General features: G+C 49.7%; 2 protein-coding genes across 4 annotated transcripts; one reads left to right on the top strand and one right to left on the bottom strand.

Moving 5' to 3' along the window:
- The first annotated feature begins 1,967 nt into the window (after nt 1–1,967).
- LOC117003120 (probable G-protein coupled receptor 83) lies at nt 1,968–10,156 on the top strand. Of its 2 annotated transcripts, none has more exons than XM_033072789.1 (5): nt 1,968–2,150; nt 2,948–3,577; nt 4,357–4,482; nt 4,764–4,897; nt 8,122–10,156. In XM_033072789.1, the coding sequence occupies exons 2-5, from the start codon at nt 3,194–3,196 to the stop codon at nt 8,714–8,716; spliced, it is 1,239 nt and encodes a 412-aa protein (XP_032928680.1). In that variant the 5' UTR covers nt 1,968–2,150; nt 2,948–3,193; the 3' UTR covers nt 8,717–10,156. The 2 variants fall into 2 exon arrangements, with proteins under 2 accessions (XP_032928680.1, XP_032928679.1); XM_033072788.2 differs by lacking the exon at nt 1,968–2,150 and adding an exon at nt 2,574–2,788.
- A 7,468-nt stretch (nt 10,157–17,624) lies between these two features.
- On the bottom strand, nt 17,625–31,029 carry EDA2R (ectodysplasin A2 receptor). Of its 2 annotated transcripts, none has more exons than XM_033072799.1 (9): nt 30,987–31,029; nt 25,526–25,634; nt 24,803–24,981; nt 23,955–24,040; nt 23,637–23,801; nt 23,026–23,172; nt 22,431–22,909; nt 22,159–22,207; nt 17,625–21,780 (listed from the first exon to the last, which is right to left on the bottom strand). In XM_033072799.1, the coding sequence occupies exons 2-9, from the start codon at nt 25,610–25,612 to the stop codon at nt 21,485–21,487; spliced, it is 1,488 nt and encodes a 495-aa protein (XP_032928690.1). In that variant the 5' UTR covers nt 25,613–25,634; nt 30,987–31,029; the 3' UTR covers nt 17,625–21,484. The 2 variants fall into 2 exon arrangements, with proteins under 2 accessions (XP_032928690.1, XP_032928689.1); XM_033072798.1 differs by lacking the exon at nt 30,987–31,029 and adding an exon at nt 30,495–30,640.
- Nucleotides 31,030–62,373: the final 31,344 nt, after the last annotated feature.

The following is a 62,373-nucleotide window of genomic DNA, read 5'->3' on the forward strand; positions in this document are numbered from 1 at the left end:
CACCCTGCTGCCACCTCAGCAAACCCGAGCTGGGCTGTAACACAAGTCTGGGCTGTGCACATTAGTAGCACATGCAATGTAAAACTTGGTAATTAATATTTCAGGGGCTCAGCTATACTTTCTGTGCCCTAAAATCTAACAGGCACCAATGTCTGAGGGCAAAAGGAGGAGTTCTGCAGCTCCTCAGTTCCAAAGCCTCTGGTGCCTGTGTGTCTGCTCTCTTACTAGTTCTTCAGTCCAGAGGGAAGTCAGCCCTACAGGAAACAAAAGTACCTTCTGACGTTTAAGACACAAGAAGGAAAGACACTGAATACCTTTAATACCTCCAGCATGCAGAGTCTCCTCAGAGACAAGCAGGTAATTGGAATTTTGCTCAAGAAAGGGAGAAAACACTAACAATTTTATTCTACAACACAACCATTCCTGCTCCTGAAGTGTTTTCTGAGAGATAAAAACCAGACAAGCGTTGATCAGAGACTTGTCTAATGACATGGAACACGTGGGACTGGCAGCTCCATCAGGGGCCCGAGGGCAGCAGAGGCTGGTTGGGATTATTGCTGTGTAAGGGATCAGCTCTTAACTCCCTAGCCAGTCAGGAGCCTGAGCGACTCAGGAAGTTCTAACACATACCCACAGCTTGACAATTTGCACCTGGAGAAAGCTAACTGGAAATATGATTAGACTAAGCTCATAGCTCTCCTCTTCTGAACTTGCAGCTCTAAAGGCAGTGATGGTGTGTGCCAGCAGGAACAGCAAGGGATGATAATGAAATGGCTCTTTGGATGCACAAAAATCTCACTGCCTCTGTGAAAACGGCTTCAGAGGGACTAAAAAACAGCAGAAGCCTCCCAGATCATCTTGCTATAGTGCTAATAAGCATCCAGTGTCTTTTCTGTAGCCCTCAGGCAAGAAACTCCAGAGAGCAAATGCAAAGCTCGATCTGCTTCTACTGAAAGCAACTGGAGTTCTGCCACAGTGAGGAACCAGCGCATCTCTTAGACCTGTGAATCCATAAATACAAAATTCTGAGCAAAGAACCAGTTCCTTAGAAATGCACATCAAATATGCAAATCTTTCTTCTTGCAGAAGGAATTCCTGTATTCACCTGGACTCTTTTTCTACTGTTTGCCAGGAAGATCTTCATTAGTCTCTCCAAAAACCTATGCCTGACACAGTGCAAGCTGGGATACTCAGTTTCTCCATGGCAAATAGCCCCAAAATTAGGAAAAATCTAACATTTAACCTGTCATTGTGGTTTATATGCCCTGATCTAGGTTACAAATGCCAGGGACCATGACAGATATCAGGGTGCTTGTGAGTAACATTTTAAAATGCATTATTAATTTGAATTAGGAAAAAAATAGATAATTTGGAAAATAGAAGTGTTGTCATCATTGGAACACACAGGATGACCAGAGCTGTTTATTGAACTGGACTGGGCTGTTAAACCCCGGAGTGACAATAAAAGTGAGTTCTTGGTTCCACTTTTTTTTTTTTTTTTTTTTTTTTTTTTAACTCAGAAGCAGAATTTGTAGTCTGGCAAGAGGCACATTCTCTATGTCCTGTGTCCCATGTGTTGTCTATGCTGTAGATACTCCCCAGCCTTAGTCCTTGCATGGCCCAGCCACAGCATGGACATGGACAGAGAGCAGAGTTATGGACAGGGGAAGGAGATCATGCAGGTGACTGGAAATGGGCAGGGAAAAAACACCTTTATATGTATATATATGTAAGGAATAAGTGACACATACGGAATGCAAAATGACAAAGATGATACTATCTAGTTTAAAATTATGTTGCCTAAAGTCCTTGAAACCTAAACTGTCTTCTGCATCAGCATATGCCAAAAGGGACCCAGCCGTGAGAAGAACACTTATTAAAAAAAAAAAAAAAAAGAGGGCAGTGCCGGGGACTGTGCAGTGCAGTGCAGGGATGCTCCGCGCTCGCTCGCCCCGGCCCCGCATCGCCCCTCGAGCAGCCTCGGCAGCGCTGGGTGCGTGTGCGCGCAGGGAACCGCGGCAATAATTAATCTCCGGTTATTAACGACTCCCGGGCCGGCGGGGCCCCGCCCGCGCCGTTTTATGAATGGAGAAACCCCGCCCCGAGCGGCGGCTCCGTGCCCGCCCCCTGCACGTGCGGGAGCGCCGGGGGTGAGAGGGGTGCGGGGTGAGAGGGGTGCGGGGTGAGAGGGGTGCGGGATGGAGAGCGCACGGGGTGGGAGGGGTGCGGGGTGAGAGGGGTGCGGGATGGAGAGCGCACGGGGTGGGAGGGGTGCGGGGTGAGAGGGTGAGAGGGTGAGAGGGGCGCAGGGTGAGAGGGGTGCGGGATGGAGAGTGCACGGGGTGGGAGGGGTGCGGGGTGAAAGGGGTGCGCGGTGGAGCGCGGAGAGTGCGCGGTGCGGGGTGCAGGATGCAGCGCGGAGAGTGCGCGGGGTTAGAGGGGTTCTGGGTGTACAGTGCAGCGCGGAGAGTGCGCGGGATGCGCGGTGAGAGGGATGTGCAAGGTGCGCGGCGTGCGTGCAGTGCAGGGGTGCCGTGCAGAAGGTGTGCGGGGTGTGCGGTGCGGGCAGTGTGCCGTGCGGGGTGTGCGGGATGTGCGGAGCGAGGTGTGTGGGGTGTGCGGTGCGAGCAGTGTGCCGTGCAGGGTGCGTTGTGAGTGGTGTGTGTGCAGTGCAGGCTGTGTGGGGTGTGCAGTATGGGGTGTGCAGTGTGAAGTGTCCAGCCCAGGAGCCGCTGCTGCCCCTTGGGACCGTGCACCATCAAGGACGAAAACGGCTGGGCAGTGTGAGGTAAGGGAGAGGGGTAAGGGTAGGAGTTAGGCAGAGGGGTAAGGGTGGGGAGTTTGGTTTCTCCTTGTGGTAGGAACTGGGGTACAATCATGCTGTAATTATGCAGTGTCACACACAGACCTGTCTGATCCAGTGAGTGAAGTGTTGGTTTCTATTCAGAATTCAGATCATTGCTGGAAAGACGTCTTTGGATTTGTTTAGAGCGGAAGGTGAATGTTTCTGCATTGGGAAGAAATTCCTGCAACAACAGCACAGGATGGTCAGACAGGCTGCTTGAGCCCAAAGCTCACCTGTGGAGTTCTTGCTCTTCTTGCTATGTGAGAGAGTGTGTGGTCCCAAACCAGCTCCTTTCTGGCTCACCGTTGGATCTGCTCCCCAACAGGGAAGACTGGGGATCAACCTACCATGCCTCCCTCTCTGCTTCAGCCATACAGGTCACAGGTGATGGGGTTTCTTGAGGAGTTTGACCATTACTCCTCCCTGGCCAAGCTCATGTCCATCTACCACGCAACTAACAGGACCATCTTCAACTGGACAGAGAGCCGCATTGTTGAGTGGGAGAAATTTGCTGAGCTGGCTAAATATGAGCCAGAATCCCAGAACCCAACGGTGAAAGCACTCCTAATCATGGCATACTCAGTCATTATTGTCATGTCTCTCTTTGGGAACATGCTGGTGTGCCACGTGGTGCTGAAGAACAAGAGGATGCACTCAGCCACCAGCCTCTTCATCGTCAACCTGGCGGTGTCAGACATCATGATCACGCTGCTCAACACGCCTTTCACCTTGGTAAGTAGCTGGTCTTGCTGTCCCTTCAACCAGGACAGGAGTCTCCCACCCACCAGAACTCTGCCTGGTGGTCAGGCTTTCCATGCACTCTCCTAGGGCTGAGGTAGGAACCCAGCACCACCAAGTCTAACTGGTAACTCTGCCAGGCAGGTAAAGCACTGTTCAACAACCTGTGGGCTCTCTGTTAGACTAGGTACCTCCTGGAAACTCCAAGGTCTACCTCAATGTGTGCTACCAAACCCCACAAGAGCTTCTTGGGGAATGAGAACAAGTTCCTGTGTTTTTAATGTTCATGCAGGAGAGCACTAGAGAGTCCTTTAGTGGGTCAGAACAGTCTGAATGCCAGTCCTACAGTGTGACTGGAAGAAAGTAGTCAAGCTTTTCAGAGATGCCAGCTGGATAAAGGCTTCACTGAAAGTTCTCCAAATCTTACAGTGGGGTTGACATCAAATCTTGGTCCACTTTTTCCAAATGTAGTCGTGAGTGTAATAAAAAGTTTTTACCACTGTTCACAAACAATGTCTGTGGAACAGGCCAGGAGGGCTCTGGCATCACCACTTCATAATCAGTGGGGTTTGACCCTATAAACTCTTCTGTAAAGGTGTTTCAGAGACCAGGATAGCTGATCTTCCTATAAGTTTCAGGTGAAGCTGTCCAATCAGCCAGAGCCCCTGAGCCAGCTCAGGTTCCAGCCAAGGGACTTGTTGGAACACAAAACAAATTGCCATAGATTTGTTTTCACCACATTTTGTGGCTGATGAGCTGTTGCTTCCCCTCAGGTCCGGTTTGTGAACAGCACGTGGGTTTTTGGGAAGGCCATGTGCCACATCAGCCGCTTTGTGCAGTACTGCTCCCTCCACGTGTCCACGCTGACCCTGACGGCCATCGCTCTGGACAGGCACCAGGTGACACTGCCCACCCCTTCCTTCCAAGGCTCTGGGAGGGCACTTGAGCTGTGACACACACTTGTCTGACTGAGGATAAAGTTTAAAAGCTCTTCTGAGCAGACTGAGAAGTTCAGTGTTTCCCATTTTCCAGGTCACTGTAATGAACAGAACATTTTCCTAATCATGGCTATCATTTTCCTATCATTAGCTGTGTTAGCTTATGTCACAAACTGCCCACTCCTCTTGTGAGGGCCTTTGCTTCCTGTGGGAGAAGAGTCATGACAGAGTTTCTGTTGCAGGTCATCCTGAACCCGCTGAAGCAGAGGATGTCCCTGACAAAGGGAGCTCTCAGCATCTCTGTTATCTGGCTGATGGCAACCTGTTTCTCCCTGCCCCATGCTGTCTATCAAAAGCTTTTCCAGTATAACTACAGGTGAGTGATCTCCCCTTGCCAGTGAGTGTGTGGAGGTCTGGCAGCCACTGTGCAGTGCCACTCGCTCAGCAGAGAGGGCACCAAGTGTCCCAGGCACAGGGACAGGTGATGTGGGATGAGAGGGTTGGTGGGTGGGTGACATCCCACTGTCCTGTCCTGCTGTCCTGGGTTTGCTCTCACCACCTCCTGTGAGCTCAGGTGAGGCTCTGGTCCCACTCCCAGCCAGGTGCTGGGGCAGCCCCAGGCACAGCCTGGCTGGGGCACAGCTGTTAGCAGCACACACCTCCTCCAGTGCCATGGAGAGGCTCTGTCCTGAGAAGATAATTTTCTCCTGAGGGACTTTCTTCTTCCCTCATTTTGCCTGCTCAGCTCCTCAGCCCACCAAGACCAAGCCACCCAACTTGCTCAGGCAGGGAGGAGAGTCAAACTGCAGTTTCAAAAAGAAAGAAAATGGAATTCCTGTTGGGAATGCCTGTGCTGACATCACCAAGGCTCTGCAGGGAGCAGGAGCAGGGGACCACCCTGGTTTGTCAGCAGGGCTACTGATCCCTCTTCCCCAGGATTTCATACATTGAGGTTGTGACTTCCCTGTACTTCATCCATGTGGATTTACAAAGCAGGACCAACCTTCCCTGAAGCCTGAGGTTCCTCTGTCCAATGTCACACTAATGAGAAAAACATAGAGAAGCCCCTTCTTCATGAATCAGGGGACCAGTGTGGAGTTGGGGGGACCCAGTGGGGGCAGGTGAGGGAGCAGTGCTTTGGCAGGAACTGGAGCTGTGTGCAGCCCCTGGTGTGCCATGGTGCCTCTCCTCAGGAAAAGGAACTCTTTCCTTGGCTGAACACAATGGCAGCAGATGAAGTGGAATTTCACATCCACATGAGGATGGAAATACCGGAAAAAATAGAAGGTTCTGATGTAGAGTGAAAAAAAAGAGAAAGAATTAAAAGTTTATCTCCCCATGAAAGGCCCAGCAATGGCACTTGTCCCTGCTGTCACCCTCTCCCAGGGAGAAATACACACCCAAACTCTGGGGTTCTTTGCCCTTGCAGTCCTTTCCTCTGTGGTACCCAACCTGTTCTGTCCCTCCTGTCCCCACCAGCCTGTGGCATTGCTGTGACCTCTCTTGTCTAGAAAACAGTCTGTAACAGTACCCAAGTGGGATTTTTGTGGCAGGTGTCACGCTGCTGGTGCTGCCCTTCGCAGGAATGCCAGCCTTGAGGCCAAGGGGATAATCTTACCATGACCTGTATTTTCAGGCTGAGATCAGCATCCCAGGGAGTGGGGCAAGGAGACACTGACAGGCAGCAGGAATGAGATTTCTATTGTAGACGTTGACCTTCTGTATAAAGGACAAATCTAATTTCCTGCAGCCCAGCCAGATCCCTCCTGTTAATGAGGCAGGAGAGGGTGAGTGCCTGCAGGGGCTGTCACTGCTTTTGCTGTACGAGGGGCTGCACCAGCTGGAAGTGTGATGGGGGCTTCACAGCCCTCCCCTGCCTGTGCTTGTGCCTGAGATAGCCAGGGGATGTCATAGCTCTGACTGTCCAGACTGTAAACACAGGGCAGGGTTACTCCGTGCTTGCGTTGCTCCGCAGCTGTGCTTGGGGATTAGGGAACAAATTGCTCATGAATGAACGAACACTACGATCTGTTTCGGGGCACCTGTCTCTGCTCATCCTTTGGCATGGCCAGAGGAAACCGAGCCCTGTGTTGGCACGAGGCAGCTCAGCGATATAAGGACTTCCAGGACATGCTATTCCTGTCCCTGCTTTCCATTGAAAAAAAAAATCACAGTTGTAATATGGCTTGTAATAGCTCCTGCAGGGGCAGGGCTCCTGAGATTCCTGCCAGGGAGTGGTTAGGGTGCTGGGATGTGAAACAGGGGCTCCACCAACATCCATTTCTACACAGCAGCCATGTGAGTCCCTGATCATATCAGAATACACCAAAACACTGTCCTGTCCTGCCTTTGCAGGTCCCCTGTGCCAGTGGTGAGGTCCCCCAGATCCAGGGGAGGAAAAGGCTGCAGTTCAAAAGAGATTATTTTCTCTTCTGTGTCGGTTCTCCCCTTGAGTGGTGTTTCCAGGTCCTCCATACTCGGTGGACCCATTGTCACTCCTCTGACCTCATCCCCTGCTCCAGCTGCCTGTCCCCAACAATCTTTTATTTGTAGCACAAAAGGCAGCTCCAGCAGTTGAAAACAGGATATTAAAGATATTAATCAATACTGCAGTGAATAGTACAAATTGGTGGGGGCTAAAATCTGTGCTGAATAGAGGACAACCAACAACACAGGATGAAGAGAGAAAATGGAATAAGAGAAAGAGAAAGGAAAAGAAAGAAAAGGAGAAAACATCCTCTGGAAATAAATTCCATCACTTCCAGTCACCAGCTGCAGGGTGTGGAGGGGACATGCAGTGCAGTGCAGGGTGATGGGATGAGAGCTGCTGCTGCCCAGGCAGTGGGAGCACACCTGATCCTGGGGCTGGATGGGGTGGGACAGGTGTAAGGGGTTGTTAAAATAACTGCTGTGTATGGTCACACTCGGTCCTTTTGTTAATTAATTGTCAGTGGTTCAACTGGAGCCAAGTGACTCATCATCACTGCAGTTTTTAAAGGCAGCAGGAAGGTTCTAGGAGCTGATGGAAAGGAAAGGAAAGGAAAGGAAAGGAAAGGAAAGGAAAGGAAAGGAAAGGAAAGGAAAGGAAAGGAAAGGAAAGGAAAGGAAAGGAAAGGAAAGGAAAGGAAAGGGAAAGGGAAAGGGAAAGGGAAAGGGAAAGGGAAAGGAAAGGGAAAGGAAAGGGAAAGGAAAGGGAAAGGAAAGGGAAAGGAAAGGGAAAGGAAAGGGAAAGGAAAGGGAAAGGAAGGAGAGGAGGTTGGTTATGCCTGTGAGATTTTTTCAGAGCCTCCAGCCCTTCCCCCCTCTCCAGAGCAGTTTTGGCTTAGAGCTGCTGCAGTGGCTCTGGCTGAGGGGTCCTGTGCTGGGGGGTATGGCAGGGCAAGGGCTCCTGGCTGCTGGGGGACACAGCAGGGTGGGTGCTCCATGAAGGGCAGGGGCTGCAGGTCCAGTCTGAGAGAGACATGCCAGAGCTGTGGCTCTGTGTCCTCCCTCTGTCTGCACTAGACCTCTGAGCAGGTGGCTGTGGGCAGTGTGAGACCCCACAGTGGTTTGTTGGGACAGCAGTGGCCACATGCCATATCTGTATTTTGTGTTTTCAAGGGAAGCCACTGTCCGGAGTCTGTGCCTCCCTGATTTCCCTGAGCCTGCAGAGTTGGTCTGGAAATATCTGGACCTGTCTACCTTTCTCCTTCTTTACCTGCTGCCTCTGCTGATCATCACCATCACCTACCTGCGCCTGGCCAAGAAGCTGTGGCTGCGCAATGCCATCGGGGACATCACCAGGCAGCAGTACGTCACCCACCACAGGAACAAGAAGAAGAGCATCAAGATGCTGATGCTGGTGGTGGTGGTCTTTGCAGTCTGCTGGTTCCCCCTGAACTGCTACGTGGTGCTCATCTCCAGTCTGGGCATCAAGACAAAGAACTCTCTCTATTTTGCCCTGCACTGGTTTGCCATGAGCAGCACCTGCTACAACCCCTTCATTTACTGCTGGCTGAACGAGAGCTTCCGCGCGGGGCTGCGCTCCCTGCTCTGCTTCTGCCAGAAGGTGCCCCAGGCTCAGGAGCAGGCTCTGCCTCCCAGGGCCATGTCCTGCCGTGAGGCATGGCTGGAGCAGGCCAGCTGCAGGAAGGGAGCTGCCTCCCAGGCCAGCTGCTCCATGGGGAACCTGCCCATGGCCAACACAGACCTGTGAACCACAGGGCTGGGGGGAGTCACCTGGCTCTGCGAGGCATCCAAGGGCATCTCCCAGTCTCTCCTCAGGAGCCAGCATTGCTGCTCTGCTGTTTTACTGCTGGCTTTTGGTTTATCTTACTGCAGCCCTTCCTGTGCTTGGCATGGTGGGCACAGCCTCTCCAGCACTCTGCCAGTAAAACCCATGCTGCAGCTGGCTCAGGGGGCAGGAATATGTACAGGGGACATGGAGCTTCTCAGACATGCTGATCTGCTTCAGGTTTTCCCATTCATTGCTATCAGAGGGAGTTTCTGGGTTTCTGTCACTGGCCTGAGTCACTGACCTGTAACCTTTGCTATAGTGTGGGGCTCTGCACAGCAGCAGAAACAGATCCATGGTGGTTCAGGTGTTTGAAGGACATGCAGATGAACCCCATCCACAGGCAGTCTCACCAGTTAGTGTCTAGCAAAGCCTCCAGCAGAGGTAAGGATTAACAGCAATTTTGCTCTCAAATTCTGCTGCTCCTCCTGTCCTGTCTCTATCCCACCCACAGCAGCTGGAAGGCAGCCCCAGACAAGGGGAGCAGGGATGCACCCCAGGAGCCGTGGCTGTAGGCTCAGATGGCACTACGACAGATTAATGTAGTCCACTGAGAAGTTCTTTTTATTATAAATGTATTAATTCAGTAAAGAGAGCTACACTGGCACTTCACAAAAGGCCACAAAATATTTCATCAGGGCTGTAGCACGCACTCAGTGAAGAATGGGATCATTCTGCATTGTTACTAGTTGCTATAAAAGTCTCATTTGAACAACAGCGGGGCAAGAAGGGGCCAGAAGGAATGTCCTGTGAGGAGCAACCAAAGTCTTTGGGGATGTCTAGTTGGTACAAACCAGGTGATGGATTTCAGTAGCCCAAGGGCAGCCAGGTCTGCTGGAGAGCTCCTGATCTGCCCTGGTGAGAGCCCAGACAGATCTCCTGCCCAGAGGCAGTGGGGAGCTTGGGTGACTTGAGGGAATAAGGACATACTCCCACCACCTTCATGGGGGAGGATAAGCCAGAGCAAAGAAGGGAAGCTAAGGACTGAATAATTTTATTTTTTTATTTATTTTCCATTTGTGCAGTGAGAAGGAAAAGGAAAGAAAGGAGGGGGGTTCCTTGCTACAGGCCACTTGACCCCAGTTGGGCACCTTGGGTGTGAACTGCAATGCCTGCACCAGAAAAAAACAGCAGAGCACGAGGAGTGGCAGCATGAATGGGTGAATACTTGGTCCCTGAGGCACTTAGCTTGGAGCTGACAATTATTGAACATGGGAAATCAAAGCTGTCTGTGCTGGGTGCCAGTGCTGTCCTTCCTCAGTGTACAGCAGGGTTTGTTTTCAGTCAAAAAACATCATTGTGAGTTTTTCAAAATGTTAAAATCATCTCTAATTAATAAGCATCACCTCATTTAATTATTAAGAGAAGTTATCACTTGTTTTTTTTTAACTGTTCCTTGCTCCTCTCTAGCCTTGTGTGAGCAGCTCTCAGTCTGCCATGTATTGTCTTTAATATTTGTTAGGTTTGTTTTCCTTCCTTTCTTCCTTTAAATGGCTGAATAACCTTTTTCTGGAGGAATCAAAGCCCTTACTCCAAAGAAGGGGGGTCTCTCCACGCTCCCTTGATCTTCTGCTAATCCCTGTAGTTAGCTGTCTCTTGCTGTCAGAAATAACCTGGCTGGTTTTCCTTGGATCTGTCAATCGCAGCATCTCCTCAGTGCTGAATTTTTCTCCCCTAAATGGGCAGGATGTAAGAGCTGACTGTATCGAATCTCCGTAATGGCTCAGCTATCTGGGCTGATAATTATCAATGCCTGAGTGAGATTCAGAGCCTCGCACGCTTCACCCAACGCCCCAAGGCTCCTGCATCACTTGAGGATGCCCTGACTCCCAGCAGCTCGCAGGCAGACATAGAATGCACAATATATATTTATAAAATATAACCTGAGCGTCGTTCGACCAGGGCATGGACAGTGCCTGGGTCCCACACACACGAGGCTGGCACCGGGCAGGAGCGTGGGATGGGAGAACCCTCTGGGAATCCTCTGCCACTCTGCTGACCCAACCCTCCCCCGGTGCCCTCGGTGGCAGGCTGAACCCCGGGGAGAGTTTGGAGGGCAGATTGTTGAAATACTGAGTCACCACAAGTCTACTCCCGGGAAACTATTTGAGCACACACAAATCAGTGTGCAAAGATCCAGCGAGACATGTCTGAGTGATTAACAGCCCGAATTTATTAAGGTTAGCTCATGCCAAATGCAGCAGAGTGCCTTCAGCAGAGTTGCTGATGAAGACGATAACAGAGAACACAGTGCAGGGAATACCTGAATTCCAGAGACAAATACTCTTATATAGCCCCACCACATAATGAACAAAGAAACCACAACATGCCAACTAGATTAACAAAAAGCTAGCAGAAAAACCCCCACAATGAGTCAGAAAATTAGCTCAGGAAGGAGAAACAGAATACAATTATCATCACTTAGCTCTTCAAGTGGAAAACAGTACGGAGGGGCTGGCCAAAGCACGCTGCAGGGATGAGGGGGAATGTCCTCAGTTAAATCCAGCTTAAATCCTGGCAGTGGGGGTGGTGTCAAACCATCACCTTGCACCAAGAAGTAACTTGGCATCACTCACAGACCGGAGAGGAAGGAGCCTGGCCCTTACCTGGGAGGCTGATGTGAAAGGCACACCCCAAATTCCCGCGTGGGAGATGATGTGTGGCCACCCTGTGCCCCAGGCTGCAGCAAAGTCTTTCCCTGGAGCTGGAGCACACAGCTCTGCCCTCTCAGTGAGTGTGGAGACAACCTGGCTGCCCCTCTAGGAACTCACCTGCCCCCCAAGGAACTCACTTGTCCATTGAGAAACTCACCTGTCCCCCAAGGGACTCACCTGTCCCCACAGACCCTGCCCACTCTCCTCCCGTCTCCTCCTGCGCTGCGGTGGGCAAAGGAACGCTTGTGATCTCCCAGGCTTTGGATGGAGCCCAGGCAGGAATACTGGCAAGTGAGGGCAGGTTTAGCACCAGGCACGAGGTGCAGTCAGTGCTTGGTTTGAAGACCAAAGGCATTTCACAAGCTGCCCTGTCCCACCAGGGCTCAGCAGCGATGCCCAGCCCAGTTCCAGGGTCTGTTCCTGAACTGCTCCGTCCCTGAGGCAGTACCAGACACTCCTGGAGAGGTCTCTTTGCCCAGATGTGCTGCTGATGTCGGGTTTCTGCACTGGGGCAGGATTAATGTTCTTTGGGGTCCCTGATGGGATGGGGCAGGGGCAGCAGCAGGGACCAAACGCTGCTCTGAGCAGGGCAGGGAGAGCCAGGAGGGATGGCCAGAGCAGGCAGGGTGTGGGCGCTGTGCCTGGGGGTGGGCTGGAGCCAGCCCTCCGTGGAGGTTTGCTCCACAGGCAGCAAATCAAAAGCACCTCTTGCCCTGCTCCCCATCCCTGGTATTTTGTTATTTACCCTGGTAATAAGGGCTGAATTAAGGCACTTGGTCCTTGATTGATGTTTCACTTCCCCAGCAGCCCACACTGGCTGATGCTGCCCAGTTCAGTAGTGCCAAATTGTAGAAGTGGAGAGCAGCTGTCACTTAAGCAGACGTGACAGAGAAAAAACAGTAATAAACCCTCCCAAAAGCCACAGGCTGAGCTCTGCAGGAACCAGGGCTGGCTGTACTGCACAATAGTCTATCACTTGAAGAGACTTCTCCATGACAGGCCCATAAAAGTCTCCTTGGCAGATGAGAACAGACGAATTGCTTTATAAAATCAGATGAATGGACCATCTAATGCATCTGCTGGAGACAAACCCAATTGCTTTACAGGACACTGTAAGGGGCAAGTACAGGGAGTGTCCCCATTAATGGAATTCCTGCTTATTACTTCACAATTAATGGGGATTCAGAGCATAAAGGTTTATATCCTCTGTATCATTGCCACATGCTTTCATTGCATTCATCTTTGTCTGATCCATGCTGTGTCCTGCAGGCTCTGGGACCTTGGTGGTCTCCTGTCTCCAGGATTTCCACTCTGCAGTGACTTGAAGTTGGTGTTTGTAACTCTCAGCAGCAACAGGGATTTTCAAAGCCTCATTTTGACCGTTTCTTGCTGTTCCTACATTTCTTGACCAGTTCCTACAGCACTGCAGAAGTAATTTCCATTTCAAACCCACACTTGGGGCCAAGCTGAACACCACAATCAGCGTGATTCCGGGGTGCCCAGACTGTGGGTACTGTTAGGAAATAATTTATGACTAACAAAAATGATGGCAGCGAGTTTCAGAGCAGCAGATTTTGTTCCTATTTTTGTGACAATGTATTTTTGCAGCTACAGCCTCAGGCAGTTTTCCACAGGAATTAAGCGATCGATTAATCAATGGCCTTAACCTTTTGCAGCTTCCTTCTCCTTCCACAGCTTATTTTGACCTTTTACTGGTGACACATGGCAAACATGACAGAATTGAGAATACAAGGAGTGCCTGGATCACTTCCATGATGGATTTACCACAGTTCCATCAGTGGGGAGTTGCAGTAGGCTGGGTGGCTCTGGGCTATTTTGGACAGTTCAATTTGCTTCTGAACTGTGATACACTGCTCAGACCTTTCACATTCAGGTTAATAAACCAAGTTTCTCCTAAAGGCTGGAAAGGAATTGAGTTTTAGTTCTAACCATTACAGTTTTTCTTTCACAGTATGTGTCCATTACTGAACTCCTCTCCACAGTTCAGTTATTTAACTGTTTGTCTCCATTTCCCACCCTGTTCTGGAATTAAACACACCAGTTGCTCGAGCTGACAAACAGTGACTGATGCTGGCTGCTCCCTCACGGAGATGGCAATGGCTGCACTCCAAATAAAGTCTTTAATGCAGTGTCCCTTTCCTCTTTATGTTCATGTTTCTACAGCAGGATATAAATTTTTCCCCCATTATTGAATTTGACACACCCTGTGTTCTATTTAATGGAATTGCACTAACTTGCCTTAATTTGCCTTCCATTCAGGAGAATGTGAGTATTTTGCTGTGTTGCACAGCTTGCAGGGCAGGATGTAGGGACATTGATTCTCCAGGGGAGCTGTTATGATCAATAGAGCTAATAAAGACCGTGAATATTTAGCAACACATTCAGGCATCTCAGCTATAAACGGGAACATCTTCACCACTTGACTAATTCTCAGCTTCTTTGTGAAGCCAAGTTGCCAAATGGTTTGTTTTGCCTTTGTTTCTCCTGCTCACTGTGAAGGAAGGAGGGATTGAGGGGGAAGGTAGGACAAGTGTCCTATTTTCCTATCTGCAGCCCATGGAGATGTCCTTGAGCCTTGGAGCCCCAGCCTGGGCTCATGTCTGACTGTGGAGGTGGCCAGGGCACAGAGGTGGGGCATGGAGTGCTCCTTGCTCTGACATGATAATATTAACTGCAGGAGGTAGGAAATGATGAACATTGGCTCTGTTGTTATTGTGCTTGATTGGGGTATTTATTTGTAATCCTGTAATTCCTTCAAATCAGCTCAGAGGAGAATGAGGGGGAGTGTGAAGAGGTATTTAATGGGTTGTAAAACCACTTTATTCTTTCGCTAAAATTGCATCCCTAATGCTGCTGCATTGGAAGGCAAACTAGCCCAGTACCCAGGCTATCAGCTCCCATTAATTGTCCCAGAGGAACAGCCTGACCAGGCTCAAAAACCTCATTTACTACCAGGGCTCAGGGCAGGAATATAGGCGTTTCATTTGGGATAATAATGTATTTTTGAAGGATAATAATAATAATAATAATAATTGGCATCAGGTTGTTCTCAAAAACAGTGGTTTTTTGCCTCCAGCAAGATTGGAGCTAGATTTGTTTCCCCTTAAAAATGAACATCTGCTGCCAATAAAAAGAATTAGGATTTTTTTTTGTTGGGTTTTTTTGTTTGGTTTTTTTTTTTTTTTTGGTGGATGTTCCTCACAGTTTGGTCCTAGATGAGATGGTTTGCTGTCATTAATGTTCCCCCAAGCATTCTGCCCAGTTCCTCAGAGTCTGGTGGCTCTTTTGCCCACCAAGGCTGTGGCACTCCCTGCACAGGCACCAGCAACCTTGAGCTCCATGCCCCAAACATGCACTGTGAAGCTTTTCTGAAATCCCTGTGAGTGGGCTGACAGGTTGGGAGGAAGGTGAGTGTGGAACACAGAGGAACAATACATTTCTGCCTCCTGGCAAACACATCCAGTTCAGCAATGTGCTGCAAAACCTCTGTTTTCCTTTGCTTGTGATTGCCCTCGTGTCCTGCAGACACAGTGAGGTAAGAACTGGGGGAAATACAAAATGAGAAAATCAGAGAAGAAACAGCAAAAACACCACCTGTGGGGGAGGGAAGGAACTTGGGTATGGAAATTCATGTCTCTAACAGATTTCAGTCACAGGGGCCAGGGGCACATGGAGGGGAGGTGTTTAAGGTTTCTTTACTGATGAGCCTCCTGGTTGGAGTTAGGCAAGGAAATGAAGTGTGAAAGCAGGGAAGTTGTTTGCCAAGGCACTCCAGAGCTGGGGGTGTCACTCCTGCCCTTTTCTCAGTAAATGCTGCAGCTCAGACTCCTCTGAGGACTGTGTGCTTACCCTCTCCTGCACAGAAAAGGGCAGTCATCCCCTCCCTGTAACTACAGAATTTCAGCCAGTGTTTCAACAAAACACTGTTCTTAATCCAGGTCAGCTCAGCCCAAAGCAACCACAGGGCTTTAGTAAAAAGTGCAACTGTGAAAGCTCTTTCTCTGTGCCTCCAGAACCTGCACACGAGGGAGATCTTGGAAAGCTCCTCTGACTTCACTGTCCACAGATCATGCAATCCTTGTTAACACAGGGCTCATTAATTAATCTGGCTCCAAGCAGGATGCCACTAGGAACACTTTATTAGTGGGATCACCTCCCCACCGTGGCCAGCTCCCCCCAGCAGCTCCCCTTGGCCACTCAGTGCTGGTGGGGAGAAGGACAAGCCCTCAGAGCAGGGTCTCATGTGAGAAGGATGCAATCTCACCTCAGCAGGTCTGAGATAAGCCCTGCTCAGGGTCCCTGTCCCCACACGGACAGGTACAATGTACTCTGCAGGTACAGTCAGGGTGTGCAGGTGAGGTATCCAAACCCCACACAGTTCACTTGGGTTCTTCAAAGCAAAACCCCATGGCTCAGGGACCTGTGTTTCAGCAGGACTGCTGGCTGTGATCTGTGAAAGCTGGGATTTGTGACAGATGTCTGCCTTCCTGCTCCAGAGGCAGCTCAGGAGAAGACCCAGTGCGTGTGCCTGGTGTGGCCAAACAGCATTCCCTGGCATTCCCTCTGTGGCTGGAGGCTGGCCAAGCTGTGAGTGCCTCTGCACCCCAGCTGGAGATGTTCCTGCTGGAGGCAGCTGAGGTAAGGACCGGGTACCTCAGCACCCTGAGCTGCTGCCAAGCTCCCTGTGAAGAGTGGCTGAGGCAGCAGCAGGACTGGGGGTGGGAGCCAGCCTTGTTCTGAGCACCAGGGAGTGGGTCCTCACCCACACACTTGTCTGCTCACATGGAACATGTGTGCTTCTCTGCCAGCTCTGCTTCACAGGAGCCACCTCTTATCCCAGTGTGGAGTACGAGAATCCCAAGTACTTTGAGGGGAACAGGATTGATTTATCATTGCTCCTTGGGCTTCAGCCAAAAACAAGGCAAGACCAGACAACACAAGCAGTCTGAGGTGAGAAGCAGAGGAGGTGTAAAGCTCTTGATCACTGGGAGTTCCTGTCTTGGGTGGGAGCGTCTGCTTTGCAGGGGAGGGGCACCCCTGTTCTTCCAGAACAGACCCAAGGTGTGGCCAAGCCCACCCCCCTTTTGCCTGCTGCAGTGTGTGCAGGCACCTGAGAATGCAGAGTCCAGATGGTTACAACCCCAAGGCCAGGAATCCCTCAAAGGTAAGGCATGGCAGATGGTGAATTCCCACCCCAAAAGCTGCTCTTCTAAGACACTTCTGGCCCTCTCCTCCTGCAGTGACAGTGGCCTCAGCCAAGTGATGGGCACAGGCAGAGCTTTGGGCTCAGGTCACCCATGGGAGGGCCACAGCACCCTGCCCACCCCTTCTGCCTGGGGCTGGTGCAGGCAGGGACAAGGGATCATCACCCCTTACACACTGAGGTGAGACTGGGTGCTCTCAGAACACCTGGCCTGCACCAGGTACAGCATCTGTGACAACACCCAGGAGCCACATGCTCCACAGAAAAGGCTTCTTTGGAAACTGGGGATGCTGAGCACCTCCACCACTGCCATAACTTTGTGTTTGGAGGTGGATGAGTGTTTCTTCTGGGCCGGACTCCAGAGGCTGTGCTGTCCACAGCTGTTCCCTGTGGTAGGACAGAGGCAGCAGGGCTGCAGACACAGCAGAGTTTGGACAGGAATCATAGCTTTAATTAGAACAGAAAACATCCTTCATGCTAATAATTATTTTAAGCATACCAGTATAAGGGCATGAATAGGCTTAACGAGCCCAGTAATTACTGAGCTTAAACAGCAACTGTTCCTCAGCAAAGCTTTGGGAATGGGAGTTCTTGGGTATTGTTTAGGGGTCTCTGCCTCCCCCATACCACCATGCAGTGATCCACAGCTCAGACTTGGGGAATGTTAAACCCATGTAAAATCTAAAGCTGATACCTGTGGAGGGGACAGGACCAGGACCACCCCATCCAGCCCCTCCTGCCCATTCCCACACCAGGGGATGAGGCTGAGGATCTCAGCTGCTGCAGCATCTCTGAGAAGAGCTGCCTGCCCTGCAGACAGGCCCCTCCCAGACAGAACCTTTTTCTTCCCAGACATCCCCCCAGAGGCCCCTGCAGTCTCAGCCCCCACCAGCAGATGGGCAGGGGGCCCACAGCAATGCGGAGAGGAATCAAAACTCACCAAGCGTCACCATGTCTGGCTCCAAAATTTATTGAGCTACAAACACACATCACTCAAGAGCACCAGGTCTGGAGGAATGTGAGGAACCAACCCCCTTCCATTAACAGGGGGCAGGAGCTTCAGCTTCTGCTTGATTTGAACACAGACAACACCCCAAACCCAACATAAACAACACTACAGCAGAATTACAAATGGTAACGGCGCAGAATTTACAAAAATATAAATAACCTATTCGTAACCTTAAAGAAAAATAACATCTACCATAAAAAACAACATGAATTCCCTTGGGTAAATCATGGCTACAGAAATGTAGTGATTATCTTTTTTTAAAAGCACCAGAGTCTGAAGTATTAACTAATCCAACACAGAGAGGATATCTCCCCTCAACACATGCAGACTCTTCCAAGAAGTGTGCCCAGATTGGTAATACCAAGTTTTCTTCAGTATTGCTTATTTCTGTAAAAGTACATTGGAGGGACAGCTCTCCTGAGCTCCCTGTTCAGGAACAGCACCCGAGGGATGTTCACCAATTGTTCACCAGAATAAACACTAACAACAGTGAAGTATGTGCCTATTTTAAGTCTATGCTTAAGAGCTTCCCAGAACAGGGCTAGATTTAAACTTATCATACAAATTCCTCTGCAAATCAGACTTCCAGGCAAGACTGGTGTGGAAACCAATCGCTTGTAAAAAAATAACCTCATTGCACTGGAGTGTTTCCACTGTTCAGCCCTAGCTCAAGTTTGCACAGATGCAGAGTTATTTGATTTCTTTCACTTCTCTGCAAGCTATGCCAGCTTGGCACAAGTGGCTTCCCAAGGCTGTGACGTGAGATCCAGCACTGCAGGAATTTCCCTACCTTACATTCCATGTATTATGTTGAAAACACTATTAAAAAACAGAAGTCAAGTATCAAGTCCATTGGTTCCCCGCTGAAGCAGTTCCCTGCTCAGGGATCACCGTTGTTCTCATGTCCAAGTCACAGCATTATCCCTGTTTTCAAGGCTCTCGTGGTTCCCTGAGGGCTCTGGCTGGCCAAAGGGTCTTAGGGTGGGCTAAAGGCTACCTGTTGAACTTTTGGCCCTTGTAAACACAGCTGGTTGTCACCACAGCTGAAGGCAGGTGCCTGCCAGGAGCACAGTGAGAGTGGGGAGCAGCTCTTGGCTGGGAGCTGGGGGAGCCTCACTGCTGAAAATCCAAGTCCTGCAACGCTCTTGTGCAGAGTCCAGCCCTGCTGGAGCACCAGCCACTGTGACCTGCACTGACACCACGTGTGAGGCTCTGCAGGAGAAGCCAGAACAGTTCAAACACAAGTAAAACCAGTCCTGCCAACCAGTGCTGAGGCAGCACACCCTGTGGCACAGCCAGGGCCCGAGGGGCAGCACCAGTGGGGCAGGAGCTGTGGCATGGCACACACCACCCTGCCCACCCTGTATGGCACAGCCCACAGCCATACACAGCACAGCACACCCAGTGTGCTGCACCCTCAAGGCAGGGGTTCAGTTTTGGCTGTAATATAGCTCAGACATCAAACAACTGAAAAATAACTTCACCTTAAAAGCTATGAAGGAAAAGGGGTTGATTTCTTTATAAAAGTGAGTGAAAACCCCAAACAAATGAACTAAAGCCTCCCTCCATTTGCTTGGCCCAGAGCCCCACCATGGCACACCAGTGGAGCTGCCCAGCACGTGAAGAAATTTGCAGCACACACCAGTGACATGTCCCTGTTATCCACAGCACTAATTTAACAGCCCTTCCTGCCCATCTCCTGCTCCTGACACTTCCCAGTGACAGGAGTGGGCTGCCTCTGCCATCCTGCCACTGCTCTGCACACTCCAAGTGACCACACACTGGTGACACAGGAACACACAGGACAAGCTGTCCAGTCCAGTTCAAACTTCAGAGCCAGAGCCAGCAAACTGAGCTGCAGGGAGGCTCTTACTCACATGTAGTGGGTGAAGTTATTTTCCTTCCCACTGGAAGTGACTATGTCCACAGAGGGATTAAATATTTATTGGATTTTGTGAGGTGATTAAACCCAGCAGTCTCCCTGCCACAGAAAAGCCTCAAACAGGAAATCCCTGGCCCCAGGCTGTGTGTGCTATAGCAACACTCCCAGCTTCTCCCTAGCAGAGTCTGACTAATCCTGGCCCACACGGCACAAGGTTCAACGCTGTGGGTCTTGGGGAGCAAAGAGCAATAAAACAATCTTGACTGAAGAAACAAGCAGTGAGGGAAAAGCATCAGGTCCAGCTGAACTGTCCATGCCTTCACTTATCTGAGCACATCCTAGGTGCTTTCAAGCCCCAACATCTTTAAACAGGGAAACACCAGCAGCTATTTCTACCCTGGGTGTGGGAGATCTGCCTTCCTAGAAGGGCATCCGCTCCTTTCAGGTACTGTGCTCAGATAAAGGAGAATTCTGTGGGCTCAGCCGAGGGTGGGGGCAGCAGCCAGTGGGGTAACAGTGCCACTTGCTGGTGACCACCACACCACGGCTTGGCCTGAGACCCCGGTGACAGGCAGGACAGCATAGAGCACTCGGCAGCGAGGGACAAAGCAGCAGAGGCAGAGCCAGCAGCACCAGCTCAGCCCGTGATGCTGCCTGGGAGCCTGGGCACAGCTAGGGCGACACTTATCACATAATATCCTGAGTTGGAATGGCCCACAGAGGAGGGACCCCAGCCCTGTGCTCACAGCAGCACGGAGCTCTGTCAGCGCTGTCGGGCGCCGAGCCACGGCCGCAGCTGCTCCGGCCCCGCGTGCCTGGCCGCCCCCGCGCCGCTGTGCCCCGCTCAGGAACGTGTCCCTGCAGCCCCCGCTCCCAGCCAGGGCCACCAGCACAGCCCCAGTGGCCAGGGCAGGCCCAGAACAGCCCAGCTGTCTGCAGCCCCCCGGCTCAGGCACAGCACTGAGAGCAGGGAGAACGGTGACAGCAAGACCGCGGCAAGTTATGACAAATCCCCCAGGATGAAATACCAAGCAGAAGGGTGCTCCCCTTTCCCAGTAGCAACTCCCAGGAATGAGAAATCAGGCCATTTTTAGGCAGGAAAATAATAAAAATATTATTTTAAGAGGAGGAGCTTCTGCTGTGGCTGGCACAGCAACATCACTGCTGCCTGTGACCACAGTCACAGCTTCAGCCCTCAGCTGCCACCCGTGGTGCAGTGTCCCTGCCCCTGACACCCTGTGCCACCACAGTGGTTTGAGAAGCCTTGGAGGCAATGGGCAGTGAACAGCCACAGGGCTGGGGTGAGCCAGCACCTGCCCATGGCCAACAGCCACAGCCCAACGAGGACTTATATCAGCTCATTCTAGGAATCAGTCTGAAATTCATGCAGGAGACACAAATGGACATGAGAGGAAAGTGCCAGGGTGGCACAGGAGGGAAAAGGCTGGAGCTTGGCACATCAGCCATGGTCAGGTCCTCTGCCAAGGAAATCGCAGCGCAGAGGGAGAGAAACAACTGAAAAGTAAACTGAGGAAGTGGCAACTGGCACCTGGGAAAGCAGAGCATGGGCCAGAGGAAGGAAGGGAAAGCTGGAATGGAAGGGAGGAGATGGCTGGGCTCATAGGAGGGCACTGCCCATGGTCAGCAAGCCTCATGGCAACAGCAGGGCAGGAGAGCACTGCAGAGCCAGAGCACCACAGCATGGGCAGCACAGAGACTGACAGGCAAGCTGCCACAGCCTCTGGAGCAGGGAAAAGCTGTGCTTCCTGGAACCCCAGTGCAGAGACACCCCATTGTGTCCTTCCATTCCATCTCTATGTCCTCCTGCCATGCACACCAGGGAGGTTACGTGGCTGCCGCTGCAGGATCCTCTCTCACACGAGCAGCAGTGCATGGAGCTCCCTGCGTGCCTCCCTGTCCCCTAGCGCTGGCGGTCGGGCGCGGGGCTGGCTGTGAAGTGGTCGCAGAGCAGGAGCAGGGCGTCGAAGCGCTGGAGCCGCTGCAGCGCCTGCGCCAGCAGCGGGACGGTGACCGCGCCTCCCGCGTGCCTGAAGTGTGCCACCAGCTGCTCAAAGCCCGAAATCCGGCCCAGCACCTGGGGCATGAGCCCCAGCTCCAGGGCCACGTGGCTGAAGTTCTTCACACCGTTCAAGGAAGGGTCCAACAAGAAGGCGAGTGACTGCACCAAGGAATGGGGCAGCTCTGCTATTGGGAGACCTGAGGGCAGCAATACAGCAAAGCTGGGTTAGTACCCACCCTACCCAAACAGGAAAAGGGCAAAGAGAACAGCCAGCCTCCAGCCCCAGCCCCTGCTGAACAGAAGAAAGGCCACCCTGCTAGGGCAGGCATCTCTTCTAAAATCACTTTTAGAGCTCAGCAACATGGAGCTGGCTCAGTCCTGGGGAAGCTGGTAACTGCTGACAGCTGGGCCACCACTCAAGGCAGCATCACAGACAATACACCCAGGGGACCAGCACCAGTCAGGTAAGTCCCTGGTGGGGGCATTGGGGGCTTCTGGAGGAGCTCACTTCCAAGAACCTGCCTCTGATATTGCCCACACTTGGGCTACAAAGGTGAGACTGGAAGGCCACTTACCTTTGGCCGTGCTGCTGATCTGAGTCACGAGGCTCAGGGCATCATCCACCTGGCAAGACAAAGACCCCAAGGTTGGTGGCAGTCTGCAGAGAACAGCAATGCCTGGCTTGGTTCCCAGGGGCTCAGGGACTGGTGCTTCTCCTCCAGCATTACCACCCCATATTAACACACCTCAGCCCATGTTCCTACCCCTATATCATGCCCAGCCTCTGTGCCTGAGCCTTGGGCCACTGGCAGTAGTTCTGAGGAGTGATGGGGTTGGAGGAACTTACCGGCTGCTCCCCAGGTGGGATTTCGGCCGTGGGCAAGTGATGAGCCCCCTCCTGCACCAGCCCAGTGCTCTCTGCTGGAATCCTCTTCATGGCCCGGCTTGCTGCATCCTCCAGCCGCTCACCACCCACAAACTCAGCCTGGCTGGAGAACTTCTGCAGGTCCAGCTCAGTGCACTCCACAGGTGCATGTGGCCACTTGTGCTGCATCTCGGAGGCACAGGAGGAGAGGGGGGCCAGGGCCTCCACCGTGCCCGGCCGGCCCTGCCTGGGGGTGGGGGGAGGCAGGACCCCGTCCAGGCAGTCACTGTGGCCTGAGGCTCGGATGAGGGGCTGGCTTTCCAGGAGGCTCCTGCCCAGCTGGGCCTTGGAGGCAGTGCTGACTGCAATAGCTGGTGGCAAGTCCATCTCTGGCTGGAGAGAGGGGAGCTGGAGACCCACGGCTTCCCCATCTGAAATGAACTGCACCGCTTCCACGGGGCCTGGAACCAGAAACAGCACGGATCAGTGAAGCTCAGCATCCAACTCATCCTGGGACCATGTGAGCTGGAGCCCAGCACCACCCTCCCTTCCCCAGGAAGGCAGCTAGAACAGGTACCTTCTGCCTGCCTGTAGCAAGGGCTCAAATTCTTCACACCCAGGCAGCAGGGTCCAGACATCTGCTCCTCACACAGGAACCTGCCGGGTGCTGCTGCAGTTGGGAACGTTGCTCGCTGGCCCGAGAAGTTCTGAGTCCTCAGGAAGACTTTGAGGGCAGAGGAGAAACAGCCTGAGCAAAGGTTTGGCTCGCTTCCCTAGCATGTTCTCAGCCCTGTGGTATGTCTGCCAGTGAGGAGCTGGGAGCACAGCAGCTCCCTGGTATGCTGCTGGATGCCATCCTGCCCCAACCCTGGCCACCAAACGACCAAACCTACAGCCCTCTTCATTCTGAAGCCAAGAGCCACCCAACCAGAAAAACCTCAGAAGGGAGGATTGCCAGTTCTGACTGTGAAACGGCCCCCTCCTCCTCCTGATGGCCCTAGAATGGAGGGAGGGTCCAGAGAGCACATGAGAGGTCCTGCAGGCATGAGAAGCAGGATGAGGTGTCTATGCTGTATGAGCTGGGGAACAGTTGGGTCACTGTGCTGTGAAAGCAGTAATGCTCTACACAGCAAGAAGGGGCCACGGGCACAGGTGAATGGCACAGCAAGGAGGAGAGCACCAACTCACCTCTCTGGCACTGGCTTTTCCAGAATCGCTTGCAGTAGATGATGGAAAGTGCCAGAAGCACCAGGACGATGATGACCAGGGCACTGCTGGTCAGTGCAAGAAGGGCTGTGTCCTGTGGTGGTACAGTAGGGACAGCAACCTTCACCAGGCTCGTTCTGGACCGACCTGCAAACATCATCCACAAAGAGCTGGAGCCAAACTCCGAGGCTTGGACCACCCCATCCCTTGGCACATGCCATGGCTGTGCCTCCTCCAGCAGGGTCAGCTCCCCTGTGCCCCCATCACCTGCCCCAACCCCACCAGCGTGAGGGCACCTACACTGTGGCTCAGAGGATGGAGTCTGCTTGGTGCAGGGAATGCACTCCCACTCCAGCTGCCCGCTGATCCGAGCCTTCCGGTAAAACCTGCCAACAGAGAGACAGGCTCAGCACAGCCCGGCCCCCACCACCCTGCTGTGCAGCCAGCTGTGCCACCCACCCCGGCCCAGAGGGGGACAGCTGACCCTGCACTCCTGCCTGGCTGCCAACAGGAGCAGCAGGGTGGGTGAGACAACTCATGGCTGGCTGGAGCCACACCACACCTACTTGTTCATGTCTAAACATTTGTCAAGGAGCAACATCTTTCTAACAGCCCTCCCACCCCTATGTCTGCTGAAGTGGATTATAATGATTAATAGCTCCCCACAGGGCCAGGAACACCTCAGCTACAGCTCTGTGTGAGAAGATGCTCAAACACCAGAGCCCTGACCCACTGCTGTCCCAGGCTCACCACTGGCCAGCAGTGTCTGCAGCACCATTTCATTTCAGTAACCCCTTAAACCCCCGGGGAAGGGGAAAGGGAAGGGCACCACCCAACCATAGTGGTCTACAACCCCTCATCATCCATGGCTCAGCCACCCTGATGTCTACAGAACAATCTGAGTCTGAAGTTCTCTTTCACTGCTCATTTATGGGAGCTTTCAGGTTCCCTTCTCTGGAGCTACAACGAGACCCAGCATACAGGGCTGACTTCCCTGTCATTAGCAGTGTCCTCACAGGGTCACCAGGCTCCTCTCAGACCCCCTGTGGGACCATGGGTGACCTCAGGCAAAGCCCCCTTTGCCCAGCCCCTCCCTGCCTGCCCCTGGGTGTGGGTGCGGTGCCTCTGCCCGGGCCAGCCCCTCTCACCCCGGCAGGCACTCCCCGCAGACTGCATCGGCTGTGGCTGTGCAGTTGGACTTCTGCAGGCGATTGATGAGGGCACAGGACAGGCAGGGCTTGCAGCCGTGGTGTCCCCAGCGGTCCTTGAACTTCCTGGGAGGGCAGGCCACGCACTGCGCGTCCCCGCCGCTGCCGTCACCGCAGTCCTGCAAGGCATGAGGGTGGTGGGGACACAGCTGTAGTGAGGGGACACCATGGTTCCAAATGGTACTGAGGGAAAGTGTCCCTTCTCTGGGGGCCCACTGGTGTGCTCTGGGTGCTGGAAAGCTCCAACAGCACCACACCTCAGGAGGAACCACCAGGGGAACCCTATTGCCTCCCACTCACCCAAGCCTCCCACCCCTGAGGCCAGGCTGGGACCCCCGGCAGCAGAGTCCTGCTGGCACCCCCCCATATGCAGCCCAGCCATGCAGTGTGAGCTTGCTCGGGGCTACACACCAGAGGAAACTTAGAATTTCACCAGCAAAAGGAAATCACAGGTTGCTGCTGGTGCTGCCTTAAATCCCTCACCACCTCCTGCTTCCATTGTCTCACCCTTCTAGCAGGGCAAGAGAAACAATCCACCATCCCACTCTGCCAAGTCTCAGCTCTTTTCCCCTAAGATCATCTTTCTGAAGGGAGGCTGGCAGAGGATTAACCCAGCTATGCCACCCATGATGATCTCTGCTCCTTACAGAGAAGTCAATTTACCTTGGAAAGCTCCTGCCCAGGCATGCACTTTCTGCAGGGGACACATTTCTTCTGGTCATCCAGGTACTCACTCTCTTGGCAGGCCATTGTGCTGAAGAGGAGAGGGGAGCTTGGGGATGAGAGGAAGAGAAGGCAGAGGGATCAAAGCCAGCCCTAACACATTTGGGATGAGCAGTGTGCCCATCTCTGGGTAGATATCTCCACCTGGCTGGGACAGCAGCTGACACTTCTCAGCACCGTGGGAGGGACTTGGGCAGGAGGCAATCCCTGCTCACAAGTCTCCATCAGTCCCAGACTTCCCAGCAAAGCTGGTGATGAGCTGCCCCATTCTGCTGCCATCTCACAGCCTCAGCAAATGAAATTTTAGTCACAGCATTGAAGTACTGACCACTAACTGCTCAGATCACCAGTGCCAGCCCCAGCCATGGCTCTGGGAACCAGAGACAATCAGTAGAGAGCTTGGACCCAGAAAAGCCCCAGCTTCAGGATCCAGCAGCCCAGCTCTGGACAAGGAGGCTGCACTGGTGTGAGAGCACCAAATGCTGGTGGCTGATGTGTCCCTGGCAGAACAGGACACACAGCCCCACAGACTCCCTGCACCCCCAGCAGAATGGGACACACACACACACACACACACACACACACCTGTGGTCCCGCTGTGTCCCCAGCAGAATGGGACACACACACACACACCTGTGGTCCTGCTGCTCCACCCTGGAGCTGAGCAGTCACTCAGGCTCTTGCTCCATGCATGCTTCATCTCTGCATGGCATCCCTCACAGCAAACTCAGAGGACCAGCAGAACAAGCTCTCATGTCCCTCTGAAACACCCTCCAGGGTCTTCTTGAGGTGCATTAATGGCTCAGCAGCAGGTAACAACAGAACCAGCTCAGGAGCCACAGGACCACACTGTCAGTAAAGGTGGCTCAAAGGGCAGCACAGGACCAGCATCTCAGAACAAGCAGTTCAGACTGAAGATGCAAAACCGAGCAATTTACTTGGAGTTTTGGGGCTGCCTGATTATTTCTACAGACTCTAGATGGCTTCTTCCCATGATGACAGACAAGGAATAAAAACCACTTTCACTAGACCAATCTCTACTTTGCTTTTTCTATTACCTTGTGCAGAAAATCAGGAGAGAAACTGTTCAACCTGCCCTGGGAGCAAGTTCTCAACATCCATCATGAATAGTGATCATTCCTGATGCGTTCCTGTAGTTCATACAGGAACAGTGAATATTCCATCAGGAATAGCCTGAACTGCCTAGGAGAACCTAGCACTTCAACCAGAGCCATCTCTCTGGGAGGGAAGCTCATCCAGATGTATGACCCCTGCAAGGCTCTTGCAGCAGAGGGGGATCATCTGCAGGTCACCCAGCACCTCCTGCCACAGCTCCTTCCCCTCCCATAGCAGCATTCCTCTGCAGGCTTTTTCTGCCTCCTCTGCCTAATCCCACCACTCCCTTGCCCGTGCCTTTTGGAAGCAGACACTTGGCTGGGCTCCCCCGGGATTCATGGGAGATGAGGTCTGCCCAGACAGCACAGCACATGAGTCACCCTCACGGAGCTCCTGCACATGGATCAGCAGCCAAGGGCAGGGGACAGGAGGAGCTGGAGGGACTAAATCCATCAGGATCAGGAGGGGCATGGGCACAGCTTATAACCAGCACAAAGACTCCTGACACCATAAATAAGAGTTGTCAGCATCTCAGAAGGTGGTGAAGAGGGATCCCAGGGTCACTGCCCCAGGAGATGCACAGGGTTTGGTGTCAGGGTTCAGCTACAGCTTGAATGCAGGAGGGAAAAGAAAAAGTTGGGAGCCAGGTCTCAGATGAATGACACACAACTCCTCTGGGGGCTGGCACACTGGGCAGGTGTCACCCAATTGCTCTGGGAGGCAACAGCATGGCAGGGGCTGAGCCCAGCCCCTCGGTGAGCTCCGTGCCCACAGCCCAGATCACCCCTGGCAGCACTTCTGTCTCATGTGAGGGTCAGCACTGCTGATGCTCCAGCCTGGAGCTTGGTTCAGGCTTTTGTTCCTAATAACAGCACAAGATGAATGAAACAGAATTTCAGGCAACAGAAAAGGAGCCCAGACACGAGGGCATGGAGAGCAAGGGGCTGTTTTTTACCTGCTCTCCAAAGTGCTGCAAAGTAATGCAAGGAAAAAAATCACTGGTGAAAAAAAACCTCAACAAAACAAAAAGCCCCAAACCAACAGTGTTTTTGGTGAAACTGTCCTGTGAACACAACTTTGCCACCTTCTCTCATATATTTACAGAATTTCCCAGCCTTTCAAAGGGCCTGCAGCTGAGACAATGCCCTCAAAGCCCCCTCCCCACAAGAGCCCGGTTTAAAGCAGTTTGCCAAATACAGAAAGTTACACAGGCCAAAGGAATCCTGTGTCAGAGCTGCTCCAAGCACAAGGACGTCTGCCAGGATGATGGAATCACTCAGGATGGAGGAGACAGCCAGACCCAGCGTGCCAGTAGGATACTGGGCACAGGGCAGGTCTGCTGCTGCTCAGCTGTAGCAATACAGGGAACCAACATTTTGTTGAATATCTGGCCTGAAATTCAAAGCTGGGGGATCTTTGTACTTCTTATTTCAACACCACCAGACCCAAGACACTTGATTTGTACATGAAGGACCCATCTAAACCACCTGTTGCTGCCCTGGTATGGCAGCAACCTTGAATCACCTAATGTTGGACTGAAACAACTGGTCTTACTGGGGCTAAAGGAAAAGCCAAAACCAACAACTCCCACCTCTTTGGGAACCACATGGAGTCTCCCTGAGACTGCCAGAGCCCACATTTTATCTGCCTCAGGGGAATATAAAGGTGAAACGGTAACAAGAATTATATATGGGACACAGTATCAATGTAGTTAAAGGTTAAGGGGAAGAAGAACAGTCCCAGATGCATGAGATCAAACTTTAAAACATCATTAATTGGTTAGAGAACTCTTATTGCCTTAAAGGGACATCCTGCCTGAGCAGGAGAGCAGAATGGGATCCTCATTGCATCAGCCCTTAAGATACCAAAACCATGAGTTTCACTGCAGGAGATGAAATGGTTCCAGCAGTGCCACAGCGTGAGCTGCAGTTCATCCACCCTGTGACAACACTACAGCTCAGCCATTGTCTTTTCTCTGTGAAAGTGTCATTAAAAAAAAATTAGACTGTATTGAGATCCAATCTATTTCTTTTGTGTGCCACTAAAGGATTCTGGGAGGAAAACAAGGGCGGGGAAATTAATAAGTGAAAGGGTACAAAATGAAAGTAATCAGTGAAACCTTCAGCACTGCTGATTCTCCCCATCTGCCCAGCAGGTACTGGGACAGGGGGGGCTGGCAGGGGTGCAGACAGGACAGAGGAGATGGGGTGGGCTGCTTCCATCCCAGCCACAGACCCTGTCCCCTCCAGCCACGGGACAGGAGGTGTCCAGACACCCACATCCCATCAGGGGCTCTTCCATGACACCATGTGAGCCAGCACACACATCACAGGAGATTTCTACTCTGGCACAGTCAGGCAGCACAATGCCTCAGGATGAGACACTTGTATACATTGGAACCTGAGAGCACAGAGCTGAAATCCTAAATAAGAACTGCAAGTGAAAAGCAGGGGGAAAAAAATGCTATCTGGAAAATATGAGTGCATGCCTCCTGGCTGGACTCAGCCAGTTCCAGTCTCCTGCTCAGCCATTCCCTCACTCTGGTCCAGGCAGTGTCTCCTCATCTCCTTGTGCTTCAAACAAGGAGATCCATGCAGCAGTGGCACTCCTCTGGGCAAAGGGCTTCTCACAGAAGCAAAGAAGAGGAAAAAAGCTGGAATCTGAGGCTTTCCACGTGGCTTGGAAATCAGCAGATTTCCCAAACCGGAGGTTCTATGAACACAATTGCCCACGAATTGTTTTACCTGGAGTGGCTGGGACTCGTGTTTGCTTTAAGTGAAAGCACCGTGTGCTCGGGTGGGAGAGGAAGTGCTCCGGGCTGCTCTCACCCCTCTTTAGCACACAGCAGGAGTCCCCAGGGCACAATGCCCACTCTCCAGTGATTTTTGTCAAGTTATTGCTGCCCCCTTGGAACTCCACACTCTGCCTTACCAGGTAGCTCAAGTAACACCACCAAATCTCCCATCAATTTACATAAACTTCGGATTTCCAGCTGTTTTTTGCCTCACACCTAACTCTTAGTAACTTTCACTATCTTCCTACAATAGTCACAGAACCACTGAAGCCCTAAAAGCTCTCTGAGACCATGGACCACCAGCACTGCTCAGACCATCACTAACCCACGTCCCCAAGTGCCACATCCACGCGTGCACTAAATCTCCCCAAACGGTGACTTCACCACTACCCGTGGCGGGGCAAGAAATTTTTTGGGGGGGAAAAACTTTTTCCTAATACACAACCTAAACCTACCGACCCCGGATACAGCAGCCACTCGTTTTTGGAATAACAGCCGAGGCGGCGGCGGGACGGGTGCGGGGCAGCGCCCACGCGGTGCCGGCCGTGGGCGAGTGCTAGCCCTGCTAGCCCCGCTCGCCCACCGCCCCCACGGCCCGGCCAGACCCCGCCGGCGCCCCCCGCCGCCCGCCCGGGGAAGGCGGCAGCGAGCCGGGATATGCCCGGGCACGTCCCGGCCGGGGGCTCCGCCGCGGCTCGGCCACCCCGCATCCCCCGCCCCGCATCCCCCGCGACCCTGGCTCCGCTCTCCGCATCTCCCGTCCCCCGCAGCCATGGGCCCGGTGCCGCCCGGCCCGGTACCGCCGGCGTTCGGAGGAGATCAGGGAGCCGGTTACAGCCCACGTGTATCGCTGCCGCCGCGCTGCCGGCAGCGGGACCGGCCGCAGGTCCCGCCGGTCCGCCCGACCCCGAACCGCCTCTGCCCGGCGGGTACACCGGTACCGGAGAGGGTCGGGACCGGGGCGAGCGGGCGGGCAGGTGCGCGACCCCCGCGGCTTACCTGTGTGCCGGTGCTGGCAGCACCGCGACCGGCAGAGCACCTGGACCGGGACCGGCGGGACCAGGAGGGACGGTGCGGACCCGGACCGGCACCGCACCGACAATGACTCGGCGGCCCCGCGCAGAGCGGAGCGGGTCCGAGCCCGTCCCGTGCCGGGCACCGGGAGTGCCCCGCGCCCCGCCCCGCTGCTCCATTGGCGGCGGCGCCGCCGGGGCGGGGCGGTACCGGGGAGCGGCGCCGGCGGGGGCGGCCGGGGAGCGGCGGGGCCGGGACCGGAACCGGGACCGGGGGGCGGCGGGGCCGGAGCTCAGCACCCATCAGAGTCTGGGCGCACAAAGGAGGGGGCGTCCCGCTGTCACCGGCCGGCGTGTGACACTGGAGACCCCCGGCATTGCGGGACATTGTTCCCGAAGAGCTGAGTTTGTCCGGCACCTGGAGGCTGAAGGAGCGCCGGGCACGGCCGTCCCTGTCCAGCCGTGGGGGAATACGCACCAGAAATAGCAAACACACGGGTTCTGACTGCGGCTGGGGCACGCTCGGTGTGTGTACGCTGTGGCTGTGTGCTGTGTGTGTATGGTTTGTGTGGGCAGCACACGGCGGCCCCAGGCTCGGCATTACCGGTGACTCACCCTCCCCTCTGGGTGGTTCTGTGAGCACCGGAGGTACCCCAGGACTGCCGGGCAGTGACTGATTCTACCACGGTGCGAACCAAACTGGTGTGTTGAACTGAACCTCCTTGTGAAGGGAGAGTTAAATTTCCCAGTGACAGCCCTGTCCCCGAGCTGTTCTCCTCAGTCCTGACAGGACTGCTGCCTTCTCAACCTCCGGGAGGGGCAGGACAGTCAGTCAGTGCTGCTCATCTCTGTGCCCTGGGCTATACTGGTTGCTGTGCCAGGATGAGTTTGAACTGTGTTTGGGTTTAAACCTGTTCTTTTGGGGAATGGTCCCCATTTCTCTCTCTTCCCTTTCAAACTTCAAGCACTGCCATTCCAGCCAATGCTTTTGAGAACTCTCCTCAGCTCCCCAGTGTCAGCAGAAGCCTGAATGTCAGGTTGGAATAACTGGAAGGATTTAATGAAATTCTGTTAAGAAGTCAACTTCACCGAATTATTATGGTTGGAAAAGGCCTTTAAGAACATCGAGTCCCAGTGTTAACCCAGCATGCGCCGTGCTCACCACTAAACAATGCCCCCAAGTGCCACACCCATACTCCTCTTGAGCACCTCCAGCGATGGTGATTGCATCAGTGCCTTGGGCAGCCTGTGCCTGACCACTTTTCAGGGAAGTTTTCCCTCATATCCAACCTGAACCTGGTGCAACTTGGGGGGCCGTTCCCTCTCCTCCTGTCCCTGTTCCTTGGGAGCACAGCCCGATCCCCCTAGCTGCCCCCTCTTGTCAGGGAGTTGTGCAGAGCCAGAAATTCCCCCTGATCCCCCTTTTCTCCAGGCTGAGCCCCTTTCCCAGCTCCCCCAGCCGCTCCCCATGGGACCTGAGCTCTCTCTCCCTGCCCTCTCACTTCAGCCGGTCACTGACAGCCTCGCAGCGAGGGGAGCTCGGAGGAGCCACTCTGAGCAGTGAGGATGATTCCAAGGAGCTGCTCTGGACAGTGAGGATGATTCCAAGGAGTCGCTCTGGGCAGTGAGGATGATTCCAAGGAGTCACTCTGAGCAGTGAGGATGATTTCAGGGAGTCACTCTGGGGCAGTGAGGATGATTCCAAGGAGTCGCTCTGGGCAGTGAGGATGATTCCAAGGAGTCGCTCTGGGCAGTGAGGATGATTCCGAGGAGCCACTCTAGGCAGTGAGGATGATTCCAAGGAGTCACTCTGAGCAGTGAGGATGATTCCAAGGAGCTGCTCGGGGCAGTGAGGATGATTTCAGGGAGCCGCTCTGGGCGATGGGGATAATTCCATGGAGTCACTCTGGGCAGTGAGGATGACTCCAAGTAGTCACTCTGGGCAGTGAGGATGACTCCAAGGAGCCACTCGGGGCAGTGAGGATGATTCCAAGGAGCAGCTCTGGGCAGTGAGGATGACTCCAATGAGCCGCTCTGGGGCAGTGAGGATGATTTCAGGGAACCGCTTGGGGCGGTGAGGATGATTCCAAGGAGTCACTCTGAGCAGTGAGGATGACTCCACAAGTAGTCGCTCTGGGCGGTGAGGATGACTCCAAGGAGCAGCTCTGGGCGGTGAGGATGACTCCAAGGAGTCGCTCTGGGCGGTGAGGATGATTCCAAGGAGCAGCTCTGGGCAGTGAGGATGATTTCACCGCTCAGCGGTGCCGGTCTGATGCAATCGCATCGTTGCATCACCCACGGGCCGGGGGGGCTCCCGAGGCGGGACGCGGGCACACAAACAGCAGCGGGAGCCCTGCCGGAGCCTGGCACCGGGGTGGTGTCCCTGAGCACGGTGCCCTCGGCAGGGGCCACCTGCAGGACGCGTTTCTGCTAAAAGCCGATTGCATCAGAGGGAAGGATGTGCCCTAGAGCGCCCAGCGGCTGGGCGGGCACGGGCAGAGCTGCCCCGCACCGAGCTGTGGTGGCTGATTGCGGTGGTTTGGGGTTAGTTAGTGGTGGTTTGGGGTTAGTTAGTAGTGGTTTGTGGTTGGTTAGTGGTGGTTTGTGGTGCTTTGTGAGAGTTTATGGTGGTTTGTGGTAGGATAGTGATGCTAAGTGATAGTTTGTGGTGGTTAGTAGTTGGTTAGTGGTGGTTAGTGATTGTTGTGATGGTTAGTAGTTGGTTAGTGATAGTTTGTGGTTGGTTAGTGGTTTGTGGTTAGTTAGTGGTGGTTTATGGTAGCTTGGGGTGGTTTTTGGTTTGTTAGTGGTGGCTAGTGATAGTTTGTGGTTTGTTAGTGATCGTTTGTAGTGGTTAGTAGTTGGTTAGTGGTGGTTAGTGATAGTTTGTGGTGGTTAGTGGTTGGTTAGTGATAGTTTGTAGTGGTTAGGGGTTGGATAGTGGTAGATTAGTGCTGGTTGGTGATAGTTTGTGGTGGTTAGGGGTTGGATAGTGGTGGTTAGTGATAGTTTGTAGTGGTTAGCAGTTGGTTAGTGGTTGGATAGTGGTTTTTTAGTGCTGGTTAGTGATAGCTTGTAGTGTTTAGTGGTTGGTTAGTGGTGGTTAGCAATAGTGATAGTTTGTGGTTGGTTAGTGATGGTTAGTGATAGTTTGTGGTGGTTAGTGGTGGTTTGTGTTTAGTTAGTGGTGGTTAGTGCTGGCTAGTGATAGTTTGGGGTGGTTTTTAGTTGGTTAGTGGTTGGTTAATGGTGGTTAGAGATAGTTTGTGGTGGTTAGCAATAGTTTGTGGTGGTTTGTGGTTGGTTAGTGGTGGTTAGGGATAGTTTGTGGTGGTTTGTGGCTGATTAGTGGTGGTCCTCACTGAGACCCTGGGAAGCCACCTGCTCTGACCGGCCTGAGCCCACCAGCTCTGGGTCTGAGACCAAACCAGGCAGTCCTGCTCTAATCCCAGTTCCTGTCCCTTGGGCCATGTGTTACTGGGGTGGATTATTTCCCAGCTCAATCAGCACCTCGCAGCCACAGCCAGGAGAACATCTGGGAGAGCTGATAATCCCAGATGCAGGGATGGCTGGGTCAGGTGCAGTGCTGTACAGCCAGCAGATTTGGGAGTGGTTTGCAGGCTGAGACCCTGGAGATGTTAGCTTCAGCTTACAGAACCGTGTTCTCAGGTGTCTGGTGTTGTGCTGTGATCATCTGACAGCTCAGGTCACGTCGTCTCCATTAAATTGTAACTGTGCTGCATAATTAACGGACTTAGTGTATTAAGTGTTAGCAAAGCCAGAAATTCTGAAGCAGAGATCAATTTTACAATTTTTTTTTTACATACTGGAGTGTTCACAACACTAGAGGGCACCGACACCAGGCAGGAATCAACTGGGGAGGCAAAGCAGATTGTGAGCACCCCCACACACGGACACACGGACACACGGACAAGCAGACACACAGACTAGAAAAACCCTCCACTGACACAGGAGGATCATCCCTTTAACACACGAGGTCAGTCTCTGGGAGTGTTTTTCCACATCGTGCAAGGCTGAATCACGGGTGTTCCACTGGGGCAGGCAGGCACGGGCAGGACACGGAGCATCCCCGCAGGAGCTGCGGGAAGGGACGGGCCAGCGTGGTTCCAGCGTTTTCCCAGAGGGGAATTGTTGTGGTTTTGTGCTGTCAGAGGCATTAAGAGCTCGGGATCTCTCATGATACCGCTCGGGCTCCTGCGGAGGCTACTCCGGTCTGGTGTCAGCAGAGGGCACTGGGTGATCGCCGGGACTGCCCTGCCCGGGGAAACCAGCAGCTTTCCGAGCTTCGTGTGTGAAGGTCACAGCTCAGTTATGCCTTCTCCTTTTCTCTCCTTCTGTTGTTGCACCCAGTCTCTCCCTGTCCCTCTCCTCTCTCCTCTCCTCTCCTCTCCTCTCCTCTCCTCTCCTCTCCTCTCCCTCTCCCTCTCCCTCTCCCTCTCCCTCTCCCTCCTCTTTTTTTCTGGTTTCACTTGCTTCCACTGAGTCCACCTGACCCTCAGAGTCCCTCCACGGCTGAACAGAATCCAGCCCTAAATGTGTGTGCTCCTCCTCTGCCAGAGCTGCATCAGGGACCAGGAGCTGGGCTGAAACCCAGCAATGGCAGCAGCAAATTGCTGCATAAAGTATGTCCTCAGGATTTAATGCAAATCAACTTTCTTACCCACCTGGCAACAACAGTGGCACTGTTGTGGCATTATTGTACAATTAAATAACATTTCAGCCTTTGCCCAACAAATCTTGCAGAGAGCTGTTTCAAGAGGGGAGTCACAGCATGAAGGCAGCTGCAATCAGTGTGATTTTTCAATGTACCATGATCTTTGCACAACCTTTTGCTCTCACTTGTCCCCACAGCTTCATTCTGTGCAATTGATCATATTTCTGAATCGATTTTTCAAACTTAAATCCTTGCAGGGGCTCCCTCTGTATGACACAGGGTGTTCAGGGCCACAGGTATCACTTATCCCTGTTTTCCACTCAAAGTTGAGCTCAGACTTTGCATCCTAGTGTTGACCTATGGAAAGTAAGAAAAGCAGGGTTTTCCCCTTTTTTTGTTTTCTTCACTAAAAAATTTCTGATCAGAAAAGGCTGCCCATGGCACACACAGCATCTTTACCTCAAGGACAATTTCCAAACTGGGTTCCATGTGTATGAGAGGAAGCCTGTAGTTACCTTCCACCCATCTCCATATTTATAGCCCTCATTTACAGCTGGGTTATTGTTTGATGGCCTCTTGTATTTTCTTGGCAGTGACAATGACTTTTTCTGCTATATTACAAATGAGCAGCCGTGCCCATGAGCCTGTTCCAGGGCATTTTCACAGCACAGTGATCACGAGCACAGGGCAGGCTGCTGCCAGGGCTGCTGTGCTGGGGGCAGGCAGCTCCAGCACTGCCAGGCTGGGATGTGGGGCTGCAAAGATAGAAATTGCTTAAAGAACAGCCCAGGCCATAATTTCTCTTGCTGCACACCGTGGAGGAAGCTGTCACTGTGTCAGTCTGCTCTGAAGGACTCAGTGCACTCACAGCTTCAAATATTTCTTGGTCCAGGCTCTTGGAGTGCCCAGAAAAGCTGCTCAGAAATCCAGGCAATGTCACTCTTGGATATGTTTCTTCCTAGGCTCATTTTCTTTTGGATGACAAAAGCAAACCAGATGATTTTTTCTCTCCTGCCTCCAGCATCTTCCCTGTCTGACTTTGATCAGAACACTGCGGACAGAAGTGTTCTTATTTCACTCACCCAGCTTTTCCAAATCCCATTTCCCCAGAGGGTGAGACATGTCCATGGACAAGCACAAACCCAAAGATTCCCCAGCCCAGGAAGGTTTGTGAGGCCCAGCTCAGCAGAGCCCTGTGGGCAGTGTGAGGAGTGTGTGATGAGCCCCTCATGCCTGGAATGTTTTTTCAGGACAGAGGGGAGGGTTCTCCACAGCTGCTTGTACCACTCTGAGCCCTGCTGGTGCAGGAGGGAACTGGGGACAAAACCATCACCTCATTCCTTACAGCCTGCTTCGCCCTTGACTCTCTTGATCTTTTTGATGCAAGTCTTAAATAAAGTGAAAACAAGCTAGCACAGATTTATGACTTCACGTCTTAATTAGCTGGATCTTTTGTAGCTGCTCACTCACTTGCAACATTCCTGGCTCCAGGGAGAAGGCAGAAGCAGGTGACACACACAGGATTGGTGTGCTGATGGGTGACCCCCTCTGCTCTGGGCAGAGATCTCTCCTGCTGTCGCTGCTGGAAGCAGAGAGCTGAGGCTGGCTGGGCTGACCCAGCCAGGAGCCAGCAGGGTGCTTTGAATGTCCCTCGAGTCTGGCTCAGCTTCAACTCAAGATTTTCCAGCTTGGTTTGAGCCAGGACAGTAAGTGAGTCACAGCTGGGAGTCACCTTGTGATCCTGCTCTGGCAGTGGATATTCCTCAGCCCTCTCTGGAAAACCCCACAGAGCCAGCCCTGACCAGGCTGAAGCATTCCCAGGTACCATAATCTATCTTTTGAGTCAAGGAAAAGCACAGTCCTTTCAGGTCTGTCCTAGCTGTTACCCCAGCTAGTCAGGATTTCCAGTGAATCACAGAACCATCTGGGCTGGAAAAGACCTTTGAGATCAAGTGTAACCATTACCCCAGAGCTCCCACACCATGTTACCCTCGATTGTGTGAGGGTTCAGTTCCTGCTGCCTTCTGCTGAGAGCAGGGAAGGCTGGATTCAAACAGAAGAGTCTTCTGCAAAATAAGAAACTCAGCAAAACAAGATTTCCTTCCTGGAAGCTCTTTATTGAAAGTATCCTTTATCCTTTGCACTGTCCTGCCTGCCACACCAGTGAGTGTGTGAAAGCAAATTATGTTTTATTCAGGGAAAAAGGAACAATTCCTGTGTGTTCAACCAGTAACTCCTCTCCATCACTATGTTGAGTTTGACACTGTGATTCCCCAGCTGTCACCATCATCTGCCATGAATAATTGTCTCTCTCACATCACATTAAATATCACTTTTTCTTGCATCCCCTTTCCACTACTGATTTTCTCGTAGGAAAAATATCTTTGCTCAGAGTGTGTACCTGGATAGTGCCATTCTGCAGGATGAGCTGCTCTCTGCAAAAACCCCTTACTCTGACACCCATGGTGGTGTCCAACACCCACTGCCCTTTCCACCCAGATGTTGTGAATGCCAGGGAAGGTCTGCTTCTCCTTTGAATTTCTGTTCTTTAGCACCTTCCCTTAAACCCTCTTCCCAAAATGGCCATGTGACATCTGTACAATGCCAGCAGTTACAAAAAGAAAAGTGATTTTCCGCTGCATTTTAATTAAAAAAAACTCCAAAAATCCAACCAGTCTTGTTTAGGATAATCCAGAATGAGGGGTCTGAGATATTTGTGGCTCATATTTAATGAGCAGATCCTTTTTGGCCACATCTGGCTCGCCAGGGGCAAGTTTGAAGCTGATTACATCAGTTCCCTTTTACAGAGAAGTGTTACTGACTCAAATAGGGGTTTGCAGTGGATGGTCTAAGCCCAGGTTTCTGGCTCTGTGTTCAGATCACCTGCTTTCGTGTTCAGCCTATTTCCCTCTCACTTGCATGTTTTAATCTTCACGTTGTAGCCAAAACAAATTAAATTGACAAATAGAACTTGACCCACGCATTCAGTTATTGGCATGTTTCCTTATTAAAGAAGAGATAAGTGAAAACAGAGAACAAATTATGCAGATAAGTATCAGAGAAGTCAAAGCTAATCATATCTCAGCATGTTCATGTGAACAACTGGCACAGAATGCACTGAGGTTGGACCCAACCAGCAAAATGGGTTTCTATCCCTTTTTCCTCTTCTCCACTTCCTCCTTAGACACGGAATCACTGCAGCACTGAGGCTGGAAAAGCACTCTGAGATCGAGTGCAGCTCCCCCAGCACTGACAAGGCCACCACTAAGCTGTGTCCCCAGGTGCCACATCCACATGCCTGTTAAATCCCTGCAGGGATGGGGACTCCACCACTGCCCTGGGCAGCTGGAAAGAAATATTCCCAATATCCAACCTAAACTTCCCCTGGTGCAATTTGAGGCAGTTTTCCCTTGTCCTGACACCTGTTACCTGGGAAAAGAGACTGATCCCATTTGGCCACAGCCTCCTGTCAGGGGTTCCTGTGCCTCCTTTTCTCCAGGCTGAGCACCCCCAGCCCCTTCAGCCACTCCCCATCAGAGCTGTGCTCTTCCTCCCTGCTCCTTCACTAACTTGTCTGATTTTTCACAGCAGCATTTCTAGGTTTGTCAGAAATGTTGTTTTCATCACGTCAGAGGAACACGTGCCTGAACTCCATGACTGGCTGCACCTGTGAAATCCCAGGGACGCAAACAAAGTCGGGCTTCAGTGGAGCTCATCGTGGGGACCACAGCTGAGGGATCACTTTGCAGCCTGGATGACAACAAAGAGAAACTCACCAAGCATGGAGGGGGTTTGATAACAGCACTGATAGCAGGATGATTTGTTGATGAACAACATCAGCAAACAGCCCAACCAACCGGAGCAGGGTGTCTTGGAGGGGACCATTCCTCTACAGATCACAAAGTGTCGGGAGTTTTAACCTCCCCAAGCCTCAGAATCAAGTGAGTGTCACCTGCTTCAGTCAGGTGCCTTCTTCCCATGAACAAAGGCCCTCATTGTCCAGGAAAAGCAAAGGCTAACTGCTGTGGGCCAGGGCACTGAGGCATGCTGCTGCCCTTTGTTGGACAGCCATTGAGAGAGGATGTGGAACTTGGATTCTAACTGGACTGGCTGTCTTACTCAGTAACTAAAGCAATTGATAAACCCCTTGGCTCCCAGAAAATGCCATCAGCTTCCTCAGAACATCACTCAGTTGCCAGTTCCCATTCTCTGCTGGTACAGATGCCAGCCTAGCTTGGAGCAGGAGGACAGGCTGGTGCAGGCAGGGGCTGCAGGATGGAGTGGAACTGCTCTGAGCCATAGCACAAAGAGAGCTGTGAGCCCACTGCCCAGGCTGCAGCAGCTTGGGAACAGCACCCTGATGCCCACATTGCTGCATGTGGTGTATGGATGATGAGAGCAGCACAATTCTGGAGTGCCCTGTGCTTGTTCAGACTCTCTTTTTCTGGGACTCTCCTTGCCAAACCCTGGGAGCTCTGCCTTGGTACCACAGGCAGTGAGTGCAAGCTGCAGTCTTGCACAACCTGGAATGATCTTGCACACTGTTCCCACTCTATGATGAAAAAGAAGGGACAGAAGAAAATCAGGATGCTTGAAACTACATTCCTAATACCTTCCAAGCAATGCACAGGATGTTTATCTACTCTCAGTGAAGGTTAATATTTTGAATAAATGTACAAATTAAGAGCCTCTTCTCTGACCAGCAAATGTTTAAAGCATAGCTTCTTGAAAAATATCTTTTAGGTAGTATTAGGTTCTGTCAGAACAGAGACATATGTCTTCAGAACTCATCATCAGTTTAGCACTTCAGAGGGTGCCTCACACTGAATCTTTTATCTCGAGTCACCAATAAAAAATTATTCTAATTCCCTATCACTGTTTCCCTTTTTACCTGACTTCAAGCTTAACTAGAGTTTTGACAAATTGTGACAGTTAAATACATTTTTTTCAGTATGTCTGGCCCAATGAGAAATAGAAGTGCCAAACCATTGCAAGGAAGCCTGTGACCCAGCTGGGAGCAGTGTGCTCACACCACACACATTGCCCTCCCCTCCTCTGGGACTGGGCTCCTGGAGGTTCCTGATGAAGGGGCTGCATCCAAACAGCCTAACATGGACTGTGAAGGGACATGCCCATGGGAGGGACAAGTAGCAGGGATTTTCACTCCTCCCATCACAGGATGAATTAACACCTGCACTAACAGTTCCTGTGGCAGTCACTGACAAAGGCAGTGACACGGGGATGGTGTAAATCTGTAAAGCAAACACCGTAACAGAGGAGACACTCAGTGCCAGTAAAACCCCAGAGCTGGCTGCCCCTGAAACTCCATCTGTGTGTGTGCAGATACAGCAAAGCAAATCACAGACCCTCCCAGCCCACACACTCCCAAGAGTCAGGATGAGTGTCTGGGACAGAACTGTACCAGAGCAGTGAGAGGTTTGGGCTCCAAGTGTCCAAGGTCAGCTTGGATGGGGCTTGGAGCAGCCAGGGTGGAAGTGCCAGAGGGTTGGAGCAAGAGGATCCTTCAGGTCCCTTCCAACCCAAACCCTTCTTTGCTTCTCTGACATTTTTCCCCATGCAGAGGGTCAGACAATGTGCAAATAGCTGTGTCACTGAAGGAATGATTCAGTGAAGATGCTGCAGAGCTGCCTGTGGTGAGCAGAAGGTCCCCACAGCGCAGAGCCTGTCACAGTCAGCACCAGGTCCAAATGTGTTAATTACTGTGATTGTGCCTCCAGGATCACTGGTGTTCCTGGAGCAGGCTGGGCATGGCATGGGATTCTTTAATGTCAAACACTGCCAAAACTTGTGCACTACACCTGCATCCTGGCACTGACCCAGGTAAACACACGTGCAGTGAATCAGGTCCACTGCAAAATAATTTCTGTGCTTTTTGTGGTGCAAAGGGGAATAGGGAACATTCTTAAAAGGCAGCCCTGCTGTGCCAGCTCCCCACTGCTGCAGTGTCCTCCAGAGCAGAGGAGGGCAAAGCAGCAGTGTGAGAATGTTCTCCTTGTTTTGTTCAAGATGCACACCAAAGCAAGTGTGTGTTTTCCTGAGAGCAGTAAAAGACACTTTGGTGATTATTACCCCACAGAAGATTCTTTCTGTTGGCCAAACCTTGTGCGTTTCCTTTGCTGATTTAACTGCTGGATATCTGTGATTCCAAGAAGCTCAGCACAGTGGTATCACATCATCTCTGTTTCCCCATAAACTGAGATGATCAAAGCCAGAGGGTAACTCGTAGGTGTTCAGGGAATGTCACACTCAGAGCTGACAGTAGACTGAGCACAGGATGCCATTGCACACCCTGTGCCAGGGCTCCTTCCAGCCAGACTGATCAAAGGGACTGAGGTTGTACCTCTGCCCCCGTGGGTCCCCTGGAGCTGGGATCCAGCCCTGCCCACCCCAAGGCACTGAGCACTCAGAGCTTCCAGGGGTCAAAAAGGCAAAAACAATTTGGTCTGAAAGTCGTGCTGAGCAGACAGTGAGAGGGAGAGGCCGTGTTCCCAAGGAGAAGGAGACTGGCAGCATCCCCATGGCACTGACATCTCTGCCCCTCCTCCACCTCCAGCAGAGCTCCCTCAGCCCTGCTCCACAGGACAGCACCAGGACACAGAAGGGTCTTGTCCAGAAAACCTTGCTGAGGAAATTATGGCACTTATGCTATGCAGCATAAGGGTTAACTAGGCATGATGAAGAAAAAACCATTAAAATATCAGTGGAGAGATTTCCCACACCTATCTATGTGCATTTAATTCAAAAGAGCCTGTCTGGGCGTGCTGTAAAGCTGTGAGAGAAGATGAGACATTCCTCTTGCTGCTTTGGCACTGCTGCAGTTCTCAGGTCTGTCCCATTCCCTTCATGTTTGTGGTCTGGGGGAACTGGGACCATGACCCCAACAGCTGGGGAAAGTCAGTTTTTAAGCCCTATATGAGGACACCACAGAGTTGGATAATGAGTTAAAATTTCTGAACATCATTTAATTACCCAGGAAAAAAAAATCAGCAACTTTCATAATGCTGAAATAATTTTTGCTGTGAATGATGTCTTGGCTTCTAGGCCTGGGGATGCATGTGTAACTGTAATTGGTTCTGCATCACCCTTCTGTGTCCCTTTTTATCACTTCTTTTTCCAGAAATCAATCTTGAGTACAGAAATAATTGTATCTTGTAATTAAATCTCACCCTCCGGAAGGAAATCAGGTTTAAGTCTGATTTATGAGAGCTAAAAAGTGTTATCTGCTCTGATAACACTTTGAAATAAAAAGCTCAAGCATCATGAACATTGTGCATCCTGCACCTCAAACAGCTATTTCAATATTACAGTTATTTCTAGTAACAATCAATAATAATGGAATTGCTCTTGCAGAAGAAGAGCACGAAAAGGATTGCTCCTTTTCATTTGCTCATTAAAGCTGCACTAACAAAAAAATGCCAAGCTCATATTTCTCCCTGTTGTGTCTGGCTTTACATGAATCCAGCCACGAATCTCTAAAATATCCCTGTCTAGCATTAATAGAGAGAAATAAACCTACCTCAAAAAAAAAAAAAAAAAAAAAGGTACACAATCTCCATTCCACAGTTTTTAGTTCAATTTTCTTGGTATTTTATAAGCAGGAAAAGAAATGCAGTTACAGTTATAAACTTGGTATAAAATAAACTTTAGAGAAGGGGCAAGAACCTGAACCCACATTCTGATAGCAGTGAGATATCAATAAAAATCCCCCAAGGTTATTTCCAAAGAACTTTCTCCTTACCTTGTGTCACAAATTGCCTTGTAGAGAGAAAGGAATTGGTTAAATGTTTTGCAGGAAGATGAAATACTGAGTTTCTTCAAGAAAGAGGAGAAGCACATGGAGACAAGTGCCTGAGCCTTGTGCTGCAGCTGGACATTGCCAGCACACAGAATTTCACCCCTCATCATGCAGTGTGCAGGTTCTAGTTTCACCCATGGCTGCTGGATGACCAAATCCAAACCTCAGACTCATTGGTTTGTCTTTTGGAAAGCAGAAATTAATTTCTCCCCCAGTTGCACAGGATAACAAAAAATGATCCAAATACCCAACACCAACAAATTGGTTTTTCTCAGGCAGGCTCTGCCAGGCTGGGGATGGAGCAGCAGCAGAGACAAGGAGTGAGGGTGTCAGGATGCTGCTGGGAGTGATGGGGAATGAATGCCAGTAATGAAATGGGGTGGCAGGGCTCAGAGACTGCTTGTTCTCCAGGGACACTGCCCTGTGGCTTGCAGGGTGAGTGCTTGAAGCCTTAGAGAATTGTTTCTCTTAGGAGGTGAAGATGACAACGTGAGTCAGATCTTTCTTCAGCTCGTTCCAGGTGTTGAAAGTTCTGCTCTGTAAACACGGGAAAGGTCAGCAATAGCTAGTAGTTTCCATGCTGGCAGTTTTCAAGCACACTTTCCTAGTCAATTCTGTGCCCTGAAGCCCTTTTTGTTCTCTCCTCCAGTGAGTTTAGAGGCTTTCCAGCTGCCTTCTTCCCTGAACTCAGATAAAACCGCAATGCCCCACGAGCACTGGCAGCCAGTTTCTTAGGAAAATGTCAGGGTTTGGCACTGTTATTTCTTGTTTAGTTCTTGTAAAGCAATAATTCACCTCGAGCACAGTCTCTTCTGTTCATACTGTTGTCACAGGGGAGTGTTCAGAGGTGCCTTTGGTTGGTCAGGTACCACCTCTCCCGTTTGCCTGAGCAGGATCTTGGGTTATCAACGCCCCACTGGTGTTCATTAACTAATTGCTATTATTATAATTACTATTATTTAGTCACATGCCTCCTTTTCCTTGTGGAGACAGACTTAAATTGTGATTTCCTAAGGAGCTCCATGAAAAGGGGTTCATTGTTCAGTGGGGGACACCCATCACACTGTGACATGGCTGGAGAAACCGTGGAGAGAGAAAAGGACTTCTTTTCCAAAAACGGATCTTCACCACGCCCTGTAGCTGAATTACATGTGGGAACATGCACACTAGTCATAGATAATAGATATCCCGACTTCAGAGCAGAGTTTAAGACAAAATAAAGCTCAAATGAAAACCCAAAGGGGACAAGGATCTGTCAGTGGCAGGAGAGCAGGAGGGAGCAGGAGGTAGCAGAGGGTTGTTACAGGCAGGGAGGAAGGAGAAGAACCAGATCTGAGGAGCTGGAAGCAGCAGGACTTTCTGACTGATTTCCTTCTCAAAGTTCTGAGCAAACTCCAGCACGTACCAAGGCAATCAGGGTCATGGAAGATAAAATTGCATTTTTTGTAGCTAAAGCCTTCATATGGATCTCACAGACCTGAACCTGTACAGATTAAGCCAACAACCTGCCCGTGGCACATAAATCACTGTGGATTTATGCCTGGGGCTGGCTGCTTCCCTTCAGAACTTGTGGCAGCAATGGGAAAAGCCTAAAGCTCTTGGGGCTGGTGTGGAGCAGACCTGCTGGATGTGCTGAACTGAACCCCCTGACTCCTCTGGAAGGGGCTCAGTTCCACCACAGGCACAGGGAGTTCTGCAAGGAGCAGAGGTGAGCAGCTCTGGGCCAGTCCTCCCCAATTCCTCCCTTCTGTGCTGAATCCTCCAAGTCATCAATGAAATCCTGCCTAAGGCAAGAGGGGAGATTTTGGAGGACAGGCAGATTCCTGCTGAGGCTCCCCAGGAGATGCTCAGGTGGCCAAAAATCCCTGGGCTGCTCTGCTCAGGTGCCAGGACATGTGCAGGGCCAGGCAGTTGGGGGGTCTGGGGAATTCCCTGTGCCAAGGCATCGTCACAGGGTCAGGATGGAACCTGAAGGAACCCTCTGGAAACCAAAGAAAGGAAACTAAAGCAACCCCAGAGCACTGTGTGAACTCCTGGTCACCCCTGAGGAGAGTTGGGAAGCATGGGCCAGCTGGGGACTGGATGTGCAAAGTGACAGACAGATGCTCATGTCATGGAAAAGGCATCCTGGCCTCTGCAAAAAGGCATTTTTTTGTTCTAGAAAGGCATCTGTGCAGTGAAAAAATGATGGGAGAATGCAAGACTGCCTGAGGAGCTTGGAAGGATGAGGATGTGTGAATTGAACAGAAGGTAAGGAATTGTTCCAGCCCAGGATGGGCAGGGAAACACTGCTGACACAGATGTAGGAATATGAAATCCTGTGGAACTTAGAGTCCCCAGAGCCCATGACCTTCTGATAGCACCCAAAACAAGCCATCATTTCCTCAAGTATTGTCTAGCTTTGACTGTCACTTCATCAGAGAGTTACAGAGGATTTAAAGCAGGGGAATATGATGTCACAATAATAAAAGTACAGTGAAGGGAGTGCAGGAAATGGAATCAGTGATGTGGCTTTGGGAAAAGGTTCTCTAAAAGCAGCAGCAAACAGTCTGGAGGGTTCTGCCTCTGCTTTGTTGCAGAAATGGCAAAGGTAGGAAAAATGAGAACAAAAGAAAGAAAAAATTGAAGAAGGATTTAATTCAAGGAGAATTGAAGATATTTTAAGCACTTTTGCAAGGTATATTGAGAAGGGAAGTGCTGAACTGTTCTCAGAGCCACCAGTTCATCCCATCCTCCCCCTTCACCCCAGCACACTCGAGCTCTTTTAACCTTTGTAAGAGTTTGCTGTCCTGCACACAGGTGTGGGGATGTGAGAGCTGTGGGAATAGGGTGAGACACTGTGAAGGGGGAAGCTGAGTTGAACACAATTCTTTGTGTTAATCCTGTGTGATCTGTGTGGAGTTTTCACGGAAGCAGGAGGAAGCAGGGAGCAAAGTGACCAGAACTTCTCTATGCCAGATCTTCTCTAATTCTCAAGTCCTTCATGACAGTTTGAAATCAGGTCTGTGCCCTCCTCTGAGATGCCTCAGTTTGTTGAGAGTGGAACAAACAGTCCTAAAGTTTAACTCTTTTTTTCCTCTCATTTCTATCTAATTTTCTCTATTCTTTCCAAATATTGGCATCCTGCTCTATCCCTCTTGGGCAGCCCTGGAGTCTGCACTGAGAGTTTGTGGTGAGAGACAGTCCATCAGCATGCTGGAATATTTGTGAGGTAGTGCAAATAAAAAACTTAATGGCCCTTTAGTCCCCACTTCTTATTTGAGTTCTACATCATAACATATTTCCCCTTGGTGGAGCAGTATTTATGCTCCATATTTCATGCATAAATTGCAGACAGTTGTCAACTCAGAATGAAAGCAAGATGGCAACATTACCTATGCAAGTGCTTTAGCTAAATGCTTTCTTCATTGCTCCCAAAAGGAAAAGATGAGACATTGTGTAGCCATAATGTTCATCTGCAACATTTCTAATCTGTAGCTTTAGTCATACTAATTAGGCACACACTACTTATATGACTTCTGGATGTGGATTTTGTTTCCTACAGCAGCAGTTTGTACACATCTCCCTAGGAAGGATGTCCAAATCAAGGGCAGCATTTCCAGAAAGATGCTCCAGTGTCCACCCAAAGGAGGGAAATCTTGAATAAATAATTTTCTTTCATGCTGAAGGAAATAACTCTGTAATTAAACTTTAGAAATTGCTAAGTTTAACTGAAAAATGGTCTAAAATTAGGACCACTGAAGCATTCCCAAAAGCATTCCTAACAGTGGAAATTGTTGTGGTTTTTTCAGATTTATTTTTCCATCTCTTTGTTAAGCAGATGCTCAAAGGTGTCCACTGGAGTTCAGCAAATATTTGGAGCAGTGCTTTGGAGTGGGAACTGGCTGCATTCTGTGACTTGGTTTTTTTTCCCTTTTCCCTATTATTTTGCTTTTAACCTTCCCCAAATAAAATTCACCAGCTGGTTAGGCTGGAAGGAACATGCCCCTGTTTCCCAGGCAGAATCAATGATTTAGGTGTTAGAGAAGAGCTGGTAATGTGCAGGATTTGTGAGTTAGGAGGTCAGCACACCCAGAGAGAGGCACGGTTAAAGCCCAGCCACAGCAGCATCAGACTCAGTGGCACTGATACTCCCTGACCACTTTGGACACAGCAGGTTTATCCCACCTTTGACTTAAATCCCAAGTGAAAGAACAGAACTTTTTTTGCTGCAGATTTCCTGAGTCAGCCACTGACCAAAGACAAGAGTCCCCAGTCGGAAAATTATCCTCCAGTCAAAATTAGCTCTTTGCTGAAGATTTTGGAGATGTCCAGCCTGCTGCTGGCTATATTTAGTCACTTTCTGCTTTCTCTATTCTCACATGTATCTTAAAATTCCTGATAAGGAATAGGAGGAAAAGAACCAAATGCCACAGAGGGAGATTATTAGCTTGACTGAAACTAAACAAGTCTGGAAATCTTCTTGGAAAATGAGATCCCAATAACACCCTAAGGGAAAAATTTTCCCAACACACTCTGGATAGCTCAGTTCCAAATAAGTCTTTGAACTGTCTGATAGCTTTTGTCTGTTCAATATGAGCAGCATGTGATCCCAAGCCAAGCATCAATTCAGATTTAAAAAAAAAAAACATGGGAGGAAAAGAACATTAGCTTGGTTTAGGACAGTGCAGTCATGATGCATTTGTTTCATCACGTGAAAGATGGCATGGACTAGTCATGCAATTAAATCCAGGAGTTCACTTGCTGATTCCTAGAGAGTTTCAGGTCTTTTTTCTTGCCAAAGGAATTAGGCTGTAGATTCCATTTCACATTCAAAAGAGCTGAACAGTTTGTTTCCAGCACATACCTGGATGAGATCAATGAGAGATCCATCACAGTGAGTCACTGAGTGGATTGAGCCATTTGCTGATTATTGTCATCTTGCATGCATCACTGTGTTTTCTTTGCCTCTGTAACCCAGGATGGAGAGTCTTGTTAGAGTGATTTCTTATAGCTCAACTAAGTTTGGGTAAAGCTTCAAATCTCATTGTTTACAGGGGCTGCTCTTCAAGGGAAATACAAACTGGCTGAAGAACCTGCAGGCAGAGCAACAGAAATCATCAGAGGTTTTTTAGCTTGCCTTCATAACCTACAAAGAGAAATGTGGCAAATCCATGAAATGCTGTTGCACAGAAAGGAATAATCTGTTCTGTGAGCTCATGCTGGGTAAGACAAGGAATAAACTGCAGTGTGAATGATTAAAGAGAGACATAGAATAAAAAGAAGCATTGGCAAAGGACAATAAAAGCCTTGGGATAGATTGTCTGGGATGTGGTGAGGTCTGGTCCTGGGGGTCTTTAAGGTCAGGAGTGCTTGGTTTTGATTAGACTTGGTTCATGGTAAAAAGATGGATTATCTGTTCTCTGAGGTCCCTTCTGGTTTCTGTGAAGCTGTTGTTTATCTTCCAGGACTGCAGTCCTGTGTCCTGTGCTCTTGGTGTGCTGCAGGAGGCCCAGCAAGGAGTGTGAGCTCACTCTTCAAACCACTGTGGTGTAGCAAATGCTGCCAGGGGTGAATTTTCATTGTTTACAAACTCTATGAGGATGGAGTCTGAGGAATTTCCAATGAAGTCATCAAGGATCTCGTGTGTTAGATGTTCCAGACCCAACAGAAATAGGATACCTTTGATGTTTCTATGAAACCTCAAAATCTTGTGTGATTTTTCCTTTCTCTGCAATTGCTGTCAAATGTCATGATTCATTTTCTTGAATGGTCTTGTCAAGTTTTTTATCTCCTTTGAAATCCTGATGCATCCTAAATCCCACTCCCTCTGTTCAGCAGTGCTGGCAGAGTATTTCCTGTGATCTTCCTGTTTGGTACTCATTTCTTAGGGTCACCCTAAATTAACTTTGTCAGAGGCTGCTGTGTGACACAACCAGCGCAGACTGCCTGGACCCTGTACAGGTTTCTTCTTGGTGATGATGATATTCTTCCTCAACAGATGGGAGCTGCTTTTGGGGGAATAACTGGCTGGTTTTGCCTCAGTCACTTGGTGGCAATACTGGGTGATGTTCACCTGGGGACAGCTTTAATCTCTGATCCCTTGGATTTGCTGACCAGGACAGAGGAAAGTCACGTCCTTATTTCCCTTCAAAGAAGCAAGTGAGGCAGATCAGTAGCACAAGAATGGAGGTGCACAACACAGCACTGCTGAAAGGTGGAAGAACAGGAAAAAAAAAAAAAGAAAAGAGGAAAAGAAACTCTGTTCTTCTGTCAGGCCATGGGGTTAATCCAGGTGCCATGGTACTGGCTTGGATAGAAACCTGTGACACTGCAATCACAGCTGCACCACTCAGTCTGTTGCCTTCCACTGTCCCTAGGAATTTGTATCACTTGGTTACTCATGGATTTGAAATTGAAAACGTACCAGTTATGTAAGAAATGGGACAGAATGAACTCTGTAGTTGCATGGCCAGTGAGACAGGCACCAAGAAAAGATCTAAAAAGCATCTACCAGACTTCCCAGACAGAGGTTTATTTTGTGTCAACCCATCCCATCCCATCCCATTCCAAAAGCTGAAGAAAAAATTAGCACAGCCCAAAATCTGAATGACAGAAATTACCATAACCCCCCTGACAGCCCTTCCAGCACTGACACAGCTGAGTGTGCTGGGGAAAACATTGCTGCTCAGAGCCCTGGCCAAATCGCCTTTTCAAATGACCTTTTGCTGCAAACCATGTCTGCTACGTAAAAAGGAAATTAAAAATAAATAAAAGTTTGCAGTGGTTAGGTGATCAAAGCTTTTGTTTGCCCCTGTGGTCTCAGCAGAAAGCAATGTTACAGCCTCAGACTGGATGGGTCTGTTTGGTGAGGTCTGATGGGAACTGATAATTCTGCAGCCCTAGAAGCCAAGGAGGAAAAGGTAGATGGATATCTGGGTTCTGCTTTTGGGGACTTTCCCCACAGTGGTTCTTTCTTGAAATTGTGAGATTTGACTTTTGTATGTCCCATATGAGAACTTCTTAGTGGGTGTTAAGCAATGCTGGCTTGTATTAGAAACAAAAATAGAAATGGTATTAAATGGTGTCACAGCTCTATCTTGGGCCATTCCAACACGTTAATCTTAGAAGCAGATTTAGGAATTAAAATTCAAACTGGAGCAGGTGTTGAGAAAGAATCTTGGGGTGTCAGGGAGGTCAGACAACAGAGCTGTACCCAAAGTACAGACTGCCACTTATCTTTAAACTCAATAGCTTGAGGGCTGAAAGGAAACAACCCCTTTGCTCAGAAATGTGCCCTGTGCCTCTTCCAGTGGGAATAGAAAAGAAGGGAGAAAACAACCCAATCCTTTTCTGTGACGGTATTGGATGGATTTTTGATTGGGCTTGCATGAAATGATGGTGGAAATTGCAGAGAACTGTTCCTAATGGCTTGTGATATCTCTTGTATTTTCTCTTCCTGGGAATTTGAGGCAGCAGTCTGTGCTTGTATTCTAGATTGGAAAGCCTTGGAGCAAGGACTGTTCACTTGCAAAAGGTATAAATTAATTGAGAACTATGAGGATGCTGAAGACTCTGTTCTAGTACATACCTGGTGGGCAGGAGTGGGGGCTCTGCAGGAAGAGAAACACAAATATCTGACTCTGATGTGGGTGTCCCGGGACTTTTCACTTGTATTTTTGCTTTTTATCAAGAAAAACTTGCCAATAGGATTCCCTATAAGATGACTATAGCCAACTTGTCAGAAGAATTCAGTAGTCCCCCATTGTCACCTCCTCATGCCATTGCAAAAATTTTTACCTTGTACAGCTGCAAAAACGAGCAAGGATGGTGTGGGGGAAGGGAACATCTGGGTGAATGTGGCAGGGAAAAAAGTAGTTCTTGCTCTCAGATAGCCTTGTGACCCTCTGAGTATGTCAGGAAACTAAATTCTGGCATTCTGGCTTTAATCTCTGAGTGTATTCACTAGCAGAAGTGAGATGATGTATTTTTGTGTTTTAGTATGGAGAGAGGAAACAGAGGGAAAGAATAAATATGGAACACTGTGAGGGTGGAGGTGTGAACCTGTGTGTGTGTGTGTAAGAGACATACACTCCCCTGATGAGAGTCTTGCTGGTTGGCAGCAGGGAATGCTTTCTCCAGTACAGGGAATTCAGGGAGCACCTGATGCCTGATGAGGTCAGAGGGCCAAAGCCCAGATAATTTAACGCAGAAGAAGTGGAAGCAGCCGTACCCAAGCCTGGCAGCTCTGCCCCACGAGCAGTGTGAAAGCACAGGCAGAGGGGCAGAGATGTTCTGTGGGTTTGGGAGGGGACTGCCAAGGGAAGGGAGCCCCTGCTGTCCTGCCACAACCCCTCACCCCATCCCCTAGATCAACGGGTTTGTGTTTTCAGTTCCCTTTTCAGGCAGTTATTGCTTCTCCCCCAAGAATGAGCAGGAGCTGGAGGATGCATGACCTGGGAGAGGATGGGCTGGGGTGGGGTGGCCCTGGGACAGGGGCACATCTGCCCCAGGATAACTCTGAGCACAGACAGCAGCAGAGAGCCCTGGGAGGCACGAGACACCCACACAGACATCACCTCACTTCTGCTTGTGAACACTCAGAGAACTCAGAGATTAAAGCCAGAATATCAGAGCTCAGTTTCCTGACATGCTCAGAGTGTCACAAGGCTATCTGAGAGTAAGAACTATTATTTTCCTTGCCACATTCACCCAGATGTTCCCATCCCCACACCTTCTTGCTAGTTTTTGCAGCTGTACAAGGTAAAAATTTTTGCAATGGCACGAGGAGGTGACAATGAGGGACTAGTGAATTGTTTTGACTGATACCAGCTCACCTCTGCTCACCTCTGTGTAGAGTTCACCAGAGCTTTGGCTTGAAGCAACCAAAGCTCCTATCTCAGAGCTCCATCACTAGAGAGAATCCTGGGGAGAACAGCCTGTTCCATCCCTGATGCCCAGTGGAAGCATAATGAAATGCCAGGGCTGAAGCCTCGAGTTACAAAACTGCAATCAAGGAACATAACACAGGTTTTTAAAGATGAGCTGGGCAGCCAATGCGACGGGCTCTCAAGAGAAAGGCTGTAAATTTTTCAGCACTTCAGATAAGTAAATTAGGACTGGAAGATTTAATGAAAGATTTCTAGTTCCTTGAGCACAGCAAGGCAGCCTGCATCCTAATATCATTCAGCTCAGGTGTTACCAGGCAAAATTGGCTTGTGTTTCAGGGATCAAACCAGATCCTGGGAGTGCCCCCCCTTAGTTTGAAGGATGCAGGAGGGATGTGGGAGAGGCAAGATGCAAAGGGCTGCTTGTTTAGTCCAGGACCATCCTCTGACCACAGATTTTCACCCCCATTATGGACAATGTTCAGGGAGTGTGATAATGAATTCACCATAGCTGTGTGAATAAATAAAGCCAGTTAGCAAAACCCCATGGAACACTCACAACACATTCTGGTTCCTGTAACAGGATATTAATGATTGTGTTAATTAGGCAGCCTAGAAGCAGATTACAGTGTCATAGACATAGGAAAAGACAATGGCAGGAGATTGAAATATTCCTTCTCACAATGCTTTTTGTACAAGTCCCATCATTTTAATGACATTTACCTTGTGTTTACTGTTTGCTAAGGAGCCTGAATTTGGTGACTCTTAGAGGACCATGATGACCAAGGTGTCTTAAATTTCTTCCTGCTGTGTTAGAAGAAAGAAACTTCTCAACAGAAGCTCTCCTCTCTGTGGCCAGGCATGCTCAACCAACCCCATACATGGGTCAAAAACATACAGAAATTGGGGATTTTGAACCTCACAGTCTTAAGGCAATAGGCTGGGGAAGAATAGATGTTTCCCTTTTCTCAAGCAACAATTTATACCTGCATGTTTTAGAGCCAGTGGAAATAGTGTATTAGTCATTCTGAAAAAGTGTTGGGTACAAGCAGAAAAAAAATTATTTCCCAGTATTTTACTGTGTAGATCACTGGAAACATTTATCCATTTTTAGAACTCATTTTTTCAGTGGCTATTAAGAGCTCCTGCCTTGATGCATTTCCTCTGTGGTTGTGTTTGGAGTGTGGGCTGGCTGATGCTGAACAGGGGCGGGGAAGGCAGCAAAGTTACAACATTTGGAAATACAAAGAACCAGTGAAATCACTCATTATTCCATCTGCCCATGCATACATAACATTGTGATGTTCACTTCTGAAAGGTTGCTGGGTGGAATTTTCAACCACTTTCAATAAGAGATAACTCCACAGTCTTAAAAACACATTGCTATGAAGAGTTCCTAGATATTCCTTCTTGACTGTCTTGTCTAGAAGAAATTAGTCTTCCATCCACTGGGTAATTACAGTGCACAGTGGCCAGTAAAAAATCTGAAGTGTTCTTGATCTGAGAGAGGCTCTGAGAGCACTGAGAGGTGGGAAGAGTTGTCAGGGAATGATGAACATGCTCCATTTTCTATGCTATTTAATGGGCTGCAGATTCCTGATTTCATCCCAGTTCACAGCATTTGGGTGGCCATTTAGGAAAGGTTGAAAACTGCTGGATTTTGCTACTGTGAGTTTCCTTTAACTGTGTCAGCACATTTCCTTGGAGCCACGACTCTGGGCTGTGTGGATGGATAGTGAGAACGTTTTGTTTATATTTAGACTTGTTCCAGCCATGAAATTAGTAGAATAAATAAAGATAGAAGTACAAAGATTAGAGAGGTTTTAATTTGGTACAGGCACCATTAATGGTTTATTTATTTAGTGTTCTTGGAACTTGAGCTGTCTCTTGATAACTAAAAATGCTCCGGAACAGCTGCAGGGATCAGCAGGGAGAGGAAGTCAGAGCCAAAAGCAATAGAAACCAGGTAGGCTGGGACAGGTATTGCAGTCAAGAGCAACAGGCCATGTTGTTTTGGGGTGATGTGGATGGATATTTGCAGATCCTATAGGAAGGAGGTCAGCTATGAGCAGCATCAGGAGGATCTCTGATGTTGTTTTGTGGCTTATTAGCAGAGTAAAATCAAATTAAATAGTGCCATAGGGTTGATAACAACACAATCCTCAGAAAATGTGTTAGAAAGAATTCTTCAGCCATGACAGGGGCTAAGATAGAACGAATTCAGCACGAGCTGTAAATGTGTACGTGATTTCTATATACCCTGAGAACGAGGAATGTTTGCAGGAGTCCAGGTGAATCAAACTGGGCATTGCTTCCAGGAGTTCCTTTCTGAACTCAGGATTTCAGCCCTTCCTGCCTTGGGGGGGAAAACCCAGCCTCACTTCCACTGGAGGCAGAGTGTTCACAGCATCCCAAAACATGCCAGTGAACCATCTGAAATTCACCTTCACAGGTTCTCACACCTGTGCTGTGGATCTTTCCTAAACAACGGTGCTGACCTGAGCAAGGCATTTAACCAAGGCAAAAATCGGTTCAGGGTGGTCAGTGGCTGCTGGTGCCTGCAGCAGATCCAGGCACGGCTCACAGCTGCTGTGCTGCTGCTTGATGCCAAAGCACCTTCATCCTGAGAGGGAAGGAGAGGAGGCTTTCCCTGCCTGTGCCACTGGATCCCTCCTTCACCTCTGCTCGTTTCCATCACCCAACTATCTCCCACATTCAAAGGGAAATATTTGCCCAAATCATTCAAAGGAGGAAGAGCTGGTCCAAGTTTGTGAAGTACTTTCTAATTCTGATTGGAAAAGCTCTGCAGAAGAGTTGATGCACAACACAAATGGATTTTAGAGTTGTACTATCTAAACTCACATGACTTTTGATATTTTTTCCTGTGCTTATTTCTGTATTTATTGCACATATTCATCAAGCTGTATTTAGAAAGTCTGATGTAATCACATTCATCATTGTGAGATGTGATATTTTCCTGGGGCTTCATTTTATTATCCTTTGCAGACAGTAGAAAGAAATTCCAGCTCAGCCGTGGCTTTAGAACAAGTTTTGCTTTTGTTTTCAGTCAAACTGACATTTTCCTCCATTTAATGTTCTCTTTTCTCAGCCTCAAGAGGAGATCAACAAATGTCAGTTGTTGAGGCTTCTTTCCATCCATAAGGAATTCCAGTGAGTTTCTTATGAGACCTTGGGGTGGTGCTAGTTCTGGTATTTTTCTTTCACTAATTTAAATATTTCCTGGCTTGATACATAAACGACTGAGGGCAGCTTTAAGTGCTCATGGAAGCATAGTGCCAGGTAGCAACAGACCTGGAACTCAGCTCCAGCACCTGGAGAGCTGCAACCGTGTGGAATAGCTGTGATGCTTCCACTCGTGTTTAGGAGTAAAGTAAAGGGATAACATTGAGTAAATGTTATCCCTTGGGCAATGAGACTGTGGAGAAACTGCATGGGAAGTTTTAACTCTGGTGAGTGCTTGGAAAACAATTCAAGTATATGCTGGGACCCTGCAGTTCTCTGGCTTTTGGGTTTGCAATTCATGCGAAGACTTGTCCAGTGCTTGGTGAGCACCTTGAGCTTTGAGATTTTTGCCAGAACAATCCCAGCAAAGGAATTCCTTTCTCTTCAGTGCTTGACAGCTCTCTGGCAGGTAATGTTCTCTCCATTCTTCTTGTCTATCCCAGAATAATCCCAGGCTGGTGATTCAGCAGGGTGTAAGATGGGAAGTTTCTTCAGCCAGCCAGAGTTCTCTGCAGGTTCCAGTGAATATCCAGATCCCTGCCAAGGGCACAGTTTGCTGTTGGTACTTCTCCAGCCACTTCAGTGCTGGGTTTTGATTGATTACTGCTTACAGTCCAGAAGGAGAGATTGCAATTGCCAAACAGAGCTCGTTAATTTAAAAGCACAAGTTGATGAATCAATGTCATTATTACACATAATAACTCTTTCTTAATGATCCAAATATCTTAAAAGCTCAAATTCCCTTTCATCATAGAATTTCTCTACCAACACTTTCCCAAGCCAATGGTTGAACTCCCTCCATGGAAAGCAGTACATGATCAGTGCTGGTGAACACACCACCACAATTAATCAGCCACAGAACCATCATTCCAGAGGTTCAAGAAGGAGGTTATTAATTAATTTGTTCTGTACTTTGCCTGAGATTATCCTAGATGATTCTGACCATCTTTCCAGCCTTCAGTTTTTCAAACTGACAAAAATCTTGGAGATAGATGGGTGTTGTTATCTCCTGTTGCTTCTGAGACATCAACTCCTCTTTCACTCCAACTTTGAGATGGTTTTGATGTCAGATCTGTTTCTTGCTTTGCATCAGAGAGCATATTTAGCCTTGTTGATTCTCTTTTTATTAAAATGGCCATAATATCTCCAAGGATGGAGCCTCCACAGCCTCTCATGTCAAGTTATTAGAGTATATAGAGTATTATTAGAGTAAAAAAGCTTTTATTTATGTATAAATGTACATCAGATAAGAGACCACACCTTCTCTTCATGTCCAATCATGGAGGGCAAGAAGGAGACAAATGAGCAGCACTTCTCCCTCATCCCTGTGCTGTGGCCCAGGCACCAGCAATCTGCTCTCTTGTTTTGCTTATTCACCTGCCATTGCCACTAACACCAAGACAAGATGTCAGCAGACATTTCACCAGACATCTTGAGACAGAAAACAAGTACTGAACTCCTCAAGTCTTTGAATTAAGAAATATAGAGGCAGTTAAAACACGCCAACAACCCAAAGACAAGATGTATGGGCTTGCAGGCTTGCCACAGCACTGTGGCCATTTAAACAGCTTTATTTATTGCCAGCCTCTTGGAAGGAAAGACAAACGTGTAAGCCAGAGGATGATTAAAGAGTGAGCTGGGGAAGTTTAGACTCCTTCAGAATTCATTTGAGTAATGAACAGCGTTTATCATGTCTATTTAAAGGCAGGCTAATAAGGACAAAAGGTAAATCTTCACCAACAGTTAACTATGAGTTCTGGGTTGTATTTGTGCCTGTGTCACCCAGCTCTCTAACATAAGCTCTCTATACTTGCTTGCCAGAACAAGAACTTCCCAAGCCCATGATTTCTGCTCAGGCAGGACGTAGATCCACACTCAGCTGCTGTCCACAGCTGCAGACTGTCAATACACACTGTGCTGGCAAACACAGACAGTTCTTCCCAAGAAAAACTTACTCCAAGCTGAATTCACTACTCTGATACCTTCTTATCTTCTTCCAGCATCAGTTCTCTCCCAAATTCCAACCACAGCTGGGTCTCTGCCTACCTGGGGTTTAGCTTTTTGTACATCCTTGTGGTGCACTCAATGCTTCTTCCCCTCCAAGTCCAGACTGGGTTTGCAGATCCAGACTGGTTCCTTCTTTTCAGCATCGCTGGGAGGTTTCACTGTGCTGCCAGGGCTGGGACAGTACGTGAAGGAATGCAGCACGTCTCTCCCTTCTGGTCACAGCAGCCCCAGCCCTTCTTTGTCTGCAATGAGCGCTCAGAAATGGGCATGGCCTGGTTGGAGAGCACTGGGAGAGTCTCCAACATCACTGTCCTGAAAGGCAAGGGACACAAAGTGCAGGTGTGATGATACAGGAGATACATCCTTGCTGTGGATCCACTCCACCTCAGTCCACTTCCATTTCCCCACTAACTTCTTCCCTGAGAGGAAACAGCTCCTAATGCTGTGTCATTTTGCACAGAGAAACCTGTGTCTGTGTGCACAACCTGCCCTGTGTTCTTGAGGGCTGTGCAACAATGCACTCTTGCATATAGTTATTTTTGTCACGAGATCTCAGAGATAACTGAGATTAGTTATCAGTGCTGGATACGTTCAGCCATTAAGAATGACATCTTTACCTACATCTGAGTGGGTTTTGACAAGTGCTCTTACTCACCACAGAAGTTAGGAGTTGTCAAGGCCAAAAATAAATGATGTTGATGTGCAAACTCCTCTGCAGGGAGGTCGCAGCTCACCATGTAACATGCAAACAATAAAATGGTTTGTATAACCTGCTGCCTACCTGGCAGAGATGAAGCCATGAAGCCACCTACACAGAACCAGCCCTGGGGGAACACCACTCGTGCCTCTACATTGCTCCTCTTTCATGCCTCAGTGTTGGTCAAGCTCTTGAATAAAATCCTTCAGTTCACATTTCAAAATCAGTGTGAAATTACTGAGCTGTGTCAGCAGTCACCAGAGAGCAGAGCCGCTGCAGAACAGCCTGGGGAGGTGTTTGTTGGAGAGCCACAGAATTTCTAATTGGACTCCTTCAGAGTTCAAGTCAAGGGCCTTCTTGGTCCTCAGTATGGATGAGGGTTTGCAGATTCCATTAGTTCAGAGCTGTCTGAGTTCAGTGTCCATTTGAGGCACTTTGGATGTCCCACACAATCTCAAAGCAGGAATTGCTGTATGTGCTAAGGCAGGAGCAAATATTTCCCTGCTTGAATTTCTGAATTTGTTTTCACTGCTCAAACTTTAATCTACTTCTCCAACTCTGGCCATATGTTCCCCTTTCTCTCCCTCTTTTCCTTTGACTTGCACTATTACCTCCTGAATTTACAGCCTGTTTATGTTGGTCATCAGCCTCAGAACCTGTCCAGGGCTCCCATCCTCTTAGCCCTCGGATGAATCACTCTTCTGTGCAAGATGATATCTGCTGTCTGTGTTCCAAAACAACAACCAAACTGTAATGTTTTACTGTTGAATTTAGCAGCCATTTTGCAGTGATTGCAACCCAGGCAAATCACAGTATTTACGTCTTTATTTATTTGTCTTCACTCCTGACCTTTGGATTGATATTTTCTGCCGTTTCTTTCAGAAGTTTAAGTGGGAATCCAGCACAAAATTAGAAACTGTATTCCATGCACGTCATTTCCCTGACCATGCCAGTATTTTTCATTTGAGGACAACAGCCACAAACCCTGTCTGACCAGAAAAGGCTTCTGTTTGCCTCTGTAATTGCATGTACCACACAGAGCCCTGGGGAATTGTGTTCTGACTCCTGACAGCATGGAGTACATGACCTTGGTACCTTGCTTTTTAATTCCAGTGCTGGGTCAGGCATCTGAGGATCAAAAACCTGAGGATTTTGTCTTCAGAGCAGCTGTGTGATACAGAAGTAATGGTGCTGCACTGGTGGAGGGAGTAGAAAACCTGTTTGATCCAAACTGTATTGTCCAAGGTCTCATTCCTACTGTTGGCTTGTCACATGTGGCTTCTAGAAGAATTCATGAGTGTGTCATCAGCTTTGAGATTAGCAAAACTGGACAGCAGAGAGTTTTAGAATAGCTCCAAAGTCAAGAGAATTTTGCAACATACAACCTTTGCAAAGGAACGTGGCCTTAAAGTTGCATTAACGTAATTTCTTAAGCAAAAAGACAACAGAGAAAGGAGAAAAAAAAAATCCATAATCACATTTTTGTGTAACATATGTGGCCCATTCTTGCCTGGTCTGACAGGAGGGGAAAAAAAGCATAGGCTGGAATTTACTCCAGAGTCAGAGAGTCTGAAATAGGAAACATCGGCTTATTTTTAACAGCCAAGTGATTAAACCCCCACAAAGAACCAATCTTTCATTCTTGGTGCCACATCCTCACTAGGTTTCTTTCTGGACCATAGGTTCAACTTGATAATGTAAGGTCTTTCCTCAAATATGATTTGTTGAGCTCAGTAGGACAGAATATCCCTTGAAGACTGGGAATTTATGGTTTATCATTATGAGAGCAGAAAATTCTGAGTCCCCAATATTTCACAATACTTAAACCAATAGTAGCCCTTCCCTGTTTCCTGCATGTGGATAACCACATTTGCAGAAGCCTGTGCATATCTGGAGAGGGAAGCAGGTGCCTGGAGAGGGCTGGAGGCTCTTTGGGTGTTTGGTGAGACAGGACAGGAGCTCCCACACGGCTCTGTCTCCTGCAGGGACTGCAGCTGGCACCACCTCACTCACACTTCCCTTGATTTAGGAGAAGAATGAGCATCCAAACACCTGATGAACCTTTCTGCCTACTCCTGCTGCCATCAAAGTGTGAAAGGAGCTGCTCAGCTCTTCACTCTTTTATTTCCAGGTTCTGCTGAGGGCATCTCAGAACATTTCCATGCCAATCCCATTTTCATCCCAACTATCATGAGTTGATTGAATGGCAGTTATAATTGATCTAAGACTGCATTTACTATATCAGATAGGGACTGTATTGAACAGCAGGGACATTTCTGTGCAGGGGTTCTACTTTCCAAGGTCCTGACTTAGAGCAGTAAATCAGTCTCAGGTCTGTGTGCAACCACCTGGCTGGATTAGGGGTCAGGCTCCTGTGCCTGAGTCTGTCACTGCTGGTAGAGCTCACATTGTGAGGAGCTGCTGCTGTACCAAACCCTCCCTGGAATTAATCTCTGTCTGTGCTCATCTCTGCTCTCCCTGAGCTCCAGGGAGCTGAAATCTCCCTTCTTTTGAGTTCCTGAAGGAATGCCATCTTTTCAAGGGAAGTTCAGATCCTGTAAGAAAATTAACATATAGGTAGAATTGGGGTTAACACATACATGTGACATACCAAACTCTGTGATGTGTGTGGTAAATTTGCAAGCACTTGTGCTGCTTTTCTCCTGCTCACATTGGCTGTGGGGATTTAGGAAGGGTGAAAAGGCTGCCAACCCTGCTCTGGAGAGAGCCTGTGAGGAAATAACCATTCCTGGAGTGTTCCCTTGGGCAGAAATGAGGCAGCCCCTGCACTCACATGCATCTCTCACCATCGGCTCCTTCTCTTGTTTATTCCCACAAAAATGTGTCTCTTGTTCCTCCGCTCCCCATTCCTGCCTCCTGGCCTTGCGGTGACCGCGCTGCCTTGACAGAAATCTCTGGCTGGAATGATGTGCTTTGCCAAGGTTGTCTTTATTTAGACAAGGTTTCTGCTTTCTGAGTTCTCCTGTGGGAATGGAGGCATCACAAAGCAGCTGCTGCACCCCACACGGGGTGTTCAGGGGAAGGACCTTTGATATTTGCACCTTGTTTAGCGCCTTCTCTCAGCTTTGTACAGGGAAAACAAGAACTTCTGAATAATTCAGCAGTGCAGTCGACAAGAAGGATTTTTCTGCTTTGAATATAAGCATGTCAACCACTGGGGACAATCCCTGCTACCAAAATAGTCAGGGCAGTGGCTGTCTTAGAAATCCCAAGTCACTCCTTCCCTGAGCAGCTGCAGAGGAGCTGTGGGTAGGGTTTTCCTCCCTTCACCATGTCCCAGAACACGGGAGACTGCAGCACAGAATGGCACTGAGTGTTGTGTCCGTGCTCGAGGAGATCCTCAGCCAGGTCAGCCCTCCCCAGCCTGCACCTGCAGACAGCATTTATCCAGAAGAGCTGGCACCCAGGCACAGGAGAGGTCATGAACTGGAGATTAGAGACACAGAAAGAAGATTTTCCCAGGTTAGTGACAAAACCTGGAGCAGAGCTCTGGCTCCTGTTAAACTAACGACCTTTCCTAAATCTATATTAATCAGGCATAATATATTGACCTGGGTTTAATACTCTGTACATATTGGTAACATTTTCAAGCCTAACACAAGGAGCTGAGATATGAACCAAAGTGTGCATAACAGAGCATGTATTTATTTTAACTGGAAACAGAATTTAGAACTGTGACCCTGCCCCTCAGTGTGGGCTGTGCAAGCTGATGAGCCAGGGCAGGGAAGGGTCTGAGCACAGGTATCGAGTTCATTTCCCCACACAGAGGGATTTGGATGAATATTTCATCAGTTCAGAAAGGTCTTGACAAATAGAGATGTTTAAAAATATCAGTTATTGCAAAAGAGGTTAACATCTACTTAGAGTAGATTTCATGGGCTTTCAACCAGATAAAATCAAGCATTGCTCCTTGTTTGAGTGCTGTGACAGCCCCCTGTGGTTCACCAAATCTTTTCCTTCCAGGGAGTTGGGAAATGGCAGCTTCAGACAGAAGAGATGGATTTGGTCAGAAAAGGATTTAAACCAGCCAACTAATGTTGCCAATGATGCTGCCTATTTCAGATTTTTATCTGCTCAAGACAGATATTTTGTGGAAGACAAGTGATTCCTGCCTCTGGAGCAGGATCTGAATAATGGGGTAGAATTGCTGCATCACCCCTTCCAGCCTCCCTGGTGAAATGTCTGCACCTTGCCTGAGGTGGAATTTGTAAATACCCCTGGCAGAATCAGCCTTCCTGCCATGCTGCTGTGATTTATGAGACACAAATGAATCCCAGGCAATCCATAAACATGAGTGTGCACATCACTGAGGGACAAAGTTACAACACCTCATAGAGCTGGGACTCCCCTGAAATAGAGAGGTTTCTCAGCTGCAGGCAGAAGTCAAAGTACAAGAGCTATTTTTGCCATTAGCTTTGCTGTGACTTAGTGGTTGGTCTGATTATGTGCATGATTTTGCTTTTAAATGCTCCTAAATTGAGGCTTGTGACATGCTGGGTGATTATTTACTGAGGGCTGAGTAGATTTTGGGATGTGACT

Source organism: Catharus ustulatus, chromosome 14, assembly GCF_009819885.2.
Source record: "Catharus ustulatus isolate bCatUst1 chromosome 14, bCatUst1.pri.v2, whole genome shotgun sequence".
NCBI classification, from domain to species: Eukaryota; Metazoa; Chordata; class Aves; order Passeriformes; family Turdidae; genus Catharus; species Catharus ustulatus.

Bases quoted from the DNA above. Each gene is read 5' to 3' on its own strand.
- LOC117003120 (XM_033072789.1), top strand. From the start codon at position 3,194: ATGCCTCCCTCTCTGCTTCAGCCATACAGGTCACAGGTGATGGGGTTT. The intron at 4,483-4,763 runs GTGACACTGCCC...TTTCTGTTGCAG, and splicing joins TCGCTCTGGACAGGCACCAG to GTCATCCTGAACCCGCTGAA. The intron at 4,898-8,121 runs GTGAGTGATCTC...TGTGTTTTCAAG, and splicing joins CTTTTCCAGTATAACTACAG to GGAAGCCACTGTCCGGAGTC.
- EDA2R (XM_033072799.1), bottom strand. From the start codon at position 25,612: ATGGCCTGCCAAGAGAGTGAGTACCTGGATGACCAGAAGAAATGTGTC. The intron at 24,982-25,525 runs GTAAATTGACTT...CATGCCTTGCAG, and splicing joins CTGGGCAGGAGCTTTCCAAG to GACTGCGGTGACGGCAGCGG. The intron at 24,041-24,802 runs GTGAGAGGGGCT...CTCTGTTGGCAG, and splicing joins TGCGGGGAGTGCCTGCCGGG to GTTTTACCGGAAGGCTCGGA.